The sequence below is a fragment of the Papaver somniferum genome, chromosome 1, assembly GCF_003573695.1.
Source record: "Papaver somniferum cultivar HN1 chromosome 1, ASM357369v1, whole genome shotgun sequence".
Lineage (NCBI taxonomy): Eukaryota > Viridiplantae > Streptophyta > Magnoliopsida > Ranunculales > Papaveraceae > Papaver > Papaver somniferum.
The window spans coordinates 16,138,892-16,210,980 of NC_039358.1; the positions used below are offsets into that span (position 1 = coordinate 16,138,892).

General features: G+C 36.4%; 4 protein-coding genes across 4 annotated transcripts; 3 read left to right on the forward strand and 1 right to left on the reverse strand.

Annotated features, from left to right (window-relative positions):
* Nucleotides 1-3,310: 3,310 nt before the first annotated feature.
* LOC113279970 (pentatricopeptide repeat-containing protein At2g35130-like) lies at nt 3,311-7,491 on the reverse strand. Its single transcript, XM_026528603.1, has 7 exons — nt 7,137-7,491; nt 6,072-6,322; nt 5,725-5,974; nt 5,050-5,195; nt 4,556-4,761; nt 4,356-4,480; nt 3,311-4,063 (listed from the first exon to the last, which is right to left on the reverse strand). Exons 1-7 carry the CDS (start codon nt 7,396-7,398, stop codon nt 3,480-3,482), a joined length of 1,824 nt encoding a protein of 607 aa, XP_026384388.1. The 5' UTR covers nt 7,399-7,491; the 3' UTR covers nt 3,311-3,479.
* Nucleotides 7,492-18,025: 10,534 nt separating this feature from the next.
* Nucleotides 18,026-18,729, forward strand: LOC113354016 (uncharacterized mitochondrial protein AtMg00810-like). Its single transcript, XM_026597497.1, has 2 exons — nt 18,026-18,386; nt 18,440-18,729. Exons 1-2 carry the CDS (start codon nt 18,026-18,028, stop codon nt 18,727-18,729), a joined length of 651 nt encoding a protein of 216 aa, XP_026453282.1.
* Nucleotides 18,730-33,640: 14,911 nt separating this feature from the next.
* LOC113354117 (tropomyosin beta chain-like) lies at nt 33,641-35,053 on the forward strand. The gene has a single exon (XM_026597578.1). It carries the CDS (start codon nt 33,641-33,643, stop codon nt 35,051-35,053), a length of 1,413 nt encoding a protein of 470 aa, XP_026453363.1.
* A 6-nt stretch (nt 35,054-35,059) lies between these two features.
* Nucleotides 35,060-37,858, forward strand: LOC113279975 (early endosome antigen 1-like). The gene is made up of 2 exons (XM_026528608.1): nt 35,060-36,332; nt 37,250-37,858. The coding sequence occupies exons 1-2, from the start codon at nt 35,060-35,062 to the stop codon at nt 37,717-37,719; spliced, it is 1,743 nt and encodes a 580-aa protein (XP_026384393.1). The 3' UTR covers nt 37,720-37,858.
* Nucleotides 37,859-72,089: the final 34,231 nt, after the last annotated feature.

Sequence of the window (72,089 nt, forward strand, 5' to 3'; positions counted from 1 at the left end):
ACAATGACATGGAACTAACTAGAAGTACCTGCCATCCTTACTAACACAAACACTAAAAAAACCTATGATATAACCACCCAACATGCATTGAGAGTACATAGTCCACAAAGAAACCTTACTCTTCAGATTGATCAAACAACGTATATCATACTCTTTGAGGACCAGGAAAAAAATACCATTCCATTCTCGAGAAAACAAGTAAATGTCAAGTTGAATTTGTCCTAGGGTATCAATACTAGTAACTACGAGATGGAAAATAATATAGGTGCTCTTGATGACTAACTCATTCTTCCTATTTTTCTCTGTACTACAACAGTACCAAACATGATCCATGCCACAACAGTCTTCAACTTGCACTAGGTAGCTATTTCTCGTAAATAACAAACTAGTAAGACACTTCCGCTCTTGTGAGAACAGGTAGAAATCCAGTCCTATTTGTCTATAATCCTCAACATTTTTAACAACAAAGCATTGGTAGGCAGAATAGACAACCCCCATAAAAGAATACAACCTTGAGAAACAAACCAAACCGACAACAGTCCAAACCAAAGAGGTCAATGTCCTTTTTCACCTCCCTGAGATGTTCTATAAAGCTAAGATCATGGGAAGCTATCAAAGAAAACTGCCCGTTCTCATCTTTTTATCAGTCTCAAAGAAATGGACATCATGATGGGCTAGGCTTAAGATAATGAAAAAATAAACCACCACAACCTCCATGTGAACAAGAATAAGCTTTCCACTACATGAGATACAAGAGAAATACTTTTCTGTAGAGGGAAGGACTTCAATTGCATCTGCAACTATTGAATAGACCGATCCATTGACCAGACCAGTCCAAGTATTGACTTGACCCACTGATTGACTTTGACTAGTCAAAGTAATAATTTAACCCACCGATTGACCAGGATGATTATTGACTAAACCCGAGCTTTGACTCTGGACAGACATCCCGTTGACCGAGGAAGAATCGCTGCTGACTTTATATAGGATTAGGTCATCAGAACCACTGTTACCGGTCGCCGGAAAATTGTTATGGCTCATAGGACTTCCAGTAATGTACAAAGACGGGTATTGAAGGACTTCCAAAAAGGAGTTGGTATCTTCATCCGTGATGCACATACCTTCAAAGAGGTCACACAAAAAATTCGTCTCAATAGCCAAAACGCTAGAGAGGTTTCGATAAATAAGATTTAAATTCAGATGATTAAACATCTCGCCGATCTTCTCAACCTCCATACAAGAAAGAAGAACAGCTTGAAAAATTAAACAAGAAAGGCAAAACCACTAAAGATAAAACATGTCTACATAAGAGAAATAGCTTTAAACGGAATAAAAAGATGCAGTAGAAAGAACTCAAACAGGGTCTTGAACAGAGACTAAGAAAAATATACCACAAAGGGGAAATCGAAAGAAGTAAAGAAACCAGAGGTCGAACCAGAGAAATAAACGAGACAATGGAGATTACAGAGCATTCAAAACATGAGAGAACCAAAAAAGGATAGAAATTAAGGGTGGAGAAAGTGGTTTTGGGGAAGAAAAATAGTGGTTTTGGAGAAAACAGACGACTTTTGGGAAGAAAATGAGTGGTTTTGGAGAAAACATGCGGTATTGTCTGGTTAGTTGGGCTTGAAAGGTTCGTACGACTTACTCTCTCTCATCATATGTAATAGAGCTATTGATTCACAACTAACTAAGATTATTGTTAGAAATCAAACTAGTGCACCACATATGTTTGCTAATATGCTTAATAGAAAGTTTGAATATATATGTATGATGTTATAACTATATAGCTTTGAATCTTTATTACTTAAGAGAAACTTGGACTATCATATTTTACTTGGTTTTCAAGTAATTATGTAAGTGCATACCTTACTTATTTTTGGTTTCAAATCAAATGCTCACATCCAAATGATTATGACAGGTGAAAATTCACTTACTTGAGCAAGTTTTATTTTCCAATGAAATAAAAATTGCGGGAGATTGATCGATGTGTGGGGTTTTGCTAATTTCTTTATTGGTGTGGAAAGAATGGACAATACAATATAACCAATTGAGCTTCCAAAACAAATGAAGTATGTTTGATGAACTATTTGTAGATTTTGTAGTGATCAAATAACTGCATTCTAGATTGAAAATAAATTGATTGTTCAATCTTAGAATACATTTTAGGGAAATAAGATGTTGAAAATTATTGTGTATGACAATAAACGTGTGACTCATATAAGTTTGGAACTTATGAGATAGAATTTGATGCGTAACCAAAACTGAAATAATTAGAAACCTAGTCAAAACAAATGTGAATATCAACTTTCACCAAGAAGTGAACATAATATTAATTATGAAGTTATTTGCGATGCTTGCACGACATTGCAAGGATATCAAATACTAGTAACAATGCTTTTCAAGCTAAGTTAATGCGAATTTTCGATACGGTGAGAGGTTGGTATATGTTGGGGTTTTACACCATGTTTGTTTTGATAGGTTATGGTTCAAAATTTGAACCAGGTCGTTTTAAAAAGAAAGTGGTGTTGAGATGTACTCACATCACTAGGATTTTCGGTATTAGTACGTTCTCAAAGTTTATTATGGGCAAGACAATCTTGTTAAAGATGTTCATACTTCTTAAATGAGAAAGAATCTAGTTTCCGCCTATCTTGTTAATAACAAGATTGAGATTACAAATTTGTTGAATTTGATCATTGCACAACTGCGAATGATATATTATGAATAAAATGTTTGATATAGGACGCTAACCCATGTATACAGATGTTATTGAATATCATGATTATCCAATATTTTCATCATCCTTGATATTGGAGAACATGATGGTAGAAGATACTCCTCCCCCATCAGATGGTTTCATCATTTTTTGTGCGATTCTAAAAATATATCAAAACAAACAATTTACTTTAAAGCTCTCGAACACAATCTTTGTATAAAACGATTTGGGTGAGCTTGTTGACGTAATTTTAGTTATTCATTTATTTATTTATTTCTGACAGATTTTAGTTATTCATTTATTTATTTATTTATGCTTCTGTCTTTAGGAGGTTATGACTTTATATCTTCCACTATTTTTGTTAAAATAAAATACTTCATTTTTGTCATGTGCAAATACACTTGTGTTCTGGCTTTAGCCGTTTGACAACTTGACACTGGCTGGATGGAAAAAGTACCAAACAAAAAATAAATATTCATCTCCGTCCCAAATTAGTTGAGCTAGTACAATTTAGAAATGATTTATCTCTCAAACTATTTCACGAATATTCGTAAATTTTATATCATTGAAAAGCATTTTAAAACACATATGTAACGAATGTAAACATGACTATCAAATGATATAAAATCAACTATTAATGGGACAAAATTTGAAAATGACTAGCATTCGGGACGAAGGGAGTACTATTTTACTTTTACAAATAAGGCACATATCTCCGATCACGATATTAAATAGGAGATATATCCACAAATATCCCAAATTATAACGGCAACATGGTCTTCATATCCTTGTGCATTGTTCTGATAACAGTAGTAACCTGTTGAATTTGGTCATCACTTGAACATGCTGACAGAAGAACTTTCGCAGTACCTCCGTCCGGATAACATCCAGCATCAATCATTTCTTCAAATATTTCTAGACATCTCAAGTACTGTTTCTTCTTAGAGTATGCTCCCATTCTTGAAGTCCATGTAACCACATCAGGTTTCAAATTCTTACTAGGAAGAGATCTAAACAACTCCTCCATTCTCTCCAAAAATCCTGCTCGACCATATACATTGATCAATATGTTATAGGTGCTTATGTCAGTTGTGTACGGTCCATTTTCCATTGCCTTGAAAACCTCTTCCATTTTCGATAAATTACCTGTTCGGCCGTAGCTATTAAGCATACTGTTTAAGACATATGTGTCGGGTTTGAGACCGGATTTATGCATTTGGTTCACAATTTCTTCGCATTTAGCTATGTTTCCGGACTTTGAGTATGCTGATAGGAGTAGCATATGAGACTTCATTGTTGGGGTCATTCCGTGTCTTTTTAGTTCTTCGAATATTGCTCGGGCATCTAGAATTCAAGAGAAACACCATACAGATAAGATAAAAGAAAGTGGAAATTTGAGTTGGCCTATAGATCCAATTTAGCAACACTTGCAAAACAAAAGTAGCCACTGCAATTGGGGATCCTTTTTTCTGACGAGAGTTAGGATGTTGATGAGTTTCGACCTCGACTTTTGGTTATTAGTTATTACCACCGAAAAATTTCACCTCCATTAGAGATGTGAGCTGGAGATCGAATGGAGAATCTCTAACAAATGAAAAGACGCAATCTAGAAGAAATAAAGCTTAAAAAAAATTACCCTCATGAAGACCAGCTCTGCCATATGCATCAACCATAATATTATATGAAGCTCTATCTGGATCACATCCCATATACTGCATGAGCGAGAATATTTCGGCAGCCCCCTGGGCAAAACCTGCACGACTGTTGGAGTAAGTGGATTAGCATTCCATGGACAGTATTGCAACACATGTTATATACACGCATTACAAGTAGTACCTGTAAGCTTCCATGAGTGCGTTGTAAACATAAACATCAGGCTCATAACCTTCTTTCTGTAGCTCCTCAAATATCTCTTCTGCTTTCTCACAGAGTCCTTCCCTTGCAAATGCATTGATTAACGCAGTGTACGTGCATATATTAGGCTCGCAGTTTTGACTGACCATTTCCATGAATACCTTTAAAGCCATAAAAGACCTACGAGCCTGCAAAAGGAAGAAAAAACAAAGATGGTAAAAATAAATAAAATGCAAGTAATATGAAGACAGTCAGCATTGGTTTTGATGGTAGTCAGCACTTGGCAACATACATTTACAGTGTGCTAAATGATTTTGCAAGAAACCGTTAGGTTTCTCAGGGAAAAAAAAAACGATTCTCCGGACACTTGTCTTACACAAGTAAAACACCCATCCAAATGATGCCGATAATTTGAACACGAAGTAAACTGAACAGATAGGAAAACAATTGAACAAGGGATCAAACATTCAACACACCTTTCCATATAAATTAATCATCATGGTATATGTATCTGCAGATGGCTGGCAACGATCTCTCTTCATCCTCTCAAAAATCTCCACTGCCTTTTTTGTGTTTCTTCCTTTTAATAATCCATCAATATAAGCATTGTACACAACCACACCTGAGTCAAAGTGCCGATTTCTCTACATGAATTAAATTTAAACACAGTTGTAAGTAAATAAAAAAGTACTAAAGCTAATAATGTGATGGTTAGCTCTATTAAGGCCGTGCCTCGTATCTGGTGAAGGAAATATAAATTGTTTACTAGTTTATTATTGTAGTCCACAACAAATTGTTTGGGTTAAGTGGCAAGAAAGGCGGTGCATGTTCACAAACCATAAGACTTCAAGAACTGCAGATATTCACAGCCCTACTTCTATCTATGAGTGTCCAAAATGCAGCTTACAACCATAAGCTAAGCTTGACCCCAACAAAACAACTTGTTACATTTGCATTGTGAGAAAACACCGAATACAAACCTGACGAACGCCTCAACCTGACTTGCAAAATATTTGCCTTATTTTTAAGTGACAAAGAAAATCAGTTGGTCACTTTGTGGTAGGTGATCAGGATGTTGCCATCAGCATATGATTTAGAAGACATGAAATTAGGTGTACGCATTAGCTGGAAAATGAGAAGGATATACATACTTGGGGGAAGCCCGTACTTTTGCATCTCAGAAAACACAGCTTCAGCTTTATCTAGCAACCCTGATGAGCAATAGGCTCTCAAAAGAAGTGCATAGGTATCTTCATTAGGCACTATTCTTCCATCCATAAGTTGGAGGTAAATCGATTCCGCCTTTTTGTAATGAGATTTTTGTCCGTAAGAATCTATCAGTAAATTATAACACATGATATCTGGCTGGAAAGAGCTTCTGTACAAAATCCATTCACACACCTGAAACAATGGTAAAGCAAAACCATTTCTTAGAACTGTATTTTGTTATTACACAATTGGGTAATTAACAAACGAGGTCGATGTGCACAGTCCGTACCATGATTATTGGATCCCATTGTTTGTTGAGACGAAGTTGAACAATTACATTTATAATGTCATCCCATGTAGTGTGAGTTGGACTAAGAGAATCAAGAGTGTTCCAGATTGTACTGATGCCATCTTCTAATTGTGCTTCGTTATAATTCTGCAGGTAGTTGAGTAGTTGCTGACCGGTGGGACTCATCACTGGGAATACACCATCTACAAACCCATTCCCGTACTTCCATCCCGTTCCTCTCAGTGTACCGCCTTCAATGTAAAAACAGCAACACACATTCTTAGATAAATGGGCATGCATATATCATCAATGTTCCTCACATCTAGCGCAACCTCAACCAAATAATTGATTACAGTAAAACATTTTTAATATGTTACTCGATAATATAATATTTTCATTAAAATAATAAAATTTTGTGGTCCCGACTTCGGCTCTTAGTGTTAAAATAATAAATTTTATAATACTATAATATAATGCATTCCAAAAGTTCTCCTTAAACATTAATAGGTCCCAAATATTATATAAAATAATAATTCTGTTAGAAAAATAAAAAATAATTTTCATTTTCAGTACATCGCGAAGAGAACGAACCATGGACCGCAAAGACATCCAATTTTTATAGTGTATGAGTTACTAGTTTTTCTTCCTTGTCTGGATTATTTTGTAAATGAGAAATGTTGTTTTTTACAATGATTATTTCTAAGGTTTTGGGCCTTTTGGCTTTATTAAAGCTATCTCTAAAACCCAAAGCCTTTCTACTGAAAAGCTCCCAATTAGGCCAGTAGCCGACGCCTAGCTCATACACCAAATAAACACTTGCTGACGTTGTCTATGTCATCTCCTAAATGATATGCTGTCAGAAGCTCTTAATGAATTAAACCAAATCCCAAGTCATTCCCCCTTTAAGCTAAAACATCCTATCTAGGAATGGAAAATGAATAGTAGTTGCACTCGAAGATAGAAAACTCAGCTCTTAGAGTGCATCAATTGTTGAATTTGCTACTACTAATTAAGAAACATGATAAAATAAATAAGATTAGTGTCAAGTGCGAATTAATCGCATACCTTTCTTCCGGGACAACTTCTTATGATCGAAGCTTCTTAATTTCCCCCGTTTGTCGATAAAAAGTGAATCCCTCTTGGCAATAGGCGTGTCATGATCAGTAACTGTAGTAATCCTAGTAGTTCTACTGTTATTCTTGCTGCGGCAGCATATCATCCACTTGGTTCTAAAGTTGGTCTTCCTCCTTGTGCTGCTGCTCCTGGAGTAGAATTTAAGGGAGTTGCAATCAGAAAATCTACAAGTGAAAATGCCTTCCAGTTCCATAGATTCACTCTAGTGCATGCATCAATTTTTTAGACTGAGAGGCAGAGCAAGAGAAAGAGTGTTGAACGATTTTGTTGGGTTATACGTTATCTGTTGATTTTCTTATCTTTGAGGTGAGGTTGTGGTGCAGCTGGATATTCTTATACAAAACAAAATACTTTTTGTCTCTGGGATACATATAACATATTTGCCTGATTTGGCAACAATGAATGGGAGGGTAAAAAATTTTGAAATTGGATTTTGTACTGTTTTAGTTTTATTTATTTTTTAAATTTTAAAAAAAAAATGGATTTTGTTGTAGGGCTTATGGCCCATAGATATGCGGCCCAACTAGGTAGTCAGGATTTTCCCATGGTTGTATATAAAGCATACTCTGCTATGTAATATGGTTGCTGCCCATCAATAGAATTTCTCTTGCCGTTTCTCATATTCTTGATCTTCTCTCTGTTTTTCTCTCAAATACGTTATCACGCACGAAGTTGTACCGCAGAGCTATATGGGACCGATTGATTTTTTTTTCTTTTTCTACATGGATGATTTCCATCAACTTGGAATCGGATAAACTAAGTTGCAATTTTTTTTTCTTTTTTTCTGTTTTTGATTTTGGCATATACGTTGGGTATTTTTTTTTTTTGGTTAAACATAATAAATTTTTTTGGGTATTTTAAATGTGCGGCGAAAATTAATTTAATCAGAAATTAGAGATTATTTTGATTTATTTTTGGTACGGTTCATGCCTTTGATTATTTTGGGATTTTGGGATCTGGATTTTTGGTCGTAGTTAATGGTCGTGGAAGAAAATCCTGGGAAAAGAGGAGAGTGAAAATCCGTATGTTCCGATCCGGGAAGGTCCATTTTAGCCTGGATTTGTTACTTCCGTTTGTTTTTTGTTCTTCCACTCGTACCCTAAGAAGCTGGAATCAAATCACACATAAGGAAATCTATTTTTTTTCTCCCTGTGTTCCCTGATTTTGGCATCCCTAATCCATTCAATTTCATAGTACTGATTTTGGCATCCCATAATAGTAATCCGTTTAATTTCATAGTAATCCGTTTAACTTCATAGTATAGTGATAATGATTTAATCGTGTGTTTATGATATGATTGATTGGTGCGGCGTTTGGAGGAGAAAGGGAATCAACCAGGAGAAAAGGAATCTGAATGTGTCCTGTGAGAAACGAAAGTCTGTGCGAGGAGAAAGAAAAATCGTCATGTGGGAAATATCCGGTCCAACCCACCCGAACCGACCCACCCCGGTCCACCAGAACCGATCCAATCCGGTTTACCAGAACCGATCCAATCCGGTGTTCTGTTCCTGCTTTCCTTTTGGGACATGCACGGCTAAATATTTTCTGGTTCTGTTGATATACAGGGGAACCAACAAGGTATGTAACTATAACACTAATATGGGCTTGTACATTGAATACTTGTTAGGCTTATTTATTTGTTTTTAGAACATGCCTAGTTTCGTTTATTTGTGTCTTAAGATAAGTCCATATCATATAAAGAGTCAATTTAATTATGATTGTTAATCATTAAGAATTTTGGTCTTAATGCTTTTTGTTCTCTTGAATATGATATTGGCTATAATTGAATGGTGTATTTTATTTAATTGGTTGTACCAACTCAATTCCAATGTATTTATTTGGGGTTTAGAAGTAGTTGAGCACCATTATTGTGTACATGATATTTTCTCCCCAAATTTGAATGTTCTGTGGGATGTAATCCATTTGCTCGACTATTAAAGAGTCTGGGGGGCTTAGGAGAGCCAGAGAAGAAGAAATTCGAGTTTTCCCAAACTCGGTTTCTGCTGTTGCTGCACCAAGAACACGAAGAACATAAGACCCACACCGAGCAGTCTTATTTTGCTACAGTTTCAGCGACTGTCGCCCGACAGTCTTATTTGTTACAGTGATAGTCTTATTTGTTACTGTCGCAGGACAGTCTTATTTGTCGAGGGTCGTAGTTTTCTGGTTTGTAACAAATATAATTGTTACAAACCCGGCTTTGAATTATTTCTCCCTTTTCATCATTTGTAAACACCCTTTGAGCAATAATAATGATTTTTGAGCGTGTTTCCAACATGATGAGCGGCTAATTCTCCCACAACCAAGGCAATGAGGAAGCTATTTACGCATGAATAATTGGTAACTATTTTATTTTCTCTAATATTTAATTATAATTCACTCAATCACTGCTTTTGCAGAGTTTTAAATTGTTTGCGTAATTTTCCTAATCAGTTGTGATTCAATTAGATAGGTTATGCTTTGTTTAGATAATCTATGCTTAAGGGATACAATTGATGTTTGAGAATTTGCTTGATTATTAGTGAGTTAAGATATAAAGGACTTAAAAGATAATTAGAGTTTTGGATTATTTACCATCATTAATTCATGTGTAATAGTGGAATCAGTGTCTTGGTTGTATTCTCGTACCTCTCGCCTACTTTGTTAATATTTTTGTATATAATTTTATTAAATATTTAAATTTAATCTTCACAAGTCTGAGAGTTTGAACCTCATTATTACAACATCAAAAAAAAACAATATCATTTTTAGAACCCAATATTAGTCAACCTTTTATGCGTACCAGTTGGTAACTGGATTTAAGCCTGACATTCATGTTCTTACGCATTTTTGGTTGCACTATATATGTGCCATTACGACTCCACCTCGTACTATGATGGGTCTTCAAAACTGTTAAGTATTTATGTTGGAAATGAGTTCCCAACAATTATCCGCATTTTAAAACTTTTGGCAGGAGATCTCTTACCACTAGATTTGCGGGTTATCACTTTAATGAGACAGTCTTCCCGTCGTTAGGGGGAGATAAGAAAAAGTATTTTCTAAGGGAACGACAGGAATTGTCGTGGTGTGTTTCCACTGTGTCTCACATTATTATTCTACTCCACAAATGTAAATGTGAAGTGATAAAGAATATTCGATTTTCAGAATGTACACTGATGTTGCTAAAGTGATGAGATCACACATACCAGCTGCAAACCTACCTGCAAAGTTACGAATTCTCAATACGGGATATACACCATAGACTAAGGTGTTGCAACTACACTCAGTGGAAGTATGGTTGAGGCCGTGGCTCCGTAAAGGAAGTTGGAGAGACCACTTGGTTCAATCAATCCTCACCTAGAAAGGAAGTAGGTGAGTAAGGCACAACTTATTTACATCAGAAATCATCTCTTAAGATTGTCTCTGAATATGTCCATGAATCAAACTGGAGGACGCCCCTAAGTTTTAAATGATTCTAGAGAACAAAGAAATCCTCACGTATTATGAGAATGCATATAAGTCAATGGAAGGATCATGTGTGCACAATGATGATATAATCCATAAATAGTTTCTCCAGAAGTAGAGCACAATGAGATTGAACCATGCTTTATTTTGATTAATTTCAAATAAATAGCATATTTGGCATATACAATCCAGGTAAAACTTGGTTCTTTGACAAATATACAGGTATTTGGTGTGGTAGTGCTAACCAACCAAGTGTAAAGCCTATTGGACATACATGATTAATTTTTCACAAAGCATAATGAGAAGAAAGAAATATTAAAGGATAAAGACTCTCCTTGTGGCGCGAGGTTTCTCACAAAGCCCTGGAATTGTTCTCTTGTAATGAACTTCATAGTGTTCTGCTACTCAGTTAGCTTGGTAATTTCAAAAGGACTTGAAATGAAACATATGTGGTTGTTACATATCTCTGAAAGAATCAAGAGATAGAAGATATTTATAAAAGTACTTGATAGACTTTTTTTACCCAAATCAAGTGACTCTAAACCACAGAGTGCGTTTACAGTTAGATAAAACGCTCACTTATCGATAGAAGCAATCAGACGGATGTGGTATACCCGTCTAAGTGACTATTTGATTTGGAGGGGATAGAAAAGTAAGTTATTTTCACTGCGTATTCACAAGAAAGTTCTTGATTGGGAATTGTATCTATGTATGTCGATGGTACAGACATGATGGGTACTCTTGATGTAATAAGAGACCTTAAAAGCTATTTAAAATCCGAATTTGAGATGAAAAGTCTGGGGAAAGATCGACCGAATACTGAACTTGTGGTATATTATTCCACCAGTTTGCATTTGTCTAAAATTGTCAGGAAATTTAACAAAGACATGCATCCTGATAGCACTCCCATGATTAGTCGAGGCCCAAATGTAAGTAAGTGACCATTTCGTCTACAGAAAGATAACGAACATGTGTTGGGAGATGAAATTCCCATATCTAAGTACAATAGACGCATTGTTGTACTTAGTATAATAACGTACTCGATTAAATTTTACATCATCAGTGAATTTGTTAGCTAGATATAGCTCAACGCCAACGCAACGTTATTGAAATAGTATAGTGAATGTAATCATGTACTTAAAAGTAACCATTGACATAAATTTGTATTATCCCTAAAAATACATAAAAATGGAATGCTAGAGGAACTACAATCCAAAGGTTGTTGATTATGAAGGAACAATAATATCTTCTCCAAGGAAAGCAATCAGGGGGAGATATGGTAGACTATTTTCTAAGTCATTACCGATATTCAGTTTCGAAAAGTACATGACTAAAGGAACAGTCTGGAAAAACTCTGAAAGTAATCAAGGGGAGATGCTGACATCAGGGGGAGGATCCAAGGATATGATGTCGACATAATTTACTTCGAAATCGAAGTTGTGTTGTACTCTTTTTCCCTTCGATCGAGAATAGTTTTTCCCAAAGGGTTTTCTTACTCGACAAGGTTTTTAGCGAGACAACGCTAAATACATCAAGTATGTTGAACGTTGAAGACATAAAGATCGCGTTGATATTACTGAAAATATCTGAATCAAAGAAATAAAATGCGATAGTCCGTTAATCAACGTAACTTCCAGAATCAACAACAGGGTCTTATAAACATTCAAGTCACCAAAGTAAAGTGTGATAAACTCCTTTTGACTGCATTAGACTAATGAAAATTGTCTGACGTCAGGGGGAGGATCTAATGGTGTGTTGAACTCTTTTCCTTCACCGAGGTTACTTTTTCCCACAGGGTTTTGTTGCTCGGCAAGATTTTTAATGAGACAACAACAAACACCGGGAAGTAATTTCCCAACTAAGGCTACTGTCTTTCCCACAAGGATTTTCTGCCTTAGGAGTTGTGAAGCAACTAGTCAACTTCAATGGAACAAAGTGATCATCTGCAACAGATCACCTTTACTTGCATCTGTCACGTTGTACTCTTTTCCCTTCTCCAAGGTTTTATCCCACTGGGTTTTCCTTGTCAAGGTTTTAATGAGGCAACATATTCGAGTCCAACTATGTTCTAAGTTTGCTTAATGTTGTACACTTTTTCTTTCGTTCGGGTTTTCTCCCTCTGGGTTTCCCTGGCGAAGTTTTAGCGAGGCAATTAACTTAGACTCATCGATCTTTGAAAATCGTATTGCATGTGATGAACTACATTAAAGTACGAGATAGCATGTGAAATACTACATGTGAAGAGTTTTACCAAGGTTTTACCCCACTGGGTTTTTCCTTGTCAAAGTCTTAATGAGGCGATTGATTTCGTCACAAGTCATCAAGGAGAGGACGACATTTGAAGAATTACATTCGAAACACTATATGTGAAGCACTGCGTATGAAGTTCCATTGGACCGCACAAGGGGGAGTGTTGTAGGGCCTATGGCCCATAGATGTGCGGCCCAACTAGGTATTTAGGATTTTCCCATGATTGTATATAAAGAATACTCTGATATGTAATATGGTTGTTGCCCATCAATAGAATCTCTCTTGCCGTTTCTCATATTCTTGATCTTCTCTCTGTTTTTCTCTCAAAGAGATTTGTCTTCTTCTGGAAATTATTTTCCTGGTCATGACTCATGAAAACTAATGGAGTGTAGTTCCTGTTTCATATTTTAAGAGTTTTGAAGGGAGATTCAGTATTAAGAAAACAAGGCATGCTCACCTTAAATGAACAGTTTGTATTTGCTAGTATAACCTGAGAGCTGGCCATCAATAAAAACAAGCAAAGCATGGCCATCTGATAATACTGTTGAGTACAGGATTCTTTACAGAAGTAACAAAGGCTTTGTATGCAGGTCAATAACGACCTACAGTTTTAAAATAGTGAAAGCTTGTCACTGTGTATCTCGTCAGAGAGATTCAAATGCTTTTCAAGTGCGAGCTGACTTTGATAAAAAAACGAGCAAAGCATGGACAATGATACCAACGATAGGGAAAACAAAAATGGTATTGACGTATAAGGAATGAGACATCAATCAATAATATTAGCAGTAGTTACTGTTTACGGAGCTAATTCCTAAGATAGTGTTGGCTACTAAATAAAGATTAGATACATATGGACGCTATTCATCAGACTGAAATGATGCAACTTGAGATCTAACTGTATCAGAGTTGAACAAATGAAAAATTGACAACTGATGTAACTGTGGAAGTAGGCATAAAGTGTGTGAATAACCACAATTTAAGTGCAAACTCATCCATTTGGAGGAAGCTGCCAATGTAATCATTGTTCTGAATCCTGGTTGTCACCTGCAAGGTAACTGGCTCATTATCCTTCCCATGGAGGTGGAAAATTAGCTTGTTGAATTAGGTTGGTTGTAGTCAATGACAGGAGAAAAACGTAGAGACTGTTAATTATCACAGAGAACTGCACCTGATTGACTAACTGTTCTAATGAAATTTATCGGTCGGTGAAGACAAACTTTAGTATAGTTGCCTATTCAATATTATGATTTTGCCTGCATATGCTTATTCGACTCCCATGTATAAACAAAATAAGTCACTACAGTGGACATCAACCCACTGAAACAAGATCGGGTCACTAACAAAATGCACAATTTACAAAGCAATATAGCTTAACCCAAAATAGAAAACCTACGCATATAGTTGGATTGATGATATAGAAACAGAATAAAAGTAATTTTTATATATATTATTATCAATCACAAAGTGTCAGTAACATTAGGTTCACATGAAGGTTACTTGTTAATGAAACCCATAAATCTACATAATGATGTGAATGTTACTACCAAAACTCAATGAAGATTACCAGTTTATAAGTAGGTATCCAAGGTTGGGAAACTCCTGTAACTGCTTGAAAGGTGAATTACGTCTTTCTGAACTGACTTCATCGCTGGCAAAGCTACCATGTTCATAGTGATGCATAAGACTGAATTCAAACTGAACTTTCTTCCAAGGTCTCTCCATCCATTGCCACTGCCTGGAGTGTATATGGTGGACTTCTAAATACTTGGACCGCGACACATATATTCCCACAACTTTGAACTCATTTGTTGCAGAAACGTTACCAAATCCGAATGACCAACAAATATACTCATCATATTCATCAAACATGCCTGACTTGATTTCTGGAAGCACAACATAATCTTTGGTGAAAAAGTTACAAATACAAACAGATCTTTCAGGGTTACAGGAACCAACAATGCGACCCCCAAAATTTGTTGTTGAATTAAATTTTCTAATTCTATCAATGGGTGTTGTTACATCATGATTCTTACTAAATTCAAAACACTGAAAATTTCCATCCTCATCGAAAGAAAGAAAACCCAACTTACGAGAATTATCCTCAGCTGTAGATGTAAGTGCATCTGGGAGAATGATGGTGTTAACAATCATGTTATCATTCTAGAGTAATGTGCATATCTTTGCACATTCATTTTCATTACTCTAGGATATACTGAAGATATTCAGTATATATTAGTTTCTTTGTTTTCTTCATTTTCTGTAATATACTTGTTTCCCTTTTTAGTATTGTATAGCATGTATATAAGAAGCAGTGCTTCATTGTAATTGATACACAATCAATACATAGAAATCTCAATTCCATGACTACTCTTGTCATGGCATCAGAGCCAAACAAGATCCAACCTTCCGCTGCAAACAACCAATAGTCAGATTTCTTATCAAAATTTGAAACCTTCCACATCACTCATGTGTACCCCTCGTATCCTTGATCTTTTTTTTCTACCCGTGATATCTTTTTCCATCCACCATGTCTCGAGAAGACTCTCAACCTATCACCACCAAGTTTGATGGACCAAACTATAATCTCCAAAAAAACTCATCAACATCACAAGCCGTGTCTCCTTATCAATGTAACTACTGCAAGGATTTTGGACATACCGTGAACAACTGCACATCACCAACATCCAGAAACATGTGTGAAAAGAGGAGGAACTTTAATACAAATACACCAACAAGATTCACTACAACACGTATCTCATCTTGAGATAGAAAAGAAACATGAACCGTCTCTAGCTGATATTCAGGCGATGATCAAACAAGCTATATCAATTGGTAATAATCCCACAATAACTTCTGCATTTGCAATTCCTACAGGTATTTTCTCAACTTAATGGTTTCTCGACTCAAGTTCTTCCAACCATATGAATTTTAATCCTCAGTTCTTTGAGAGTTTGCATCCAATAATAACTCCTAAAATTCATACTGCCGATGGGTCTGAACTAACTGCAAGTCATATTGGATTGGTTAAATCTTCCAACAAATTGTGTATCCCTGATGTACTTCTAGTTCCTAAGATTACCATGAATCTTATCTCTATCGGTCAACTATGTGATCAAGGGTTTAAAATTAACTTCTTTTCTTCTGGTTATGTTATACAGGATCCAAGGACGGAGAATCTAGTTGGGATAGGCCGTAAAGTGGGTCGACTATACCTCCTAGAGATGCTCATCATCCCTCCACAATCAAGAAACCAAGTTTTTGCTGTTTCAACCTCTACATCACCATCCACCACTTCCCCATTCATGTCTTGACATTCTAGGTTAGGTCATATTTCATTCTCTCGTCTTAGTTACATGATTATAAAGGTCTGTTAGGATCAACTCAACTAGATAAATAACCTTGTTGCATTACTTGTAAGCTAGATAAACAACCGATACTACCTTTTAATAGAAGTACAACTTTTTCCGCTGCACCATTTGATCTTGTTCATTCCGATGTTTGAGGAAAATCACCTATTGTTTCCAAAGGAGGGTCTTTATATTATGTGATCTTTATCGATGACTACACAAGGTATACTTGGATATATCTATTCAGTTCAAGGTCAGATTTCTTAAAAATATATACTGAGTTCTCTACCATGGTCAAAACCCAATTTACAAAAACTATTAAAACCTTCCATGCTGATCAATGGGGGGAATATATATCAAATCCATTTAAAGAATTTCTCAAGTCTGAGGGTACCCTTCTTCAATTGTCTTGCACAGAAACCCCTGAACAAAACGATGTTGCAGAACGCAAACATCGTCACACAATAGAAACTCTAGATATCAGTTACTTTCTGCATCATTTCCCTCTAATTTTTGGGGGGAGTCTGTCCTTACTGCCGTATACACAATAAATCATATCCCAACAGCTGTTATAGGTGGTATATCTCCATATGAACGTCTCTATGGTGAAATACCTAATTATTCAGAGCTTCGTGTTTTTGGTTCAACATGTTTTGTTCTTCTTCCAGAACGGGAATGCAACAAACTCATTAAAAAGAACTCAATCTGTGTATTTCAAGGATATGGGATTGAAAAAACAGGGTATCGTTTTTATGATCCAGCAAGTCAAAGACTTCGTGTCTCGCGTCATGTAATATTTTGGGAGAAAATACCATACTTTTCCCCTCCAAGAAGTAAGTCATCTGAAAATTTCTCGTATCAAGATCCTTTTGATATTAAGTCGCTTCCATTAGAACCCGTCTCTGACACCCCTATTCCTGAGACCAGTATACCACCAGAAAGTCATCAATCCTCCATTCCAGATACTCTAGATATACCTGAATCTTCGTCGAACCACTCTGCATCTCATATTGATACTGATTCTCCAGAACAGGATCCTGCACCTGAAGAGATTACTTTAGCTCCTCGAGAAAGGCGTCCACCAGCTAAGTATTCTGATTATCATTGTTATCTCTCAACTATTTTATCCTTAAATGAACCTAAGAGTTACAAGGAAGCATCAACAATTCCAGAATTGCAACACTCAATGAATGAAGAATTAATTTCTCTTGACGAAGCTGGAACATATGACATGGTAGATTTACCACCTGGAAAATCTGTAGTAAGATGCAGATGGGTGTATAAGATTAATACAAGAGCTGATGGATCAACCGAATGCTATAAATCTCGCCTTGTTTCTAAAGGTTATACTCAGGAATATGGTATTGATTATGAGGAAACATTTGCACCAGTAGCTCGTATGATAACAATTCGTACTCTTCTTGCTGTTGCTCCTGCTCGTGGATGGGATCTTCACCAAATGGATGTTACAAATGCCTTCCTCCATGGAGACCTTGAAGAAGAAGTATACATGCAGCCACCTCCAGGATTGCCTCATTACCCATATCAAGTCTGTAAGCTTCGTCGAGCGTTATATGGTCTCAAACAAGCACCTCGTGCTTGGTTTGAGAAGTTCAGCAGTGTTGTTACTCAATATGGATTCACTGAAAGTGCATATGACTCTTCCATGTTCCTTAAAAGGTCAGATAAGGGATTGTTCTTTTTCTTCTCTACGTTGATGACATGGTTATTACTGGGAGTTATTTGGAAGGAATCAATGCTCTGAAATCACAGTTAAGTATGTCTTTTCAAATGATAGATCTTGGCCATCTAAGATATTTTCTCGGTATTGAAGTTGATCGATCATCAAAAGGATATTTTGTATCTCAGGTGAAGTATGCTACTGACATTATTCATCGTGCAAGATTGACAGATAATAAAGCAGTCGATACTCCTCTTGAGGTAAATGTTAAGTATAATTCTACAGATGGAAAGATTTTATCTAATCCTACGTTATATCGACAACTAGTGGGTAGTCTTAATTATTTGACTATCACACGTCCAGATATTAGCCATGCAGTGCATGTTGTGAGTCAATTTATGTCAGCTCCACGTTCGACACATTATGCAGTTGTTCTTCGAATCCTGCGTTATCTCAAAGGTACATTACATCAAGGACTACATTTTTCTTCAACATCTGATTTAAAACTGAAGGATACTCCAATTCTGATTGGGCTGGTGATGTAACTGATCGTCGATCAACTGTTGGATATTGTATGTTCCTTGGTAATTCTCTAATTTCCTGGCGTAGTAAGAAACAATTTGTTGTTTCTCGTTCAAGTGCTAAGGCAGAATATCGAGCTTTATCTCATACTACATCGGAGATTGTCTGGCTACGGTGGCTTGTTGATGGCATGGGAGTTCATATTTCAGGGCCTACTCCATTATTTTGTGATAAAAAGGATGTTATTCATATAGCACACAATGATGTCTTTCATGAATGAACAAAACACTTTAAAATTGATTGTCACTTTGTTAGACATCATTACAAGAAATAGACTATTGGGCTGCATTATGCTACTTCAGAATTACAGATTGCAGATTGTTCACGAAAATACATCCCTCTAATCGACTTCAGTTTCTAAGTTCCAAACAATATGTCTTGTAGACCATTACTCTAGAATCATGCTATCATTCTAGAGTAATGTGCATATCTTTGCACATTCATTTACATTACTCTAGGATATACTGAAGATATTCAGTATATATTAGTTTCTTTGTTTTCTTCATATTCTGTAATATACTTGTTTCCCTTTTTAGTATTGTATAGCCTGTATATAAGAAGCAATGCTTCATTGTAATTGATACACAATCAATACATAGAAATCTCGATTCCATGAATACTCTTGTCAGATGGATCATTAGAAACAATATTTCTCCAAAATTTGCAGACTGATTTACAATCAAGAACCAAGTTACACGGCTTAAGATCTCTAATGCAATCTCATATAGTAGTTTATTGAAATAATCCATGAGATTATTGTAATCTTTATACGGGGGAACAAAAATTTGTTAAGGTTAAAAAATAGTGATGGAAAATGGGGTTTTTTCTACAGAGTTAGGGTTAAGAGAACTTTTAGAAGAGGTGGACGATTCAAAGAGAGGGATTGGAAATGTTTTGAGCGCGACTGATTCATACACTTTAAAATAGGAACATATACATACTGGACGGGGTACTGGACTGGATCAAGGTAAAAGTTATTACTCGATAATTTCTTAGCCATACCGGGGTAGACGTTTTGGGTAATAAAATAGTAGCAAATTAGTATAGGTCTTTAGCAGGACCGAAAAAAAAGTAACAGAGCTCTATTTTGACTAACTATAGTAGTTTTCAGTTTTTCTCGTGTTCCGTCATTTTCATGATTCGACAATCTATTTTAACTCAGGATATAAGTATTTTTTAATTTTTTTTGTATTCCATCACTAGATTGATTTGATTTTCTTTGTTACATTTTATTTTATTTTTCTAGTACAATCAAAATAATCCCTCTCATGATGTACGACTCTTTCTCTCTGTATTCCAAATGAGTCTTACCTTCTCAGCCACCTGATCTTCTTCTTCTCATGTTTTCTCAAGTCGTTATCCCTGTCGTCTAGTGCTCTAACGGTCTTTTCTAGCCGGATTTTCTTGCCTCTATGACGGAATTTCTCCTCTGAACTTTCCTTTCTCCTTTGCTCTCCATGATTTCGTTTACCAAACCCAACTACTAGTTATTTATCCTTCTCATTATGGATTACTCCCACCTAAATCACCTAAATCAATAATGCCATTGCAACTGCTTCAACTCATCATTTGGAAATCTCACAGGCACCTCACAAATCACAAAAACAATCTTAAAATCCCCGGAAATTACAGGTATCACAAATATTACAGAGCTTACAGAGACAAAGAACAACATAAACATCACCAATACCACCTCAATCACCCCAAACATCAATACTGTCAGCACCAATCACACTCTCAGAAATTTCCTGGATGTTTCTATACACATACTAAACAGAACTCCTCATTCTAGAACCAACTTTAACAAAACCATCAACATCACTAGAAACCCTGAGTTCTATCTCAAGACCCATCTATGCAATCAAATCTCTGATCACTATCACCCACCAATTTACCTGCTCTTCCAATTCACTGCCTCTCTCAATAATTTAAAAGGGGTAATCAAAATTAACATTCTAATGAATTCTGAGCAGTGCATTACCAGGAAATATGTATCACAACCCATATAAATCCTTTCAAACCAAACAAATGATATTTCAACCATCCACAACTACTACAATCATTCTTACAGAGTTCAACAACTAAACAATAACGAATTAAACAATATCCAAATCATTCAAAACAATTTAAAAAAAATCAAATAACATATCTCCTTCTTCTCTATCATCTTACCAACTACAAAATATTTCTTATAATCATAAGATTACAGGAATTAGAGAAGGAAGGTCACAAAATTCACTTACTTCTTCTGCTAACGAGTCTTGCTCCGGGTCCCCTGACTGACGCTCCGAGTCCGACTCCAAGTCATACGCATAGAAGGCATTGGAGACCGCATCACCGGTGGTGGAGTCTGTTGTTCACCATTAGGAAAGACTTTTCCTGGTCCATCTCCCATGCCATGACTAGCCTGTTCAGGTTCAACAGTCGTTGGCTTACCATTGGCAGAACTGCCTCCTGGCTGAGTTGGATCAGCAGCAGGATCGGTGGCCGGTGGTGGCATTCATAGCTCGTCCAATACTTCATATTGCGGTACAAAGGGAATCCATCGCTGGGAATCACATTGGCTCATCATATCGCCAAGGTTGTGCATCCATCTGACGAATTTTAAGCATAAATTCTGCGGGGAGGGTGATGGATTGAAATCCAATCCTACTCAAGCCGGAGACAAGAAAATTATCAGCAACAATGGCGACACCCTCATGCACTTGGAATGGCCCATACCTTGGATGATAAGCGTACAAGATCCAGTCATCATCTTTAGAACCATATCGCCGTACGAGGCTTAACAGTTGGGGAAAGTTCTTCCGAAGCATCAACATCACTCATATCAACATTCACAGGAGGATTACTAGTTTCACCATTCTCTTCATTGGCTAGATGTCTAACTCCACCACCCTCAACTCCTGCTCCATGCACCAGGAAAGGATTACTGGTATCCTGATTGATTGGAGAGGGCTTTGGTTGATTGAAAAATTGCATAAGACGCTCAACTGGAGAATCAACCAACAACTCATGCACGATTCCTGATGGTCCATCTTGCTGCAAACACTCCTCTATTTACACATTTACATTGTGCTGCAAATCATCCAAATACCAGGAAAAATTTTCCCTAAAATTTGGAGATTCACATCCCTGGGGAAACACAATCCCATAAGGCAGGCAATCTACACTGTATTCAGTTGGGTACCAATGAATTCGGGGCTCAATAGACATTACTAGAGAAATCATCGCTTATCTCATCATTACTTTTGGTTTCACTTTGTGACTCTTAAGATATTACTTCCCTGTGGGTTCTCATAGAGGACCTGAATATTACTTTGTATGATGAAGAAAGAGCTAACAACTCTGGATCTTCTCCTAAGTCTTCAAAAATTGCACAACTTATCCACGGTACTAATTATGTGACTTGGGTTTTCATGGTGATCCATTCACATGGACCAGTAATAAACATGAAACATGTAAGAAAATATCAAGATTATATTGAAAAAGCAAGGGTCTAACAACCACACCCAATATTTCGTTTAGACAATTTGTATGAACTAACTTCAATATATTTCCAAGAGAATCAACTAAATAGTCAGACTCAATCAAACAAAATACATTCAAGAGTTATATCTCTGTTTCCCAATGTAATCAGTAAATCAAACAGATAAAAATCCGCGAGCGTGATTATTATGAGAAACAACTTGAACGGTACCAAAGACCAATGTTCAAGTGTCAATCAATTTCAATCAACAACCAAAGGTTGGATTTACCAATTGATTGAACTACACACAACCTGTGATATTTCAATTATATAGAAAATATAATGCGGAAAAGAAATAACACAGACTCCAGAAATTTTGTTAACGAGGAAACGGAAATGCAGAAAAACCTCAGGACCTAGTCCAGATTTGAACACCACACTGTATTAATATGCTACAGACTCTAGACTACTATAAGTTAACTTCATACTGGAATGTAGTTGAGTCATAACCAATCTCACATTGTTTAAGGTACAGTCGCGTTCCTTACGCCTCTGAATCCTAACAGGACTCTACGAACTTGATTTCCTTAGCTGATCTCACCCACAACTAAGAGTTACTACGAACCAAAGTCAAAGACTTGATAAACAAATCTGTCTCACAAAGAAAAGTCTATTGGATAGATAAATTTGTCTCCGACAGAAATACCTACGAGTTTTTGTTCAGTCTTTTGATAAATCAAGGTGAACATGAACCAATTGATACACCAGACTTATATTCCCGAAATACATCCTAGTAATATCAATTACCTCAAAATAATCTTAACAGTATGGTAGCAGAACAAGATATTGTGGAATCACAAAGAATGAGACGAAGAAATTTGTGATTACTTTTTATCTTACCTATCGGAGATTGAATCTCGAGAAAATCTTAGAGAAGATAGTACTCAATAAGATAGAACAAAGTAAGATCAGAATACGCAACCACGGAGAAAATAGTTGGGTTTGGCTTCAGAATCCCAATGAAGTCTTTAAGTCATTAATCTATAATAGTTTTAGAAAAACCTAGGTTAAAGGAGAATCGACTCTAGTCGCAACTAGTATCACACATGAGGTGTGGGGATTAGGTTTCCCAGTTGCTAGAGTTCTCCTTTATATAGTTTTCAAATCAGGGTTTGCAATCAATGTTACCTTGGTAAGCATTCAATATTCACCGTTGGATGAAAACCTGATTAGATTCAAGCTAATATCTTTCAACCGTTAGATTGTCTTAGCTTGTTACATACGAATGAAATGTACCTATATTTAGATATGGGTAACCGTACCTAAACGTGTACACTTAGTTGGATCAATAATAGTTAACCGAAGTTAGCCATATGAACACTTTCATATCAACCTTGTTCATCTTAATCACAACTAGTTCAAATGAGTCAAATGAAACTAGTTATAGAGTTGTTCAATTGTTTATATTCTCATAGAAGTATACAAGACACAATTGAAGCAAAATCGATTTTGATTCATTCGAATCAATTCATGAACATTATAACCACGGTTTGCAAAGATTGCACTCCTTATTATATAAATGTATTTGTTAATGAATAAACCGATTTTAGAACTTAACCCACTCAGGTATGCAAACGGGTACGTATAACTAGAGTTTCAGGCCTGGTCTTGTTTGCCAGTACGCAAACGGGTACGCGTACTGTCGTTCATGACCGACCTCAGTTGAAATCAGTACACATACGGGTATGCATACTATGGTTCCCGGACTTCAACTGTTGAATCAGTACGCATACGGGTATGCATACTAACTTCCCGGACTTGGAATATACTTGCAAAAGTTAGCATACAAGTACGCATACTGTGCTATATCCAATCAATGGTTAGTTGTTCTAAACTTCCATTTTAATTATTGAAACATTCTTAGAAGACGGGAATACCTGTATCACACAAACTATTATCTTTAAAGCAATTTTCAAGTGATCAAATGATCAATACGAAACATTCCGAGTTTACATCAAATAATTGTCTCACACAGATCATGTAAGATGTTGCCAGGTGATTTTCACATGATCATCTTTTGACTTTCGACAAGAATAAAAGATGAACTTGGTTAAATCGAAAGCTTACCAACATATATTTCGAGAAATATGTAAGCGAGTTAAACTCAGCTCGAAATATCAAATGTGTATAAATTAAAGAGTATATAGCTATACAACTTTTGTCTCAATAGGATATAGAATAAAAATAGACTTTTGAGTGATAGATGAGTTCAAGTCTCCACATACCTTTTGTTAATGAAGTTCCACAAGATCCCCTTAGTAGTTCTTCATCTTCAATCGATGAACGCCGTGAAGTTTAAAGCTCAACTACACATTCTATCGTAATCCGAGACATAACTATAAGTAGACTAGAAATCAAGACTTATAGTTTTGACAACTAAACTTGACAAACAAGCTTGAGATAGCAACGCTTTCGAGTTCGACCGAGCAGTGCTCTAACATATATGACCACTCATCAATTATGATTGGATTTTACACTACCCAGACTCTTATCTTAAACATATTCCATTTGTAGGACTAAATCATTGTCATATATCTATTGAGTTTATCTTAATGATTTGCATGGATTTCAAGAACTGGAAATTTTTTGGGTGTGGTTGAGAGGAGATTCTTGAAAAAATTAGATTGCATTCTCATGATTAACACTTCAATGGGTCCGCTGCATATAGTCTAGACCAGAAGCTAGCTGAAACAATAAGAGCTTTATCTCATTGGAACATGCATACTCTCATAAATATTCAAGATAAACTAAAATATCTACAACAAAAACCCTTAATGCTACAACAAGCCAACTCATCGGCAGATAATAAGAAACTAGCTCAATGACATTTTTATTTTTTTTTATCAATAAAAATAAGAAACTAGCTCAATGGCTGGAGCGTAACTTAGGTATTTATGGGTCATGGGTTTACTAACCAAATTTGGCCAATGTAGTGGGTTGTTTATAATGCACTAGAGCATGCATGTTTGAGTCCTATTGTAAATGAGTTTTGTCAGTGTCACAGTAATACAATGGTAAAGTCATTGGGTGATAATACCAGTGACTTGAGTTTGAAACTCGCCAACATCAAATTCTTTACTAAACGAATGACATGTGAGGGAGGATGAATTGTAAAGGAATAAATATGGAGATACATTCTTTATCAAAGATGATAATAACACAAAACATCTTCATGTGCAGGCTAACATAAAAAGGTCATGTAATCCAATTGAGTCTCTTAAAAGGAAGGACGGAAGCTGGTGTAATGGTAAAAAAATTTTAGAAAATATTTTGAATTTTCACGTCAAGGAAATCATGAGTACTTCTCATCTCTAAGAAAATAATAATATTTTACACCTGATAGCAAATTGTATCAGTGATGATGATAATGATGCACTAACCAGAATCGCAATCGAAGCAGAAATATATACAACTTTGAAGAGCATTCAACCATGGAAGGCGTCGAGTCTGGATGGCTTTTCACCGATTTGTTTTTTTGAAACTCACCAGTCTAATATCAAATAACATGTCATTCAAACGATACAAAGATTTTTTGAGTCAAGAAGAATATTGAAGAAAATGAACAAAACAAACCTATGTATATGATTCCAAAAAATCACTTTTCTCAAGCTCCAGGGGATTATAGGCCAATAGCTCAATGTAAATCCACATATTAGCTAAAATCTAAAATTCTGACCTCAATTTTAAAGTCGCTTCTAAACATATGACATCCTCAATGCCATCAACATATGTTCCTGGGCGAAAAATTTCTGATAAAATTACTCTAGCTCATGATCTAATTCACTGCATGAAGAGGAAGAAAATAAAGAAAGTATGTATGACTATGAAGCTTGATATGTCAAAGGAATTCGATCGTGTCGAATGGTCTGTTTTAGACAATATCATGAAAATATTTGGTTTTAATGACAAATAGTGTAGTCTCATACAAGAAAGCATAAGTACTTCTGAAATTAAAGTTTTGTTGAATGGATCACCTTGCAAACCATCTAAACCGACAAGAAATATATGACATGGTGATCCAATCTCATCATACCTCTTTCTTCTCACTACGGAGATCTTCACAAAATCTCTAGCACAAGACGAACAATCCTTATAAATTTCAGGTATCAAGATTGGAAAGAATGCACCTCAAGTAACACATTTTTTATTTGATGATGACTGCTTGCTCTTTGCAAAAGGATATATCCACAATGTTAATAATATTCTTCAAGTCATTTGTAATTTAGTGAAACATCAGGTCAACAGATCAATCTCTAAAAATCCGTTGCATTCTCTACTAAATACTTACATCCAAGACATCATAGATTATTGCTGAAAAGATTAAAGATGAAAACGATGACTTTGGATGAAAATATCTCGGTATACATATAATAAAAAGGACTACTTCTTTCTCAAATCTAGTAGATGGTATGAAGACAAAGCTTACAATATGGAATGAAAATTTTATGAATCAGACAGGTAGGTCAATAATGGTCAAACAAATGGGTATATCTAAGTTACAAGATTTTACAATCAAGGAAATCGACATGGTAACATAATGGATAAAGGTCTATGGAAATAAATCTCTTGGAGGAATGGGTTTGAGAGATATATGTTGCTTCAATCAAGATCTTCTTTCAGAAAAAACATGGAGATTGTGTAAAAACTCTAATCATATATGGGCAAAATCATTAAAGATATTTCCCAGTTGCGTCGGTTTTATATGTTATAAAGAAGAAAAATTCGACTTAGTCTTGGAAAGCATATATGGAAGCATGAAATTTGTGAAGAAGCATAGTTTTTGGGTCGTGGACAATAGGAGGAAAATTTTTACTTGGAAAAATAATTGAGATGAAGTCTATCATATTGAATTTTCTTATTGAATAAAGAGCTTTCAGTTTCTAAAAGTTTCTAATGACATTCTTTAAATGTTTATTAACAACCGGATCTTCATGGAACACTCCTTTTTCAGAGCTAGAATCTTTGACCTGATAAGATTTTCCAGCAACATAAGCAACATTGTATTTCTTACACTCTTGACAATGATCATCAGGCATATCACCAAAAGCTATAATGGTTGTTTTCTTGTAGTCTCTACTAGGGAATACAAATGATAAATAATTGAAACCAAAAGAATTCAAGCATTCAATATCATAAATATCACAAGTACGTGAGTTATGATAAGGAGATGATGTATCTTATTTTTCTTTTTTCTCAAGATTTTTCTAAATTATCGTGAATTATCATCCTTATTATTTTACGCACTAGATTTACTCTTAGAGAAAGTAGTATTGTTCACGGATTTAAGAGAAATACCTATCTCCTTTTCAGATTGCTGCTCAATATCAACAAAAAAGTTACTTACCAACTAGATTTCTCCTTATAGTTTTGGAAGATCATTTGCTTCCATGATGACATATTTTTTAGACTCGTATCTTGATGGTAGAGACCCGAGAAGTTTTCACACAATATCATTCTCTGGAATAGTTGTTCCTAACAAATGCGAGAAATTAACTATCAAAGGAAGTTTTTGGTTAAATTCATCAAAGGTGTCATCATCAGACATGCGAAGGTTTTCCCAGTCAGATGTTAGGCTTTGAAGCCTTGTGTTGTTTTTTCGGTATCCCTTTCGAACACGATTTCCATGGTATCCCAAGATTCTTTCGAAGTTTTATATGTAGTTACATGATGTTGGAGATCTAGGATTATGACATGAATAACTGCATTAAGCCCATCAGAATTTTGCTTTGCTGTGCTACTCTCAGCAACGTCATATTCGTCATTTTCCTTAAACGTGGTTGTACCACCAATAATAATTGTTGGACGATTGCAACCCTTGACGATCTTCACCCATGTATTGAAATCATCGGCTTGTAATAAGAAACACATAGGAATTTTCCATCATAAGTACGTCATTAGTTCCAACATATCCTGGTGGTACGTAAATTTAACTTGGTTGACACAAGTTCAAATTAATGTCTATAGGTTTGACTGCTACAAACACATAATTATTAGGTATTCATAGTGTTTTCCTTCTTTGATACCAATTGAAAAGGAGGGGGTGCCTAGTACACCACCAATATTTTTCATTCGTGAACCTATATAGACAAATTCTTGTACAATCAATATGTATAGATCACAAGGATTACTGTACCTGATTGTATATAAGGTCAACCTAGTATTTACCCGAAATGTAAAAGTTGATTCCAAAAAGAACGAGCCATATAATCTATATTTCAAGATATGAATTCAACAAGAACAAGTTTGTAGGATCTAGACAATTTGAGCTAGAAAACTATCTAGGTTGATTAAAAAACTACTTGTAACATTTCAGTTATAAAGATAATGCGAAAGATAAATAACACAAGACACGAGAAAACTACAATCTTTGAGAAAAGCCCCGGGATCTAGTCCAGATTGAACGCACACTGATTTAAGATGTTCACTTATTGCTTCAGACTATATTTAACAGAGATAAAATATACTCACCAAATTTCCCTGCTTCAGTAATATTCAAGCACCGTAAAATTCCTAGAAGAATCTTAATTTTCTTTAGAAGTTGTTCTTGTAAATCTTCTAGCAGAACACCAGTTCTCTTTAAAAGATACTTCACAGTACTTCGTGAAGACTAATGCTATCTTGCCTCTAACATGATACTTATTTTTATTTGATTTCCTTTAGATATCTTCCAATCAAGATAAGTACAAAGTTGTTTGCTATATATGGATCTTCAAAAGAAAAGAAGATGTCTAGCAAACCTCAACAATTAGGATTTAATCTCTTCAAAACTTATAGAGATACCTAATTGATTCTACCTTATGAGAATTAATATGAACAAATACAATAAGAGTTTAGATATATATCTTGTGAAATTAAAATGTCTGAGACGAGAGTACCTTGTAATTTCTATCTACTTTGTTCTTGATCTGTAGTTCGAAAAGTACATAATCAATAAGAACAAGATCTGGATTCAAGAACCATCAAGTAAAAGTAATCATACAAGACTTCGACAATCTCTAAGTGAAGTAATCAAAGTCGTTTCTTGAAGAAACCTAGATTCTAGAGGACGACTCTAGCTTAATAACTAGGACGCCAGAGTGTTGAGCATTCTAGTTGAAAGAGTCCTCTTTATATGGATTATCACGTGGATTATGATAGCTTTGGATTCAAGTTAAGGTTGCTTAAAATTCAAGCTAAACACTTCTCTAATTTAGATGAAATTCCAAGTAAGAATCATGTAAGCATGTCAGAAGTTTACCATAAATTACAAAGAAAGATATGCGTACTCTTGGTATGGTTGGTTACAGAACCATGCACAATAGATAGTTCACCATGTCCAAGTAAATTTGTGCCCGTTCAAGTAATAATGGTGCTAAAAACAACTCAAGAATAAACAATAATCAACAATGGCAGTAAGATTTTGTGAATAAAGGTGTGATAGAAGTGTTTACGAGAAATTTGGCAAAAGTATAAGAATACATCAATAATTAGTGTATGAAAGTACAATAGCTACTTAGCAATTAGTGTACAGAACAGCTCGTGTACTTAACCCTTTATATAAAGGCTAAAAAACTATGTCTAAAAAGACATGCATGCATAACCCAAGCAGTTCTTGTACTTTTGTCTCTCATAGCAGATGTTCAGAAACATACCCAAAATCTATAAGTATACATACTAGGTATGCATACCCAAAATAGTTCGTTGGCAATTTTATTTGGCTAATATTTCAAAGATCAATTTAAACAAAAAAATAGTTTGTGAACAGTAAATTGATCTTGACTAAGATAGTTAAAGATCTGTGAACAACCATTGCTTGAACCATATTTGGGATTAAATCAAGACAAGTTTGAACTCGAAACTACTTATTCCTTCAGTATAAAATCTACTAAAATCATACCTCATAATCTCATAAGACAGAATGCTATAAACATTGAGTAAATTGATAAAGTTCTCGCAAATATCTTCTTTTGTCCTTTAATATTCAATCTTCGAGGGCATTATGTGATATGTGATACTCATGCTATTATGCTCTAATCCTATTCGGAGACTTAACTTTAGTGTACTAGGAATCAAGATAATATAGTATTGTGCAACTAGTATTGACAATGAGTTTGAGATATTTAAAATTGTGAGTTCAACCGAGCGATGCTCTAATACAAGAATACAATGAGTGTCATCAAGCACATGACGAACATATTGTTGGAATGGGTCGTATGATATTGCTTACTCAACCTTGTTATTCACAGAGACATAGTATATTCAGATATAAATGTGACATTGAAGGAAAAACTTGTGATATGATTATGGATAATAGTGGTGTGGATAATTATGTTGTTGTGCATGTGATCAAGAAGTTTGTGTTGCCAGTTACACCACATCCTCACACTTGTCCAATTGGTTGAGTTAATCCTTCTTCTACCCATAATATTACTCATCACCGTGTTGTGATTTTTCTTTTCATGGGTATAAGGCTTCGTTTGGTTTGACATGCTCAACATAACTGCCACATATCCTCTTCTTAGGATAGCTTGGAAATATGATATTTGTGTTGTACACAATTGTTTTAAGAATAATGGAGTTCAAAAATCCAAAATTTTTTAAAACTCATCGAGATGTTAGTGTCCGAAAATCTGACCGAGAGAAACCATCGAATTCAGGAAAAAAGAGTCACGAAAGCGTGTATGTCCTCGGGAAATCAAAAGTGAAGACTACACTGTCAGTTTCGCGAATTGACAGATGAATGAGGAGTTAGGATGAACTATTGTAGGCTTTGACGAGCCTATTTGGATGTTTTGAGCGACTTCTATTCACATTAAGATTTAGACATGATATGTTTTGGAGTTTTGCAACCATTTGACTGGGAATAGAGCATGGGCGCTTCTATAATTTGGATACATGTTTAAGAGATATTTCAACAACTTCAATAGAATCTTCAATTAATCTTTTGGAGAGAAAAATACAAGGTACAAAAGTTAGGGTTTTGGAGCTATTTCCATCATCTTTTTTCCCATTTTCTCATATGCATCTCATGAGTTTTGCTAATCCCATGAGTAGCTAAAATTCTTAGTGATTATGCATGAATTCCAAGTTCTAATACATGATTCGGTTTAGCATATACATCTCTTTTACTTGTTCAAATGATTATTGTTGTTTATTCTATAATTAATATTATGATTGATTGATGAATTATTTAGGTGGACAACTAAACTAGTTTATTAGTTAACCTAATGCTAATAGAGAATTAAGATATCCGTAATTGTTGAATAATTCTTTATACAAGTAGAAATTGCGAAACCTTGGAGAAGGACTCTGTGGAACAATCACAAGTAAAAACAACATTAGAAAGTAAACCTTGCACTAAGCGTTTAACTACTATGATAAACCTAAATTCACAAAATATAAAGCATCCGACCAAATTACACTTAGAATACGCTACTTCTAGGTGGTTTAGACGAATAGAATCTTGTATTCGAGCGATTCAGTACCCAGTGACTTAAGGAATTTTGAGGATAACACTGCATTTGCTGCTATTCTAAGGTTGGTAATAATCTATGATTAAAATATACTACTTTCATGACTGTTTAGTAACGAAAAAGGATTCCCTAATCATATTTATCTTTATTGCTTGCAATCTTAATCACTGTTAATTGCTTTAATATTTCTTTAACTTTAAAATCTACAACAAACCCTTCTTTGTGACAGTTTTGACAACTAAAACTCCTTGTTCTTTATGGAACCAATTTTATTGATTGCTATATTATTCATTAGTAAAGTAGAGGATAAGTGAATTAATTTGTGCACCTACGACACGCATCAATCAAGAAGTTTAAATTTCCAGTTACACCACATCCCCACACTTGTTCAATTGGTTGAGTTAATCCTTCTTCTACTCATAATATTGCTCATCAATATGTTGTGAAATTCTTTTTTTTTAATGGGTATAAGGATTCGTTTGGTTTGACTTGCTCAACATAACTGCCATACATCCTCTTCTTAGGATAGCTTGGAAATATGATATTTGTGTTGTGCGTAATTGTTTCCCGAACACTTACACTTTTTACTAAGGTGGTGAAAGAAAATTCCGTGTCCTCCAGAGTCTTCTACAATTATCGAGGAACATTGTGATCGAAAGACCAGTGCTTTAGTAGCTATTATTTCTCCGTCTTTGCATAACTCTCATACTTGAATCTCTCACGAGGATAGTAAGCCCATGGTAAAATAAAATAAAATTATAAGGACATAATCAAGCACGTTACTGGTTAAGTCTACTTGAACATGGTATTTTACAAGGACATATTACCGATTTGCTGACAACGAGATTGATTCGACCTAATAACAGTCTGTGTGCAGGTCCTGGATTATTAATAAGAATGAAAAATATGGGTTGAAAACTTACTCCCTCCGTCCCACATTAGTTGAGCCATTTGTAGTTTGCACAATTTTTAAGGCAAGGAAAGAAGGAGAGTATGTTTAAGTATTTTTTTACAAGTATGCCCTTATGGATAATAACTTGTAAAACTTCGAAATGATTTATTTATACCACGATTTTTTGTAAACTTTATACTGTTGAAAAATATTTTAAAACACCTATGTAACGAATATAAACATGACTATCAAATTATACATATTTCTTATAGTAACAATAATCAATTAAAATAGTAGTTTTAGAAATACCCTCTTGATTAATGAAATGACTCATCTATTTGTGGGACAAAATTTAAAACCAAATAGCTTAACGAATTAGGGAAGGAGGGAGTATATCAATTGTCAAGCATGGAACCTCATCACAATCCTTCAAATTTTTTTGATTTCTTGTTTAATCCTTTAAGAGAGAGTCCGCATAAGAAATGAAAAAAAACACTCTCACAGAACCGACCAGACACAAAAATTGGGTGAGGTGGACACGCCATCCCATGGACTAGCAAGGGTCTATTTTTGTGCTTGACCGGTTTTGTTCAAAGTATTTTCTGCCGTCCGTTTAGTGTTTTTGTTTCCTTTATTAACCGTGTGATTGGACTTACTACCAACTCGGTTCTACTTAGTTAATCTAGTTCTCCAATCTTAGCCTTCTTGTTGTGTACCAACTCCATAGGGCCATTAATTCGTGCGCAGTTGGCTCGTTCCGCATTTCATATTCCCTGGATGGCCAGTAGATCTATATTAACTGGTGCGCACTTGGCTCATTAATCGCTGCGTACAAAATGGGAATACCCATCAGTTTCTTTCTTTGGACACACAACCAAATCAGAGGTGAAAGCGGGAAAAGGCAAAAAAAATAAATATGGAAGAAAAACTTTCTTTTCTCTTATTTTTTTTCTGCTCAGTCTGTTCGTACTTCCTTTCCTTTGTCGTTTTGCAAATCACAGTCTCTCTGCTTTCCTCTTTACTCTGTCTGTCATCTTGGAAATCAAGAGTTATCAATAGACCCAAAAACGATTTGGGGAAGATTTTTTAAACAAAACGATCTCTTGATCCTTGGAATTCATTATTATGAGGTTTGATGTTTAATCCAGAGCAACCTTTTTTTTCTCCATTATCAGTTGATTTTCAAAGTTATTTTTCTACTTGGAAATCTATAATCATTTTGTCACAAAACCCTAGTTCAAAAATCTCTGTGGAAAGATAGATGGCTGAAGTTGAACATTGGAAGCGAATGTATACAGAGTCGGGGAGAGATTTTTTTCTTCTCAAGTATCAGAAAATTGAGTTGGAGAAACGAGTTAACGAACTTGAGAATCAGGAAGCGTTGCGCTTGATAGATGAACTTGATTTGAAACATTTACTGGAAGATGTTAAAATCAAGTACGATCGATTGTTGGTGGAGTTTCAAGAGAAGAAAATTGAGTGTGAGTTGGTAAAGAGTGAGTTGAAGGAGCTGAGTGAGAGTAAGATCGGTGTCGGAAATGGACTCAAGGAGTACCATATTATGTGTAATCGGTGTAAAGAGCGGAGGAATAAGAGTCTAAAGGAGGAGAAGAGAATTGCAAATGAAAGAGAGAAGAAAGAAAATGAAAGAATTACAAGTCTGGAAAAAGAAATTATGAAGATGGAAAGTGATCAGAGGGAGAAATGTGATGAGTTCAATAAGGAGATTATGGAATTGGAGTATGTGAAAAGAAGAGCAGAAGATGAGATAGAGATTTGGAAAAAGAAATTTAAGGATTCAAAGTGTAGTAAAAGAAGAGCAGAAGATGAAATACAGATTTGGAAGGAAGATGTTACTAATTTGGAGTGTAGGAAAAGACGAGCAGAAGATGAAGTTGAGATTTGGAAGCAGAAATTTAAGGATGCAGAGAGTGGGAAAAGAAGAGCAGAAGATGAGACAGAGGTTTGGAAGAAGAAGTTTATAGATTCCGAGTGTGCGAACCGAAGAGCAGAAGATGAAATACAGATTTGGAAACAGGAATTTGAGGGTTTGGAGTCTGAGAGAACAAGAGCATATGTTGAAATTAACCTTTTAAAGATCAAGTGTATGGAATTAGAGATTCAAGCAGGGGAGATGCTGAATCATGGAGCTGAACTGGAAGATTGTAAATCCAAGTGTCATGGTTTGCGGGTAGTGCTTAAAGAGAAGGAGGCTGTATGTATTGATCTTCATCATGAGCTTATGGTCTACAAGACCAAATGCAATGGAATGGAAGAGTGCATTATGAAATTAACGGAAAGCCGAAAGGATGGATTTGTAAGAGAGAAGACGGCACTGGAAAGAAGTGCTTACTTCGAAAGATGTGTTAAGAAGGTGATGAGTGACAAGAGCGAGTTGCGTGTTCAACTCGGTAAGGTTATCGAGAATTTGAAGTGTGGGAGAAAAATTGCAGAAGATGAAAATGAAGTTCTAAAGAAGAAATTATTGGAATTGGAAGAATATAAACTTAAGTACCGTGGTGTGTGTAAAGAGATTAAGGAGAAGGAAATGGAGTGTGCTGGTGTACTGGAGAACCTAATGTTAACTAAGGTTGCTCTTGACCATGAGCTTGAGGATTGCAGAACCAAATGCAGTGGAATGGAAGAGACAATTATGGATCTTAAAAAAGAATGAAAGATTATGTCAGAAAGAGAGAAGACGACAAATGAAAAAATTTCTTACTTGGAAGAGGTAATTAAGAAGATGAAAAGTGATGAAGCCAGTCTATGTGCTCAGCTCAAGAGTGAGAACTGGGTTTTAGAGTGTGGTAAAAAAAGAGCTGAAGATGAGATTGAAGTTCTAAAGATGAATTTTATGAAATTGCAGAAAGAATTAAAAGATTATACATCCAAGTGTCATGGCTTGTCAACAACGCTTAAGGTGAAGGAAATGGAGTGTGTTGGCACTGAGTCTCAGTTGAAGGAGCTGAATGAAAGTAAGATTGGTGTTGAAAATGAACTCAAGGAGTACGAGATAATGTGTGGTCGATTGAAAGAGCAGATAATTAAGAGTCTGGAGGACAAGAGAATTGCAAGTGAAAGAGAAAAGGAAGCAAAAGAAAGAACCATTAAGCTGGAAGAGGAAATCAAGAAGATGGGAAGTGATCTGAGGGAGAAATGTGTTGAGTTCAGTAAGGAGATTATAGATTTAAAGACTGTGAACCAAAGAGCAAAAGAAGAGATGGAGATTTGGAAGAAGAAATATACGGATTTGGAGTGTGAGAAAAGAAGAGCAGATGGTGAAATTGAGCTTGTAAAGAAAAAGTGTAGAGAATTAGAGATTCAAGCAAGCGAGATGCTGAATCATGGATCCGAGTTGGAAGATTATAAAACCAAATGTCATGGATTGTCAGCAGCGCTTAAGGTGAAGAAAATGGAGTGTGTTGGATTTGAGGGTAAATTGAAGAACCTAATGTCAGCAAAGGTTGCTCTTGATCATGAGCTTGAGGACCGCCAAACCACCTGCAGCCGAATGAAAGAGGATATTACGGGTTTAACAAATGTAGGAAAGATTATGTCCGAAAGAGAGAAGACGTCACATGATAGAATTGCTTACTTTGAAGAGTTAGTTAATAAGATGGAAAGTGATGAAAAGGATATGCTTGTTCAGCTTAAGAATGCGAACATGGTTTTGGAGCGTGGGAAAAGAAGAGCGGAGGACGAGGCTGGGAATTGGAAGAAGAGATTTACGGAGCTGGAGATGGGATTGGAAAGCTTACAAAAGGAATATGCTTATGATGATATATGCGAGAAATATATGGACGAATATATTAGCAGGAAAATGGATGGCAGGGTCAATGCTGCTAGTGTGGCTCACTTGACTAAAAGTGAAAAGGTTCTTAGTCCTGCTTCTCTACCCGCTACGGACTTTTCTTCATTCCATGAAATGTTGTTTGAAGATGTACATGTCTCAGGTATCAATATTTCTTTCTGTTAGTTTTCATTTGATCATTTTTTTATTTTGGACTAATTTGTTCATTGTGTCTGTTGTTTCTCTTTGTACTTAAGTAAATGTAAACCACGGATTATGTTTTATTGAGTGTCTTATCAGTTATTGTATTTGTAGATAGCTGATAGACATTTCGATTCTTGGTCTTTAGTAAACTAGTAATCATACAGGGAACACCCAGTTGAAAGGTTGTAGTAACTGCTAACACAAAGGTTAACTAGGATAGAGGAAGGATGATTTGGGCAATAATCGGATCTAGTTCAAATACTTGTTCATTTTTATTGTATTCAGTAGCATTTGCCTGATTATAATTACACTAGTTAACTAAATTCCGGCCATAACGAAACTAAACTTGCTGAAATATCCACAGCAGTCCATTTTTCCGCTGCATATGTATTCTGCGATCTTGTTAAGTTTATTTTACATCTTATGTTAACTTGTATAAATAGGGGTATCCATATCTTCATCATCTAGGACAAGCAGTGAATTCATACTAGGTAAGAGGACTAGTCTTTTATTTGATACTTGGGATTATTGTGAAAGATGTAGTTTATTTCTGAATAACGGGTCACTCATTGTCCAAGTAACTTGGGTATAGTGGCACTCTTCTTATACTTCCTTTATCGTTTACTATGTAACTGATAAGAAAAAGGACCGGAAGGAAAAAACAGGTAATCTAGGGGAAGGACCTTCATATGTGTTTTGTGTAAAAGCATGAATAGTTATAGCTGATAGCTGTAGCTGCAATCTACGATTAATTCATGTTTTGTGTCTCATTTGTTTAGTTCAAAAGTCAGAACAACTTCTAATTGCTTATGCGACCGCTGCATCAGTCGATAATGGAATGTCCTAATATATCAAACTTTATTTTTTCTTTTGCAGACACACCTAATACCAAGAGCCAATTTGACCATTCTGCAGATTTTAAGGTTGAGAAGAAGAATATTTGTTCAGATACCAAGGTGGAGTTGGTGAGTAAAGCTAAACAGCAACCAGGTTCTGAGACAGGAGGGAGCTGCAAAGAAAATCTGGTTTTTCTCAAACAAGATGGTGTAACAACATCATCCATATGTATAATTGAGATCGAGGATGACGTTATTGAGGTCAGTGACGGTGAGGATGAAAAGGAGATTCCTCTGACACATACTTGTAACAACAAAGGTGAAGACATAGATCATGCATCAACTGATGGAACTTTGAAAACATTGAACAAGTTTTTGGAAAGGCCATTGTCAGTTTGGGGAAGCCTTGACAAGAATATTCAATTCTCTTCAACTATGAAAAGATGCAAGGTTTCCACCAGCCGAAGTGTCAGCCAAGAAGATGATAAGTTCCCAAATATAAAGATATAAAAACTTTTACGCAGTGCAGGACTTTACCAATCCATGGTCTTTTACTCTTTTATTTATTTTTAGGAAACTCGAACAGAATATAGAAAGTCACATTGTCTGTGCCCTCAGGAGACCCCTTGCATGCACAAAACAAGTACCAAATCTAGACGATGTTCTTTGTTATGTATATAGTATGGATCTATGGAGTATTACATTAAATCTCTTTTATGTAGCCAGAAAGATGCTCGTTTAATCTCTCTCATCTTTGTATATCAGCATCAGAATGAGTAAACGCTGCGCCCAGAGCCTGAACCATTTGGTTGAACTAGAAGAGAAACTTGATGCCTAATGACTGATTGTGTTGATTCTTTAATCCCTGCAGCTTGAGTTAGATATCCGTCGTGGCATCCTTCAATCCGCTCACCTTGTGAAGGTATGGAGTTGTAGTAGGAAATGATGACCAGAAATGCTTTAAGAATTCTTGAATTGGATATCCAGTAGTGTTGTAGCTCTTCTTTAGTCTCGTCAGGAAGTATACATTCCTGTAAATAATTATTTCCAAGAAGATTATACTTGATGCTTGTCTGCTTGACAGCGGCTGAGACAATTGACTTGGTAACAGGATCACTCCATCCCGTTACTTTCAAATCTGCGATTTAATCCCTCAAAGAAACAATGATTGCGCACTATTATACCTTGTTTTGAAGTCTATCTCCGTATTAACAAACCTTAATTATCTATTAGTTCTGCCGATCTCAAAAGCCTAATTTCTTATTCTTCCTCTTTAATAAATCCTAACCTAATTATCTCTCTCTCTCAAGAAAAAAAAAAAAACTTTTGAAACTAAGATTATATAATAATTGATATTAATCACTAATCATTAACATTAACTACTAATTATTAGGATTAGATTCTAATTATTATCATTAACACTAATGAAGTAAGGGTATTATTGTCATGATAAAAATATGATGGATAAGGGTTACTGATTTTACCACATAGTGACCCTATTTTGTCATTACCTTGTATGCCTCAAAACAGGTTTCTTGAATTCAGATGTTGATTCAAATTTCAAGGTATATCCCACCCTCATTTCCTGTCTGCTAACGAGAATGGAGTACAACAATTTATGGTGGTCAAAATCAATCCCCCTAAAGTGAGCTTTGCTTTGTAGGCTCCAGGCTGCAAGCCATAATTCGCTGCCCACGCCGAAAATGCTCAATGATAGAGATGTTGTTCTTGGTAATGTAAATCGTAAATTTTACGACATGGAGGAGGAAAGTGAGAGCACTTGTTTTTACATTGTACCTTCTCTTGACGGATTTGGAATTATTTTTTGAGGGTTGTTAAAATTAAGTGTGTGTTTACGTATTATTTGCAACATGATTTTTTAGTACGAGTCAACCAAACTTAATGGAAAAAAAAGGACATCTGGTCGTTTTAGCCTTACTTGTTTTGTCGGGTTATTTGGATAGAGCGTAATAGTATTATTGTCTTTCGGGGCATAAATAAATCGGAATAAGAAAATCTTTTGGGGATAAAATCTAGTTTGATACTATGGAGTTTGGATTTGGATGCTTTTTATAATATACCTACTAGGTGTGTTCTTTTTGGTCGGAAGTCTTTCATTTATAGTTGATAAGGTCTTTTCTCTTCATTTTGATAGGTTTTAAGTTTTTCTTTCCAAATCCATTTTTTTTAAAGATATGAAAAAGAAAATCAACAGGTCGGACCTAGGCAGTTCAACTCCGTGTTATGTTACAAACTTGACATCCCTTTATTCAATGTGGACAGTCTTTGCCGTAGTTGCAAACGAGCTATGGACATATATGGACACATATATGTTAAACTCGACCCGAAATAGCAAATATGTATAATTGAAGTCTATATAGCAATACGAATTTTGTATCAAATAGGAGATAGAGTAGATAAAGTTTTGAGTGATAGATAAGTTCAAGTATCCACATACCTTTTGTTGATGAAGTTCCACAAGTTCCCTTGAGTAGTTCTTCGTCTTCATTCGATGAACACCGTGGATTCTAAAGCTCAACTACACTTAAAATACTAATCCGATACTTAGCTATAAGTAGATAGAAATCAAGACTTAGAATGAGAATATTAACTTGACAAAAAATCTTGAGATAGCAACGCTTGTGAGTCGACCGAGCAGTGCTCTAACAGACTTGGAGTGTTTCGTAATGATTATTTCAATAACTTGAAAATTGCTTTAATGCTAATAGTTCGTGAAAACAGCTATTGTCATCCCCTAAGAACGTTTCAATGATTGAAATAGAGTTTAGAACACTTACCATCATTGGATTATGAACATAGTATGTGTTCTTGCATATATGTGATTCATGACCGGAACTATAGTATGCATACCTGTATGCGTATCTGTTAGTTGAGAAAATCCGAAGGGTTTGGGTCCAGGAATTTCTGCTGTGTTTGGAAGTATGCGTACCCGTACACGTACTGGCGTAACCAAACTCGGTCCGGCTACTTAAGTATGCGTACCCGTTTGCATACTTAAGTAGGTTACTTTCTAAAATCGGTTTGTTCATGAACTAAAACATTTATATAATAAGGAATGCAATCTTTTGCAAACCGTGGATATGATATTCATGAATTGATTCGAGTGAATCAAAATCGTTTGTTCTTCAATTATGTCTTGTATATTTCCATGAGATCTAAGCAATTAAAAAACTCTGTAACTAGTTTCATTTGAATCATTTGAACTAGTTATGGTAAAGATGAATAAGATTGATATGAAATTGCTCATATGGCAAACCATTGGTTAACTATTGTTGAACTGACTAAGTGTACACATTTAGGTACGGTTACTCAAACCTAAATGAAAGTACATTCATTTTTGTATAACAAGCTAAGTTCGATCTAACAGTTGAAAGATATTAGCTTGAATCTAATCAGGATTTCATCTAACGGTGAATATTGAATGCTTTGTTACCAAGGTAACTTAGATTGCAAACCCTAATTTGAAAATTATATAAAAGAGAACTCTAGCAACTGGGAAACCTAATCCCCACACCTCATGTGTGATACTAGTTGCGACTAGAGTGGATTCTCCTTTAACCTTAGGTTTTTCACGAAACCCCGTAGGTTAACGAATTAAAGACTTCATTGGGATTTTGAATCCAGACCCAACTATTTTCTCTGTAGTTGCGTGTTTTCTTGTTGTTTTCTATCATGATTGAGTACTATATTCTTTAAGATTTGCTCGAGATTTATCTCCGGTAGGCAAGATAAAAAAGTAGTCACAAACATCTTCGTCTCATTGTTTGTGATTCCAAAATATCTTGTTTCGTTAATCGATTAAGATTATTGTGAGGTGATTGATAATATTATCTTCTTTAAGATTTGCTCGAGATTTATTACCGGTAGGCAAGATAAAAAAGTAGTCACAAACATCTTCGTCTCATTGTTTGTGATTCCAAAATATCTTGTTTCGTCAATCGATTAAGATTATTGTGAGGTGATTGATAATACTAGGTTGTTCTTCGGGAATATAAGTCTGGTTTATCAATTGGTTCCTGTTCACCTTGATTTTAAAAAGACGGAACAAAACTCGTAGGTTTATCTGTGGGAGACATATTTATCTATCCAATAGACTTTTCTGTGTGATACAGATTTGTTTATCAAGTCTTCGATTTTGGGTCGTGGAAACTCTTAGTTGTGGGGTGAGATCAGCTAAGGGAATCAAGTGCGCAGAATCCAGCGTGGTTTTTGAGGTGTAAGGAACGCAATTGTACCTTGATCAGTGTGAGATTGATTAGGGCTCAACTACATTACAGTCTAAAGTTAACTTGGAATAGGCTAGTGTCTGTAGCGGCTTAATAGAATATGGTTTTAAAATCTGGACTAGGTCCCAGGGTTTTTCTGCATTTGTGGTTTCCTCGTTAACAAAACTTCTGGTGTCTGTGTTATTTCTTTTCTGCATTATATTTTGTTATATAATTGAAATATCACAGGTTTTAACAAAACTTATGGTGTCTGTGTTATTTCTTTTCTGCATTATATTTTGTTATATAATTGAAATATCACAGGTTGTGCATTGAATCGATCAATTGGCAAATCCAACCTTTGGTTGTTGATTGAAATTGATTGATCCTTGAACATTGATCTTTGGCACCGTTCAAGTTATTTATCTTTGTTCAATCAGGCTCGCAAATTTCTATTTGTTTGATTGCGGATTGAATTGAGAAATTGAGATATAACTCTTTGATATACTTTTCTTTAAGATTGAGTCTGACTGTCTAGTTGATTCTCTTGATAGTATATTGGAGTTGGTCCCTGCTTTTTCAATTGGTATTAGAGCAGGCAAACACGTTTAAGACCTTATAAGTCTGTGTTTGTAGCAATCTGACTTTGTGGACAGATGTTTATCTCCATGTCACGCATAAACAATATGTATTTCAAAGCTTTTAACTATGTAAAATGTCTTGGGCTTTCCTCAAAAGATAACTCCTTAGTTGATTCTTCCAAATCCCGAGGTAGAAATGAGACACTTGACATTATGACAAAAGCTAAAAATAATTTCTCCAGAACTTAAAAAGATTCGGCTAAGTCGATTGATTTTAATAATTATGCTCACTCATGGATGAATTTGAAAAGTCTCTTGGTCGAGAACGGGAACTCTACTATATTACTGAATCCTTCTCTAACAATATTGAGAAACTCGTTCAAGAAACTACTCTACAGCATGAAAGGATTAGTACTCTTGATAATATTGTTAAAGAAACTTCAATTAGAGAAAAACGTTTGATCGAGGCTCATTCATCTGATCTGAACAGTCTTCGTGTTGAAAAAGAAAAACTGGTTGCATCCCTTCTCTTAGCCCAGGAACAGTGCAATTCCCTGAAAAAGGAAAATTCTATTTTAATAAGAAAATGACCTTCTATGCCAATCACTAATCCTCAAGTGAAATTGCATTACACAAAGAGAAGTTCTCCAAAGGAAGTTTCTGCTAAGAAATATTCATATTACTTGCAGTCTTCTAATAAGGCTATGAACTTAAAACAAGTGCCTACCAGTGTCTCTCTTCCACGAACTTTTTCCTTATGTGGGAAAAAGAATCATCATATTTTACATTGTTTTGCTAGAACGAAACAGATTTCTGATCTTCAAAATCTACTTCTTTTCACTGTCGACAGAGTAAACTCTCCGATGACCACTACAATGGATTTCATTTCTGCAGAAAAACAGGATTCTCATAAAATGGATTTCAATGGTCACTCATCTCGAAATATCCATATGAATCGTGTCCCTCAGTATGGCGCAATTTCTTACACCACAAAAATACACATTCCCAGTATTTAGAGCATTGCTCGGTTGAACCCACCAAGCGTTGGTATGTCAAGTTTGGTTGTCATATTTTAGTGAATCAAAACTCATGTTAAGATTCGCTTGATTATGTACTAGAGTCAACTTCGTATAGGTTAGCTTGAAAGTATTAGGATATGAGACATTACAAGTATTGCGAAATCTTGAAGATGTGAAGAAGCAAGGAGCTACAACGACAACAATCATCCTTCCACTTGCGGTTAGTGATATTTGACTTGAACTATTTCATTACCTAACGTATCTTTCAAGTCGTGCATATTGAAAACATAACTGCGAAGCATATTTGAACTCTAGATAGACAGAGTATTAAGGAATACAATACGAGGTTTATTGCTTAACCATTAAACTTTGTAGATAAGACATCGCCATAATCAATTGAATACTATTGTGATTATGTATGGGTATGAGGTGAGGATTTCATCCTAGGAAACAATGCTTACATGTGTTCTAAGGAAATAAGTTTATAAACTTGTTTGTGAATCGAAAAGGAAATTTCCAGGTGTTATTGGTTTTGTTATTCATTGCACATCTTATGAACAACCAATATGTGTGATTGAGTATAACCGCTCACAAGTTGTTTGTGTTCTTGGTAGAACTATTCACAAAGGCCTGACTTATGCATTGGTATAATTTTTATTAGTAAAACCGATCTTAAGTAATCACCTAAGATGGTATGATCAGGTTTGTGTGTCTGACAAATTATGGGAAAGGGGAACCGATCCTAGTAAGAGGTGCAGTACATCACAAGGGGAACTGAAAAGGCGAGGGTACCCAAATATACCTCAAGCTAAAACTTTTCCTACCTATAAGTCCTTTCTCCGAAAGTGATTGTCTATGGGCTGAGTCGAGGCAATACAACTAATCGGTTCACACTTCGTGTGATCGTCTATGGATACGAGATCGAGACAATACAACAACGAAGTATGTTTACTTGATACAAAGGTTCATACTTAACCAAACACAATAGGATTGCTTATCAAGTAAATAGGAATTAACGTTTGTGTATTTTACTTTAATTATAATAAAACAATTATAATGCGGAATATAAAAGTAAATGAAACAACAAGATTTTGTTAACGAGGAAACCGAAAATGCAGGAAAAACCCCGGGACCTAGTCCAGAATTAAATACTCTCAGGATTAAGCCGATACACAAAATTACACTAACTTCGTATAGTTGAGACCAAGTAAATAACCCTATAGTTCACCTAGTTCCTTATGTATTCCCTCGCCTCCAACTTATAAATAAGTCACGTACTTGGAACAATTCCTTTGGTTCGTATTGCAAACAGTAAAGGAACAACAAATCTGTTTGGTATCAACTCTATTCAACCAAGTGATATGAGTCGGACAAAGGCTCTTCCGTTTATCTCAACATAAACTCATTCGTCAGGTCCTTAGATCTATCTTATATTCAGTCACCCAAAGGTAATCGTTTAAGATTAAGCCAACAACTCCTTTAATCCGAAGAATCGTGTTGATGCCGATCTACTCAATTAATCAATCCAATCTACCACAAGGATAAACCGATTATAAATTGGATCCTCTTTTATCGAAACAAGTATTGTGCACACCGAAGATTATAAAACCCAAGTCAGATCTTCAATATCTTCTTTGTCTTCAAATCTTCTTAAATCTTCAATAAAAACCTGCACACAATCACTTGAATCTCTTGTGATCAATCACGCACATAACAGAGTCTGTTAACAATGGATTATCACAAGATCGTCTTTAGAACTAACAACAGTCTAAAATCCCTGTCGAAACTCTGAACTAGTTTGAGTGAATCTTATATCATAAGAGAAGATTCTCAGGAATAAACAAACTAGGTGCAATCAGATTTCAACCACAGTTAGTCAATCAAATCAATCGAAAACAAAAGATAAACCGCAATTATCTAGTTTCCCACCAACGGTACACGCTAGAGATTCTCAATCCCAAAGAAGACTTTAAACTAAACGGCCGTAAGAGATTTCACCTAATTAGGTTACTCTCCTCTACGAATAGGCGGCTACACCAGTAACAACAACGAAAGAGTAAATTTGTTGTTACGAAGGATTAGTTTTCTAGAAAGGAAAACTTCGAGTATTTATTAGAAATGAAGTTTGGACACCAAGGAATTTCCAAAACCGAAAATATTCTCAGATATTCATAAAAGCACAGATTCGGTTTTCATAATTCCTGGAAATGCTCTATCCAAAAATAACGATCGAAATCTCTCGGAAAATCTAATTAGTAAATGCACATTACTAGTTCTGTAATTTCCATACAAAATGAAATTAATAACCTTAATTAAAAGATTCTTAACTTACTTATATTTATATCTTGGGATTCTCTTCCCTTAGCCGTTAAGGAATATCTTTGAACAATTAAAGAAATAAACATTCACAGCACGTGTTCAAAGTTTGTCGACATCTTTACTTTGTAAGTTATCTTTCACACTTATAACCTTAAAACTGATTTTTCACACTTCCAAACAAGTGTAGAATTGGTTCATCTGACTTTCAAGAACTATGTGATTGATCAAACCAACATTCAATCACAATCATGGATTTACGGTTCTACCAAAACAAGTTTCGGTTTTACCTCCATGTGAGTACTGTGCATAGTCACACTAGCTTTCCAAAAATTCGGTTGACTAGGTACTAGGATCGGTTCCCCACATATTTATGGTATCTAACTTATATGTGTTGCACATGTCCATAGGATCGGTTCCCCTTTGCCTAAAAACGTGTTGCACATGTCCATAGGATCGGTTCCCCTTTCTGATATAAACCTTGCTGCACCCCATACAAGGATAGGTTCCCTTTGATGTATTGCACCCCTTACAAGGATCGATTCCCCTTTCCTTTTAATTGGTCAGACATACAAAATCCGATCATACCAAAGTGATTACTTAAGATCGGTTTTACTAATAAAAGTTATATCAATATATAAGTCAGGCCTTTGTGAATAGTTCTACCAAGAACATAACAAGTTGTAAGCGTTCATACTCTATAACACATATTGGTTGTACATAAGATATGCAATAAATAACAAAACCAATAACACCTGACAATTTCCTTTTCGGTCCACAAACAGGTTTATGAACTTACTTCCTTATAACACATGTAACCATTGTACTAGGATGAAATCCTCACCTCATACCCATACATAATCACAATAGCATTCAAATGATTATGGCGATGTCTTATCTACAAATTTTAATGGTTAAGAAATAAACTTCGTATTGTATTCCTTAATACCATGTCTATCTAGAGTTCAAATATGCTTCGCGGTTATGTTTTCAATATGCACGATTTGAAAGATACGTTAGGAAATGAAACATTTTAAGTCAAATATCACTAACCTCAAGTGGAAGGATGACTGTTGTCGTTGTAGCTCTTTGCTTATTCACATCTTCAAGAATTCGCAATACTTGTAATGTCTCATATCCTAATACTTTCAAGCCAACCTATACGAAGTTGACTCTAGTACATAATCAAGCGACTCTTAACATGAGTTTTGATTCACTAAAATATGACAACCAAACTTGACATACCAACGCTTGGTGGGTTCAACCGAGCAATGTTCTAACAATTCCCCCTTTGTCAATTTTAGTGACAAAACTCTTACATCATATGGATAAACAAATTACAAGAATTCATTACAATCCGCTTGATTCCCGATTCAACAGCACAGTAAAACTGCTTACATTCAATCCTTGAAAATGTCGTTGTTGACATTATAATAACAAAGCTAATACTCCCCCTAAGGAAGATAAATAGATATTCAATCCGCACGTCTTTATTATACCAATTTATATGACATGTTACTCCCCCCTTAGTCTGTGTTTAAACTCCATTTTTCTCATCAGGTTCTAATTATCCATAAACTTAGACCTTTCAATTTTAAGCAAGACAAGTACTAGGTTAATTAACTAGCATTCCTTGTTTAGGCATTTGATTAGACTTGAATAACCGAAACCTCACTTTGATAAGACAAACTAAGATCATAATTAACTTAGTTTCTTATCTGGAATCGAATTGGACTAAACAACTCATCTCGTACACAAATTATTTTGTTAAGCCATAAATAATTCATACAAACCAAAATAAATCAACTTGCATAATTATTAACCTCAACCGGAAGCAATTGAAACAACATAGACATTAAAAGCACCGCAATTGCACCGTAATTTTGCAAGCCTAAACAATTGATACCATACAAAAGCAAGATAACAATAGTTTTTCTTAACCGGAACCAATTGAATCACACACACATCAATTGTGCCGAAATTTTGTAAGTCTAAACAATTGATACCACACAATAAAGCAAGATAAAAATAGTTTTTCTTAACCGGAACCAATTGAAACACACATCCACGCACACATCATGGAATGAATATCAATTGAACCGAAATTTTGTTAAGCAAAAGAAACAAATATATACAATATAAACTCAGGATTTTCTTAAACAAGAAAACAATTAACTAACAAGATTGTTACCTCAAATTTCGCATCCACTTCTCCAATATGATAGCATCTTCGTCCAGGGAGAACTGATATCGAAATATCACCACGTCGTCATCCTTATGCCTAAACAAAAGAATAACAACATACCTCAACCTTTACCAGAGAAAGGTTGAAAACCGGTTTTAACAATTGCAAACAAAATTTGAAAACCATCGAAACACATATGCTTTTATGCTAAACAAAACCGATTCAACATATTGTGACTTTTTCACATATTGTTTCTATCAGAACCCCTCATGATCCTTTGATAAAGCCTACCTACTAGGGCTAGAACTTAATCCCGCTAAATTAAAAAGTCACCCAAACCATAAGGGTTCACAATCTATGAGATCGAATATTAAGGTAGTAAAACCGAAATCAAACATCCCATAAACATACATAGCAATAAGATAAAAGCAATTAAGCCCATGCTATGTGAACCGAAAACTATCACAAGAAAATTACTAATCAAATAATTTTATTCATAATAGTTTTATTCATAATAAACCAATACAATCAATGAAAGAAATCAAAAATTGATGTCTATTAAACTAGATTAAGTATTACAACAAATAACTTAATCTCTAGTGGTACTCTTGTTGTTCACTGAGATCTCTTCAGTGTTCAAACTCTTAAAGCATGTCCCAAGAGACTTGTATGCAACCACTTCTTGTTTCTCAAGTCTTTCAACTAGAATTTTCATATCAGCTATATCAGCTTTTGTTTCATCAAACTTGTCTTTGAGCCAATCTTGATTTCGAATTGTTGTAATGAGATTGGTTCTCAATTCCTCAAAACCTTGAATATAGTCAATCATACTATCAGAACGAATCCACTTGGTTTTGGTTGGATCTTGAAGGTTGTAAGCCAACAGACATGACTCATCTTGTGATCCGACTGAACTATCAGAGTCATAATCAAACATAATGCCTTTCTTCTTTCTCTCTATATTGATTCCTTGACAACCTTTAAACTTTTGGACTTCCTCCTTATTAGTCTTTGGGACACTGCGAGTTACTAGAGGCATGATCGATTATGAACGAATATAAAGGATTCCTCTGGGTTTCGAATACAGACAAGAAAAAGTTTCTCCTCTTAAAAGAGACAACTATCGGACCAAAAGACCTCTGAAAAATCCGAAAATATAAAACAATATAGTTTGTTCCCTTAATCCGAGAAACTTAAGTTGGAAGGTTAATTAAAAACATCCGGAAATTCCAAATAACTCAAATTTGGAGAAACATGTTTAAACATGAACATTTTTTTAGACTGCCATGGATTCGCAGCAACCTATATACTATCACAGAGTTTTTATGATAAACTACTACACAAGGTACATGTGCTCCTGTTTTATTGTGCCTTTCCCATCAAAGATTATGAGCACGAAAATATGAGAAAGCACAACATATGATACAACTAAGTTGCATCGGAGTAAGCTTTTTCCAGCTTACAGTGAATATCAGAAATATAGTTCATGTTTCTTTTAGGGAATTTCTGCCCAAAATATTTTCTCCCAAGACGATGATATTTTCTAACTCTAGAGATATGATCATGTGGAGAAAATGTACTAATGTGAGAATTCTCGGAGACATCTAGGTCTCTCTTAATTCTTTCAATGATATTTTCATAAGATTTTCTCATTCTAAGAACTTCCTTATTATTCACATTATTGTGATCATTTGAAACAGCTATCGGAAAATCCTGATTGTTTCTTTTGGCAGAGATTCGCTCTTTCCCTTCCTTCTGAAGTCGTTCCTCATCAAAATCAGAATTGTTTCGATATGGGTGTGGAGGAACCTTTTTTCAGAAGCGATTATCAACTCTTTCCTCTGACTCCTTTGAGTTGATCTTATTGGGATGTAGTATAATATGTCTTTCTACTGAGGAATAATCTTTCAGTTTTTTAGGACAAGAAACTTCTTCCAAAATTTTTACCACCGAATGTTGAAGAAGTATAAGTTTCCTGTCAAGTGACTGAAAATTGTATTCCTTAGAGTCATCACGGAATCGGTTCAAAGTTTCCTTTGGACGAGATTTCGTTTGATCATCAGTAGATCTAGAAACTGGTTTCTTATCCTCCTCTAACTTGATGCAGTTAGGAAAACTACCATCATCTTGATCTGTTTCAGATGTGATTAACCCGGTTTTGTCACAATCTGTAAAATTCGAGCAAGGACTTTTATTTTCCTCATCAGAAGAAATCATAAAAGTATTATTAGTCAGAATCATAGGACGTGTCTCTTTATCTGTAAGAGATTTACCAAGATATTCTAGTTTGACAGCGAGATCCATTTTCTCTTTGGCTAGACAGTTCAGTTGAATGTCTTTTTCTCTGATCTCCTGCTTAAGAAGATTTAACTCTATCTTTAAAATAAACACTTTAGAAGACAGAGATTGTATAGGCTTTAGGAGTTTTACCAACTCTTTATCAGCATCTTCTTTTTCAGAAAAATACATAGATGTTTTCGTAACTCCTGGATCATGAGTCAACGAAGTATTAACATCTTCAACTTTTGAGCATTCAAACTCTTGCATAACGTTAACTGAATCAGACATTAGATTCAATTCTTATAGGTTGGATCGAACCAAATATAGATTGTTAGACCTTTTCGTGTTTGCCTGCTCTGATACCAATTGAAAAGGCGAGGTACCTAAATATACCTCAAGCTAAAAAAATTCCTATCTATAAGTCCTTTATCCGAAAGTGATTGTCTATGGACTGAGTCGAGACAATACAACTAATCGGTTCACACTTCGTGCGATCGTCTATGGATACGAAATCGAGACAATACAACAACGAAGTATTTTTACTTGATACAAAGGTTCGGACTTAACCAAACACAATAGGATTGCTTATCAAGTAAATAAGAATTAACGTTTGTGTAATTTACTTTAATTATAATAAAACAATTATAATGCGGAATATAAAAGTAAATGATACAACAAGATTTTGTTAACAAGGAAACCGCAAATGCAGAAAAACCCCAGGACCTAGTCCAGAATTGAATACTCTCAGGATTAAGCCGCTACACAAAATTACACTAACTTCTTATAGTTGAAACCAAGTAACTAACCCTATAGTTCACCTAGTTCCTTCTGTATTCCCACGCCTCCAACTTATAAATAAATCACGTACTTGGAACAATTCCTTTGGTTCGTATTGCAAACAGTAAAGGAGTAACAAATTTGTTCGGTATCAACTCTATTCAACCAAGTGATATGAGTCCGACAAAGGCTCTTCCGTTTATCTCAACATAAACTTTTTCGTCAGGTCCTTAGATCTATCTTATATTCAATCACCCAAAGGTAATCATTTAAGATTAAGCCAACAACACCTTTAATCCGAAGAATCGTGTTGATGTCGATCTACTCAATTAATCAATCCAATCTACCGCAAGGATAAACCGATTATTAATTGGATCCTCTTTTACTGAAACAAGTATTGTGCACACCAAAGATTATAAAACCCAAATCAGATCTTCAATATCTTCTTTGTCTTCAAATCTTCTTAAATCTTCAATAAAAACCTGCACACATTCACTTGAATCTCTTGTGATCAATCACGCACATAACGGAGTCTGTTAACAATGGATTATCACAAGATCGTCTTTAGAACTAACAACATTCTAAAGATCCCTGTCGAAACTCTGAACTAGTTTGAGTGAATCTTATATCAGAAGATAAGATTCTCAAAAATAAGCAAACTAGGTGCAATCAGATTTCAACCACCGTTATTCAATCAAATCAATCGAAAATAAAAGATAAACCGTAATTATCTAGTATCCACCTACGGTACACGCTAGAGCTTCTCAATCCCAAATAAGACTTTAAACTGAGCGGTCGTAAGAGATTTCGCCTAATTAGGTTACTCTCCTCTCCGAATAGGCGTCTACACCAGTAACAACAACAAAAGAGTAAATTTTTTGTTACGAAGGATTAGTTTGCTAGAAAAGAAAACTTCGAGTATTTATAGATAATGAAGTTTGGACACCAAGAAATTTCCAAAACCGAAAATATTCTCAAGATGTTCATAAAAGAACAGATTCGGTTTTCATAATTCCTGGAAATGCTCTGTCCAAAAATAACGATCGAAATCTCTCGGAAAATCTAATTAGTAAATACACATTACTAATTCTGTAATTTCCCTACAAACTGAAATTAATAACCTTAATTAAAAGATTCTTAACTTACTTATGTTTAGGTCCTGGGATTCTCTTCCATTAGCCGTTAAGGAAATTTTTTGAACAATTAAAGAAATAAACATTCACAGCACGTGTTGAAAGTTTATCGACATCTTTACTTTGTAAGTTCTCTTTCACACTTACAACCTTGAAACTGATTTGACACACTTCCAAACAAGTTTAGAATTGGTTCACCTGATTTTCAAGAACTATGTGATTGATCAAACCAACATTCAATCACAATCATGGGTTTACGGTTCTACCAAAACAAGTTTTGGTTCTACCTCCATGTGAGTATTGTGCATAGTCACACTAGATTTCCAAAAATTCGGTTGACTAGGTACTAGGATCGGTTCCCCACATATATATGGTATCTAACTTATATGTGTTGCACATGTCCATAGGATTGGTTCCCCTATACCTAAAAACGTGTTGCACATATCCATAGGATCGGTTCCTCTTTCTGTTATAAACCTTGCTGCACCCCATATAAAGATTGGTTCCCTTTGATGTACTGCACCCCTTACAAGGATCGGTTCCCCTTTCCTTTTAATTGGTCAGACATACAAAATCCGATCATACCACAGGTGATTACTTAAGATAGGTTTTACTAATAAAAGTTATACCAATACATAAATCAGGCCTTTGTGAATAGTTCTACCAAGAACACAACAAGTTGTGAGCGGTTATACTCTATCACACATATTGGTTGTTCATAAGATATGCAATGAATAACAAAACCAATAACACCTGGAAATTTCTTTTTCGGTCCACAAACAAGTTTATGAACTTACTTCCTTATAACACATGTAAACATTGTTCCCTAGGATGAAATCCTCACCTCATACCCATACATAATCACAATAGCATTCAAATGATTATGGCGATGTCTTATCTACAAAGTTTAATGGCTAAGAAATAAACCTCATATTGTATTCCTTAATACTATGTCTATCTAGAGTTCAAATATGCTTCGCGGTTATGTTCTCAATATGCACGACTTGAAAGATACATTAGGGAATGAAACAGTTCAAGTCAAATATCACTAACCTCAAGTGTAAGGATGATTGTTGTCGGTGTAGCTGCTTGCTTCTTCACATCTTCAAGACTTCGCAATACTTGTAATATCTCATATCCTAATAGTTTCAAGCTAACCTATACAAAGTTGACTCAGGTACATAATCAAGCGACTCTTAACATGAGTTTTGATTCACTAAAATATGATAACCAAACTTGACATACCAACGCTTGGTGGGTTCAACCGAGCAATGCTCTAATAGGAACCGATCCCAGGATCGAAACATAAGTAAGTCAATAATATTTTAGTTAAGGTTATTAATTTCATTTTGTAGGGAAATTCCAGAATTAGTAATGTACATTTACTAATTAGATTTTCCGAGAGATTTCGATCATTATTTTTGGACAGAGCATTTCCAGGAATTATGAAAACCGAATCTGTGCTTAATGAATATCTTGAGAATATTTTCGATTTTGGAAATTCCTTGGTGTCCAAACTTCCTTGTCTATAAATACTTGAAGTTTTCCTTTCTAGCAAACTAATCCTTCGTAACAACAGAGTTCCTCTTTTTTTTGTTACTGAGGTAGCCGCATATTCGGAGAGGAGAGTAACCTAATTAGGCGAAATCTCTTACGATCGTTCAGTTTAAATTTTTCTTTGGGATTGAGAAGCTCTAGCGTGTACCGTTAGTGGGAAACTAGATAATTGCGGTTTGTCTTTTATTTTCGATTGATTTAATTGACTAACGGTGGTTGAAATCTGATTGCACATAGTTTGTTTATTCTTGAGAATCTTTTCTTCTGGTATAAGATTCACTCAAACTAGTTCAGAGTTTCGACAGGTATCTTTAGACTGTTGTGAGTTCTAAAGACGATCTTGTGATAATCCGTTGTTAACAAACTCCATTCTGTGCGTGATTGATCACAAGAGATTCAAGTGATTGTGTGCAGGTTTTTATTGAAGATTTAAGAAGATTTGAAGACAAAGAAGATATTGAAAATCTAACTTGGGTTTTATAATCTTTGGTGTGCACAATGTTTCGGTAAAAGAGGATCCAATTAATAATCGGTTTATCCTTGTGGTAGATTGGATTGATTAATTGAGTAGATCGGTATCAACACAATTCTTTGTATTAAGAGTGTTGTTGGATTAATATTAAACGATTACTTCGGTAATTGAATATAAGATAGATCTAAGGACCTGACGAAGGAGTTTATGTTAAGATAAACAGAAGAGCCTTTGTCCTACTCATATCACTTGGTTGAAGAGAGTTGATACCAAACAGATTTGTTATTCCTTTACTGTTTGGAATACGAATCGAAGGAATTGTTCTAAGTACGTGACTTATTTATAAGTTGGAGGCGTGGGAATACAGACGGAACTAGGTGAACTATAGGTTTAGTTGCTTGGTCTCAACTATACAAAGTTAGGTGTAATTTTGTGTAGCGGCTTAATCCTGAGAGTATTCAATTCTGGACAAGGTCCCGGGGTTTTATTATAACTAAAGTAAATCGCACAAACGTTAATTCCTATTTACTTGATAAGCAATCCTATTGTGTTTGGTTAAGTCCGAACCTTTGTATCAAGTAAACATACTTCATTGTTGTATTGTATCGATCTCGTATCCATAGGCGATCACACGAAGTATGAACCGATTAGTTGTATTGTCTCGACTCAGTCCATAGACAATCACTTTCGGAGAAAGGACTTATAGGTAGGAAAAGTTTTAGCTTGAGGTATATTTGGGTACCCTCGCCTTTTCAGATTTCATCCTTGGAAACAATGTTTTACATTCGTTTAAAGGAAGTAAATTCATGAACTTGTTTTGTGAATCGGAAGGGAAATCGCTAGGCTTATTGGTATTGTTATTCATTGCATATCTTTTGAACTACCAATATGTGTGATTAGTATAACATCTCATGACTTGCTTATGTTCTTGGTAAAACTATTCACAAGGCCTGACTTTTGTATTGGTATGGCTTTTATTAGTGAAACCGATCTTAAGTAATCACCTGAGATGGTATGATCGATTTAATGTTATTGGTATGACCAACTCTAGGCAAAGGGGAACCGATCCTAGTAAGAGTTGCAACCGATCACAAGAGGGGAATCGATCCTTGTAAGAGGTGCAGTAAGTTTCTAGGTATTGGGAACCGATCCTATGAACATGTGCAACACGTTTTTAGACATTGGGAACCGATCCTATGGACATGTGCAACAAATACAAGTTAGATAACATATATATATGGGAACCGATACTAGTACCTAGTCAACCAAGTTTTGGTAAATAGCATGACTAATTCTAGTACCCACATGGAGGTAGAACCGAAACTTGTTTTGGTAGAACCGTGAAACCCATGTTTGGTGATTTGATAGGATAATCAATCACATAGTTCTTAGAAGTCAGACGAACCAATTCTAAACTTGTTTGGAAGTGTGGCAAATCGATTCCAAGATTGTAAGTATGAAAAAGGACTTACAAAGTAAAGATGTCAACATACGTTGAACATATGCAGTAACGCTTATCTTTTATAGTTCAAAGATATTCCGTAATAGCTAAAGGAGAATCCCGGATGGAAAATAAATTGAGAATCTTTTAATTAAGGTTTTTAATTTTATATTTGGAAAATAAAGATTAGTAATGTGCATTTACTAATTGGAGATTTTCTTAGAGATTTCAGTCATTATTTGGACAAAGCATTTCCAGGAATTATGGAAACTGAATTTGGAATTTATTGCATATCTTGAAAATATTTTCGGTTTTGGAAATTCCTTGGTGTCCAAACTTCCTTGGTCTATAAATATCAAAGTTTGCATCTCGAGCAAACTAATCCTCATATCCAGCAAAACTACCTAGTTGCATTGTTACTGGTGGAGCCGCTTATTCAGAGAGGAAAGTAACCTAATTAGGCGAAATCTCTTACGACCGCTCGGTTTAAATATTTCTTTGGGATTGAGAAGCTCTATTAGTACCGTTAGTGAGAAACTAGATAATTGCGGTTTATTATTAGTTTTCGATTGATTTTATTGACCAAGGTTGTTGAACTTTGATTGCACCTAGTTTGTTTATGCTTGAGAATCTTCTATTCTGATATAAGATTCACTCAAACTAGATCGAAGTTTCGACGGGGATCTTTATACTGTTTGTAGATCTAAAGACGTTTTGTGATAATCCATTGTTAACAGACTTCGTTTTGTGTGATTGATCACAAGATATTCAAGTTGATTGTGTGCAGATGTTTATTGAAGATCTAAGAAGATTTGAAGACGAAGAAGATTTATGATTTGGGTTCATAATCTTTGGTGTGCACAATACTTGTTTCGGGTAAAGAGGATCAAACTATAATCGGTTTATCCTTGTGATAAATTGGATTGATTAGTTGATTTGATCGGCATCAACATAATTCTTTGTGATTAAAATTATTTATTGAAAGAAGTTCATTGGGATAAACGGAAGAGCCTTTTGTCGAACTCATATCACTTGGTTGAAAAGAGTTGTTACCGAACATATTTGTTGTTACTTTAATGTTTGGAATACGAACCAAAGGAATTTTTCCAAGTACGTGACTTATTACAAGTTGGAGGCGTGGGAATACAGACGAAAATAGGTGAACTATAGGTTTAGTTTCTTGGTCTCAACTATACGAAGTTGTTTTTTTTTTTATAGCGGTTAAATCCTGAGAGTATTCAATTCTGGACAAGGTCCAGAGGTTTTTCTGCATTTACGGTTTCCTTGTTAACAAAAGGTGTGCCATTTACTTTTAATTTCCGCATAATAATTGTTGTTTTATATTTTAATTTAAAGTGAATCACACAAACATTAATTCCTATTTACTTGATAACAATCCTATTGTGTTTGGTTAGGTCCTAACCTATTATTAAGTAAACATACTTTGTTGTTGTATTGTCTCGATCTTGTATCCATAGTCAATCACACAAGTTATCTTGTTGTCTTATTGTGTCAATCTCGTATCCATATACGATCACACGAAGTGTGAACCGATTAGTTGTATTGTCTCGACTCGGTCTATAGAAAATCACTTTCGGAGAAAGGAATTATAGGTGGAAAAGTTTTATATTGAGGTATATTTGGGTACCCTCATCTTTTCAGTTGGTATCAAAGCAGGCAAACACGAAAAGATCTAACAATCTGTGTTTGGTGCGATCCAACCTATAAGAAATTGAATCCATAACTGATTCAGTTAACGTTATGCAAGAGTATGAATACTCAAATGTTGAAGATGTTACCACTTCGCTAAATCATGCTCCAGGAGTTGCGAAAACATCTGTTTCTTCCTTTGATGGAAAAGAAGATGCTGATAAAGAGTTGGTAAAACTCCTAAAGCCTATAAAATCTCTGTCTACTAAAGTGATAATATTAAAGAGAGAGACAAATCTTCTTAAACAAGAGATAAGAGATAAATAAATTCAACTGAATATTCTAGCCAAAGAGAATATGGATCTCGCTGTCAAATTAGAAGTTCTTGGTAAATCTCTTACTCAAGATAAAGAGACACGTCCTATGACTCTGACTAATGATGTTGTTGTGATTTTTTCTGATGTTGAGGAAGCTAAAAGTCCTTGCTCAACTTTTACAGATTGTGATAAAAACGTTTTAGTCACATCTGAAACAAATCAAGATGATGGTAGTTTTCCTAACAACATCAAGTCATAAGAGGATAAGAAACCATCTTCTATATCAACTGATGATCAAACGAAATCTTGTCCAAAGGAAACTTTGAACGGATTCCGTGAACGTGATCTTAAGGAATACAACTTTCAGTCACTGGACATGAAACTTATACTTCTTCAAAATACGGTGGTAAAAAAATTGAAAGAAGTTTTTTGTCTTAAAAAATTGAAAGACCATTCCTTAGTAAAAATACAGATCATACCACTACCCGATAAGATCAACTCAAAAGAATCAGAGCAAATAGTTGATAATCGCTTCTGGAAAAAGGTTCCTCCTCACCCATATCGAAACAATTCTTGTTTTGATGTAGAACGACTCCAGAAGAAAGGGAAAGAAAGAATCTATGCCAAAAGAAACAATCAGGAATCCCGATAATTGTTTCGGACAATCTTACTGATGTGCATCATAAGGAAACCCTTAGAATGAGAAAATCTTATGAAAATCTCATTGATAGAATTAAGAGAGATTTAACCATCCCTGAAGATTCTCACATCAGTACATTTTCTCCGCATGATCATATCTCTAGAGTTATAAAAGACCATTATTCTGGGAGAAAATATTTTGGGCAGAAATTCCCAAGGAGAAACATGATCTATGTTTATGATGCTTGCTATAAGCTATAAAAAGCTTACCCCGATACAACTAATTTGTATCAATAATGTGCACTCTCATCCTCTTCCGTGCTCATAATTATTGGATGATAAAATCACATAAAATCAAGGGCACAAGTAGCTTCTATTCTCAGTAATAAGATATATTTAGAGAATATCTTCCTTTCAATAAAAAGAGAAGTTTGAAAATATGTCGTTAAGTTTCGGAAACCCCGTTTTTCTAAAAAAAACTAGATATACATATATTCTTATCAAAATAAGAAAAATCTTCTCTTAGGTATATTTACTTCACTTATGTAAAGACCCTCGAGCTCGTCAACGCGATTATACCGGTCAAGAGATGATCAAGAGACGATTTACCCGCTAAGGACTCGATTAGTTAATATAAATTTTAATTAATAGAAACTAATCTAACAACGGTTTAGATATGAAACTAGTATCGTTAGATAGATCTCGAAAAGTTATGCGAGATGGACTGCTCGAGTGTGTCATTCGGACACCGGACGAAAAAGATATCATCATATTAATACAAACGGTAGGATTATCATTTATCTTACTAAACCGACCTGGTCTCCCCATATCATTTGGATGAGTGACTTTATCATTCGTCCTTGGCCTTATCAAAACCGATCGAGAAGATGAACTCTATTTTCTCTTTACTTCTTCATACTTCTACCCTCTTCGTCTTCTTTCTCTTTCTTCTTCTTACCCTGCTCTTCACCTCTGAGGAAATCTTCCGAGTCTCTGAAGCCGTGAGGTCGATAGAATTAGGCATGACATCAGGACTTGTTTGTGGTGATAATATTATAGTTGTCTGAACCCGAGAAGAAGAAGATGATGTTGTAAATTATGAGAAGAAGATTAGGGTTCTGAGTAAGGAATTGATTGAAGAATTAAGTGACTTTGAGCACGAATTAGATTAACTAATAATGGGTTTTGTTTGTTTAAAACAAGTGAGAATAGTTAGCTGTTCATTTCGGAATTTAGGGAAGATCTGTGAAGATTAGGGTATTTGAAAATTGAATTAAGGTTCGAATTGGTGGTGATAGAGTGTTGTTGAAGGATAAAGGACGAAGGGGTTATTGTTTAATTGATGAGGTGAAGTGGTTTTGTTGTAGAATCAGGAATTAGGGTTCTTAGAAGATTTGGGAATTAGGGTTCCTGTTTTTGTTTGAAGATGAACTGGATTAGTAGAGAAGATTTTTTGGGTGGAATCAAAGCAAAGAAGAATTGATTCAATTGTTTGGTGAAACCAAATTGAGGTAATTGTTTGATCTCAGTAAATCTAGTTTAGTTATTCATTCCAGTTTTGAGTTTATGAGGTAGCTAATGAAATTAAGAATTGAAATGATGATGCTGAGTTTGGTGTGGGTGCAGATTCTGGTAACTGTTGAGATGAGAATGTGCAGAATTGAAATGTTATAGTCTTGAATAAGTTACATGATTTAGCATGAGCTTGGATTGGATTGAATAATGTGTATGTATGAACTGATATTGATGAAATTGGTAATTGTAAATGGAAATTCAAGAACTGTTGTTGGGGTTTGAACAAATTAATTTCAAGTTGAATGAAGTTGTATGGCTTGAGCTTTGGGTTCAATATGTTAACGAATCGGATGGAGTATAGAGGTTAAAGGTGTCTGGTGTTGTTATAATGAGTGATTGCAGAGAATGGTTGGGTAATGTGGGTGATATGGCAAGGAAGAAGTGATGCTTGATTTCTGGTAATGCAGGTAATGAACTGAAGCTACAGGTGTCGATGAAACAAAATGCAGTGTATAGATGAAAGAATTATATGAGGCTTGTGAACTATAAATTGGTGGTATTACTAATGTTTGTGTAAGTTACATGCTGTGGAAGTAGTAATGGGAGTTTACTGATATGAAGAAGGATTGCAGGTGGGTATAGTTTGAAGTATCTCTGATGAGTTTGAGAAAATGAATTGGTTGCGTCTGTTGATAATTGAATGCGCAGTTGAAGGTGAAGTTCAATGTGTTTGACTGGAGATAATCTGAGTGTTGCTTGTTACTGCTTTTGGCAGGTAAAGCTTAAATTACAGTCGTGTATTGAATTCTGGAATTCTGTTTTTATAAATAGTTATGCTTTGATCTTATGAATAGAGATTGGTTGTATTCTTGTAACTACAATGGGATTAGGCTATTAGTCATCCTAGTCAGTCTAGCTGACTCGTCCGACTCATTATCTGGCTGAGTTGAATCGTGTTGACTCACTGTATTGACCTGAGTTGACTCGTGTGACCAAATCGTTGGCCACTTGACCGTTGACCCCGGACTTTGACTTGACATTGACTGTTAGTTGACCCATTAACCGTCAGTTACCGTTAATACACCCATTTGGACCAGGCCTTAGATTAATGGGCCAGAGTAGTGGACTGGGCTTAGGGCCAGTTTTCTTAATTAGACTTTTTGGACCTCTTGTGGGTCCGAATTAGCATTTGGGTTCTTTTACAAAGTTATAGATATTTTTAAGACTTAGTTACGGACTATAGAATCAACCTAATTGAAATAGTAAACTCTTAGTTATGTTAAAGATAGAGGATGAGATACCATAATGGGCTTAAAACCATTAGATAGAATTGTATGATTCTTGTGTGAGCCATCTCGGCTAGATTCTTAGAGTTCTTGTATGATTAACAATTAGTCTATATTAACAATGATCGATTCAAGGACGAACCAGCGGATCGTAGATCTCGAGGTAGGTGTGGCTTGTCATCAAATGAGGTGGGAATACATTTGACTCTTTTGTCCATTATTGTTTTTTTTTACAAAAGTCTTTGTTTGATAAACTCGTGCATTGTCTGTCCGTGCATTCCATGCTTTGTTTAAATTGCATTATGATAATTCTGTTGATTCTGTGAATCTTTCCACGATTTGGAAATGACTTGTAATGTTTTGTTTATCATTATGAATTGTAATGGGAAATGAGAATTTCCACTTGAATTCTGTTTTTATGCTTAGAATGGGTCATCATGGTCTTGGTGATATCAATAGCTATTGAGTGTGGGTAGCACGAATATTATACATTGTTTGAAGAAGGAGTTTGTCCATATACATGTTTGTCTGTTTCAGTGACTTGGTCACTTTTTAATGTTTGGCAAAACATTATTGTTTTCCAAATCTTGCCATGATTACTTGAAAGTTAAGGGTCTGTTTGGTAGCTTGGATACAAAATACATTGTTCAGGTTAGGAAATTCTTTGGTTTATCCATGACTATCATGGCAATGGTTATTTTAAATGGTGTTTGTTTTCCATTGTGGGTTAGTGTAGTATATTGTTTGTCAAAAGACTTGTATACAAGCTGAATTAATTAATTGAAAAGAAAATAAAAAACTAAACCATATTATTATCTAGTTTTGAGCATACAAAATATTTAAATAAAAATATTAATTATAAAAGTAATCGTCTAACCCAGTAAAGGATTAAGGTATTCCAGGTTTTACATGGAATTCCAAAACTCCACCTTTTTAGCCTCCTAAAATTTAGGTAGGATATACTATCCTTATCTTGATATGGAATAAACACTCACACAAACACAATATACAGTTATTTAAGAGATAAACCAACCTAGGTTAGGATATCAAGGCTACCAAACACGATCTAAATGTTATTCCTGCGGGACACCCCTTTTAGGGATGATGTGCTCACTCATTCCCATTTTCAGTTTCAGAGACAGATCAGAGTTGCGCAGCGAAAGCTTCAAGGGTTGTTTTCGTTAGCTGGTTAACTTCTATTATGTTTATTATATTACATATTGTATCTGTAAACCAAATGACTATTGTATATGTATCATTTGAGAGGACTTCTTGTATATATATGTTTCAGAGCGGGTTAGTTTTGGGTTAAGTTTTGTATCGCATTTCTTAATTGAATGCTTAAGTACATGTTTTAGATTCTAAGTGCCTCTTTATTTAGTTAATCTCTTGGACTAGTCAGCTGCTAGCTTAGGAGGCGCTACACCTTAGTAAAAACTTTTTGAAAGTATGTCTCCTATAACTCGCAGTGTTACAAGGAGTAATAAAAGGGAAGAACGAAAAGTGAGAAACTGTCAAGGTTTTGTCTCAAAACGAAGAATTAGGAAGATTGTCTCAAGAATCGGTTCTGATCCTAACTCTGATCAATCTCAAGAAGAGTCATGTTTTTTTGCTCTCAATGATTCAGATCTTACCAAATGGTTTCCGACATATAGTTTGCGTGAAGTTATGCATGAGTTTGAAGAACTCGTAGGAAATCTCTTTACTTTGGTTCAAGATCGGGGTAAACTAAATGTTAAAATAAAATAGATGAAAAGTGAACTTGGAGACTTGAAGCTTCAAATTACAGGTCTCGAAAAACAGAAAGTGGTTGCAGACAAGTCTCTTGAGACATGCTTTAAAAGTTTGAGCACTGAAGAAACCTCGGTGAACAACAAGAGCACCACTAGAGATTAAGTTATATGTTGAATACTTAATCCAAGAAACTAGACATCAGTTTTTGATTTCTTTCAATAATTGTATAAGGTCTATTATGAATAAAACTATCGATTTATGTGTGGATGGTGGATTTTAGTTCATGGCTAAAATTGTAAAACCAGTATTTAACGTGTTGTCACCCTGCAAAGGAAAAGGTCGTGATGAGTGCAGAAAACCTCCTCGCTTTATTTGAAGCAATTTAATATATTCATGAAATTCACCCAGAATGGTGCGTGCAACGGCAATCCCAAATATTCTGTGAATTTTGTTAGCATTATCAATTAATACATGATTTGCCTAATATTTTCCGTGCTATGTTCTCAGCCGAACTCTCATCATTGAAATGACATGACGATTAAGTGTTCACTCTAAGCAGAGTAGCATGAATCTCCCGAAGTGCCAATATTGAAATACGCATGAAATACCCACACAGGCTACATCACTCTCTGACAAAGAGGGTTTCGAATCGACGCGCTTTTAATTAAAGACAGCTCGATCGAACATGTTTAATTTTCTTAAGGAAAATCTAGACTGTCCATATCAGTCTCAAAAACGATCACGGCCACACAATTTGGCCGCACAAATTAACAAGCTTAGACGAACCATGGCAGTAACGGGAAACCATCATGATGGCCACCAGTGGGCCCACTAGTGTTACGACCAATCAGACTTTTCCCGTTCACATCCCAGTGCCGTCAAACGCCAACCCTAAGTAGGGTGGTCGCTCTGGTTGAAAGAAGCTCTATTGAGCCAGACTGTCCAAAATAGTCTTAAACACATCGCAACCGTCCAACTTTGCCAGCCTTGTTGGACGACTTAGATTGCTCCACGAATGATTAGGGAAGTGCTAGAATGCACACAGGCGGCCCCACTTTCCCCTCACTCGGTCGGTTTGCTCAAGGCAGGACCATAGAGCAATGAAACGCTTGCTCCAACCATGGCAGGCGTGATGCTTCTAAACCCTAATTTTGGGTCGCGGAAGTTCACTAGCGTCTTAAATCGATCACGACCATCCAACTTAGCCAACCTATTTGGATGGCTTAGGTCGCATTTTGGACCATCAGGAAGGTACACATAAGTTCACCGTCAGCCCAACATTGTCCCCACATGATCGATTCCCCCAAGGAAATCCAACAACATGCCAAATCGCTTGGTCAAAGTCGCGTGGACGTGGCTGTTTCAAAACCCTAATAAGATGCGACAGCACCTTCCCTGCTAGAAAGAACAAGACGGCCAGTAATGAAGAGCCTCATGATGTTCGTGGAAGCATACACCTCACAAACATGCAATACAACCTTCAGTCTTCTGTAAGCAGTTTCGATGAAGCCACAAGAGGAAAACCACCGAGATACAACTACCACAATGATGAAACAACGTCCAAGATATTCCATATCTGGCTCGACAGCAACAACATCGATGAGAGACGCTCTCAGAATTTCGTCTCCTGTAGAAGAAGTAGTTGGGTTACCAAAGGAGATTGCATCTGGGACTTAAGAGGTACATACAGACTCTCCATGTCAAGAGCTTCATCATATTTGCAAAACCTATTAGTTAAGTCATTCGCATGAAGGAACCTCCTTACTCCTCAAAGATACGATCCAAAGATGATAATGGAAAAGGAGTGTGACTGGGGATTGCGTAGCACTGCCCATCTCAAAGATGTTGAATTTAGAAAGATGTAAGCACGCTATCATTATGATTCCAAGATGTCTAAGGAAGATGATATACTCAAGAGAGTAGACGTATTGTCAAAGACCAGCGATATACCTGGACGTCTATGAAACGTAACACGGACGTAAAGACGGCCTCATGAACCCAGCGTGACAACATCTATCAAGTCGAAGGCTCAGTGGATACTCGTGGGCAGGGGTCTGTCTCTCTCTTTTACGTTCCATGAGGCAACATCAAGGAAGCTATCGGCTTCATCATTAGCTTCTCCCTCTAATAACGAGACAAGCTCTACCACTATATGAAGACTGCCAAGTTCGTGCCCGTATCTATCACGCCTCTCTCTTCCAGTCTTTTCTGATCACAGCCGCTGCCAAGAACTGTTGTTGCTTGTTTTTCGTTACCAGCCCGAGCTTCACCATAGAAATAACCGCTACGGACAGAGGTAATCCGAACTTATGCATATTTTATTTTCCCATGGAGAAGTAATAGAGTCACGGAGGAGATATATTTATTATGGTAAACCCACCTAACATACAAGATAGAACCATATAAATCACGCTTGGGGACTGAGGCTCAGCATGAAATTCCTTCGCCGTCAGTCAAGGACTTCTTCAACACAAGAGAGATGGTAAATGAAGAAGCATGTAATTCGCAAGAGGAAATCAAACTGAAGAAGAAGCCGCTTCAACACTCTCTCCAGAAGAAGACGCTTCAACGCTCTCTCCAACAGAAGCCGCTTCAACGCTCCCTCCAGAAGAAGCCGCTTCGACGCTCTCCAAAAGAATCCGCTTCAACGCTATCAACGCTTTCCACGATCCGCTTCAACGATCGCCCCAGAAGACGCTTCAACATCTGAGCGAGCCACACAGACCAACCGCATGAGGTCTGTCGCATTACCTACTTAGAACTCGGTGACGCCTACCCAAGGCCTGCAAGAAGCTGCGCATCAACAACCAGCCGACAAAGTCAGATTCAGTGTTTCTAGATTTCCAATTTCCTCTGAGAGGGGTACATGGGCTGCCAAAAGTTTGGATACAATACAGATCTATCAAGAGCATCTCACGACCATTGATCAACAAATGTGGAATCCAAAAGATTGTCGCCTTCATCGATTCGTCAACCACCTTACCGGAAAATACAGTGGAATTACATCTTTCAATAGAAAATAAGCTCGGGATAATTACACCTGGGGACTGCCGGCACAGGATGCCTTCACGTCCCTCAACTGGTTTATTTCTAATATTAGCATCATCACTATTGAAGCTTTACGAGCCGCATAAATTTCTAATATGGAGACGTACATGTACATCAAAGACTCCAAAAGTACAAGTCGAAGATATTTTCATATATCCATCCACGCCATCAAATCTGAAGTGTAACTGGGGACTTCTCATCGCATCCCATTCCATACAACCATCCAAGATTCAAAAGACGTTTCAAAAGATGTCGCTTGGAACGAAGTCCTTGAAGATATCCCAAAAAGAAGCATGTTTCAATATTGATACGGTGGCGCAGTGCCCGGTGACAAAAACAACATGAATAAGGGCCAAGGGCGCCTTCACTAGAGTCCTCTCCAGAAGCTTCTTCGATATCCTCTCCGGAAGCTGCTTCAACATCCTCTCCGAAAACCGCTTCAACATCCGAGCTGCTTCAACACGCTTTTTGGAAGCTTCATCAACGTTCTCTTTGGGAGATGCTTCAACATCTTTTTCAGAAATTGCTTCAGCGGCCTTTTAAGGATATTCCTCATGATAGGGCTCGTCCACATCAGAGTCGAGGATTATGACATCGTCATGAATAGTTTTAGATCCCAACCAACCGTATGCCTAATCTACCTGGGGACAACTGAAATGATGCTAGGGGAACGCTCACCTGGATTCCTCCTGAACGTGACATGTTCCAAAGACAGGCCAACCTATCTCTCCTGATAACATCTAACTTTGTCTCATAAGTTTTATCTTTATTTGTGACCATCTAGTGCTTACTCTGCAATAGTGTAACTATTACGTGCTAAGCATGTGACTTAATGATGATGGTGGATTTTAGTTCAGGTATAAAATTGTAAAACCAGTATTTAACGCGCTATCACCCTGTAAAGGGAAAGGCCGTGATGAGTGCAAAAAACGTCCTCGCTTTATTTGAAGCAATTCAATATATTCATGAAATTCACCCAGAATGGTGCGTGCAATGGCAATCCCAAATATTCTGTGAATTTCGTTAGCATTATCAATTAATGCAAGATTTGCCAAGTATTTTCTGTGCTATATTCTCAGCCGAACTCTCATCATTGACATGACATGACGATTAAGTGTTCACTCTCAGCAGAGTAGCATGAATCTCCCGAAGTTCCAATATTGAGATACGCATGAAATACCCACACATGCTACATCACTTCTGACAAAGAGGGTTTCGAATCGACGCGCTTTTAATTAAAGACTGCTCGATCGAACATGTTTAATCTTCTTAAGGAAAATCTAGACTGTCCATATCATTCTCATAAACCATCACGACCACACAATTTGGCCGCAAAAATTAACAAGCTTAGCCGAACTATGGCAGGAACGGGAAACCATCATGACGGCCACCAGCGGGCCCACTAGTATTCCGACAAATCGGACTTTACCCGTTCACCCCCCAGCGCCGAAAAACGCCAAACCTAAGTAGGGTGGTCGCGCTGGTTGAAAGAAGCTCGATTGAGCCAGACTGTCCAAAACAGTCTTAAACACATCACAACCGTCCAAATTTTCCAGCCTTGTTGGACGACATAGATTGCTCTACGAATGATTAGGAAAGTGCTATCACGCACACAGGCGGCCCCCTTTCCCCTCACTCGGTCGGTTTACTCACAGCGGGACCATAGAGCAATGAAACGCTTTCTCCAACCATGGCAGCGTGATTCTTCTAAACCCTAATTTTGGGTCACGGAAGTTCACTAGCGTCTTAAATCAATCACGACCATCCAACTTAGCTAGCCTGTTTGGATGGCTTAGATCGCAATTTGGACAATCAGTAAGGTGCACATAAGTTCACCGTTAGCCCAACATTGTCCCCACATTGTCGATTCCCCCAAGGGAAGCCAACAACATGCCAAATCGCTTGGTCAAAGTCTCGTGGACGTGGCTGTTTCAAAACCCTAATTAGAGTTTGCGGCAACATGCATCTATTATAAATTGATCGTGACCATCCATCTTCACCAGCCTAAACGGACGGTGTAAATATATACTCAAGAGGTTCCAAGGATGTCAACGTGATCACCGTTGGCCCACCTTTGCGTGTGACCGGCCGGCCTATGCAGACTAGGGACCGGTGCCTTGAAACGCACGCCCCAAAGGTGGTAAGTCACACGACCTTTAAAATCTAACTAATGCTTTGCGGAAATATATTTCTGTCGCAAATCGATCTTGACCACTCATCTTTTCCGGTCAAATTGAGTGGCCTAGATCGAATATTTGAGGGACCGAGAGGTGTAGGCATGCACGCCAGCGGGCCATCTCCATGCATGCCTGGTCGATCCATTCAAAACTAGCACCGATGCTTGGATTTGATCAGCTGAAGAGGGGATGTTTGCACCTCCAAAAAACCTTAAATTCCTTCAACGACAGCAAACATGTGCCGTAAATCATCTGGTCCGTCCAACTTTTCCATCTTGGTCGGACGGCTTGGATTAAAGACTATGTGATCAATGAAGTTCCTTAATGATCACCGTCCGCCACTCTGTCACAGGGAGTGATCGACCAGATGATGGCCCGCCCATGCGGCCTCCAAAAGGTCACTCGAAGATGGTTGGACATGCTGCTATTTTGAGACGCCTAATCTGCGACTTACTCAATCAAGCTTTAAAACAGCGATGCTTCATGCAAATCGATTGTTTTGAGCTGCTTGCTTAAAAACTGCATCGAGCATACACGGTATTTCATGAATAAAAATTCCATAAATAACTTAGTTATTTAACCTAATAACACCGTATGCTATTTCTTGCGGCAGGTCCCACGACTTGACCCATTCATTTGAGACATCAAACATGTCACAAACTGGGGGATACTTACTGGGGTATTGGTCTGGCGGTTTACAGTGTGCGGCGTGCAACGCGCCCATTATGAGAACGTGCCAGGAAAGATGGACGGTTATCGGTGATGAGGGAAGTGGGCAAAGGCGTGATCGTGTGACAATCATCTACACGACCCCACTACTCCATCACTCAACTTCCTCCACTTCCTACGAGATGAGGATTGCGCTCAAATGACTTTTATAAATAGGTTCTTAGACCTATTTTTCAAATAACACGGAAAAACCAAGTTGTTGTGAATACCGTATCCAGAAAACACCCAGAACTGATAGCTTAAATTATGCAAGCCAGTTCAACATTCTGATACAAGTCATAAACAACCAACACCTTCACAATCTCAACACCTTCTTCGCTTCCCTCCCTAAGATCAACCCCATCTCATTCACTTTGTGACCGAAGCAAGTCTGGAACAACCATTTCTTGGTTTAGGCTAGAATTGTACAGATTGATCTCTCGAATATAAAGTACTCCCGTGCAGTGCATTTGTTTAGGGTTTAGATTCGTTTCTCATCCACACACACCCAAATTTACCAAAACCAACGGAAACAGTTTTCACCCATAAACAACTGGCGACCACAGTGGGAGATTAATCTCTCGGTTGTGAAGTCAATTTCTTCAATACCCAATTCCATTTTTCTGATATCAAAATGGTTGGTCTTAGGACTATACCAACAACTTCAAATCCCGGTCGAAGTTCCTCCAATGAAGATGCCCCTTTTCCCAACGGTGTATCTGGTGGTGTAAACGACGGAAGAATCCCAACATTGATCGAGTTATCACGAGTGAAAGATATTCATACGAGGAACATGGATCTGATCAAGGAAACAACAAACAGTATAGTCGATCTACTCGTCAAGATGGCATCGGATATGAGCGGTTCTCCTGACGCAGGTATTTCTACACTGGGGACTGATCCTCGCAAAGATCCTCCTCAAGAAAATAGTTTCACTATGAACCAGAGGCCGGTGGACCAGGAAGCAGCTTCTCTAGTGGAAAGTTTGTGCGAACTTTTAAACCTCTCGAAGAATCAGTGGGCGGAGACGTTTGCTGCAATCAACCAGATAGCCCTAGACGTGCATTTAACCCCTTTGCATCCGGAAGCTTCGAAAACACCAGAGATGTCTGTGAATAATGTCACATTTACAGAAGACGGCATGATGATGGAAGAAGGTCACAACCGGGCCCTACACGTTACTGCATGCATTAAGGATTCAGAATTCAAAAGGGCCCTCATCGACACGGGAGGATCTTCGAATGTGATTACTCTCAAGACTCTCAAGACGGCCAAGGTTCGCTCAAGCAAGATCGTGCGACAACCTACCACGATGATAGACTTTGAAGGAAACCAAACCAACACATACGGGTATGTCAATCTGAATTTATCTGCCGGGCCTGTCCAGTCAAAGGTGAAGTTCGAAATCATATAAAAGGAGCCGGACTACCATATGATACTGGGGAGACCATGAATTCACAACAATAGGATCGTCCCTTCGACGTATCACCAATGCCTGAAGACTATGCTGAATAAAAAAGTTGTCTGTATCCCTGCATCATTGTCTCCTTACGCACCGATATGTGGGCGGAATTTTTTGAACCAAAGGAAGCTCTATGGGATGAATCAGACAAAGTTTATTGCAGCCCACTCCCCACGTGGGCGTCAATCCAGGAGGATGACCGACTTGCATCATTAAAGGCTAAGTCTCACGATACATCTCCGCTGACAAGGCGTATCAGTTCTTCTTCATCATGTGAAGGAGCGACCCATGCTCACAGTAAGAGAGAGCAAACTTTTGATGCGAGCCGTAATCAGAAAGGGAAAACCGTGTACCGGCGCCGCTATTAGCAATTAGAAGGGGAGACTGTCACCCAGTCTCTCCGCCCAAAGGAATTTTACAACAACAGACACGCCGATTGTTTAGCCACGCTAGCATCCAAGTTCCAGTTCAAAGGTTTAGAAGAAACCTTGACGGTGAAAAGGAGGACAGTAGAATCAACATGGCTTTCGCAATGCAAGGACACTGAAACCTGTGATTGGCGAACTCCGATCGTTCAGGAGCTTAACAACTCGCTTTCTCAAGAAAAGGTCTATCTCTATTTCACCAATGCTACCAATTTATGGTCAGGAGCATCCGATATCACTTTATCAGCAAAACGTGTAGATTCTGAACATGGCGTAATTCCGAAGATTTGTACGTCTATAATAACAAAGGAGTCTTGACGCATCTTCAAATCATCATAAAGGGGTTTGCTTATTATGTCAACCCAGACAAGAGAAATCCCAAGACATCTTCAGATCTACTGGAGCCAACACCTTAAAGGAGAAGCCTCAATAAGATAACGATGCCCGCATCATCATGTCGATAAAGAACCGCAGCTTGGGCGAATCACTCTGTCAGACTTAAGAGGAATGCTTCAGCGAAACAACAAACATCCAAATGATTATGTCAAGAGGTCCAGAATTCAGGCACTGGAGGGTCACGATCCAAATGTGACTGAACAATAAGTGGTGTAATTATGCATCAATAGGATGGTAATTGTCTATCGTGATTTTTCGAAGAATCTTCACTTTTAGACATCCTCTGAACTCCGTGAAGTTGCTAAACGCTCAGATGCGACAGCACCTTCCCTGCTAGAAAGAACAAGCCGGCCAGTAATGAAGAGCCTCATGATGTTCGTGGAAGCATACACCTCACAAACATGCAATACAACCTTCAGTCTTCTGTAAGCAGTTTCGCTGAAGCCACAAGAGGAAAACCACCGAGATACAACTACCACAATGATGAAACAACGTCCAAGATATTCCATATCTGGCTCGACAGCAACAACATCGATGAGAGACGCTCTCAGAATTTCGTCTCCCGTAGAAGAAGTAGTTGGGTTACCAAAGGAGATTGCATCTGGGACTTAAGAGGTACATACAGACTCTCCATGTCAAGAGCTTCATCATATTTGCAGAACCTATTAGTTAAGTCATTCGCATGAAGGAACCTCCTTACTCCTCAAAGATACGATCCAAAGATGATAATGGAAAAGGAGTGTGACTGGGGATTGCGTAGCACTGCCCATCTCAAAGATGTTGAATTTAGAAACATGCAAGCACGCTATCATTATGATTCCAAGATGTCTAAGGAAGAGGATATACTCAAGAGAGTAGACGTATTGTCAAAGACCAGCGATATACCTGGACGTCTATGAAACGTAACGCGGACGTAAAGACGGCCTCATGAACCCAGCGTGACAACATCTATCAAGTCGAAGGCTCAGTGGATACTCGTGGGCAGGGGACTGTCTCTCTCTTTTACGTTCCATGAGGCAACATCAAGGAAGCTATCGGCTTCATCATTAGCTTCTCCCTTTAATAACGAGACAAGCTCTACCACTATATGAAGACTGCCAAGTTCGTGCCCGTATCTATCACGCCTCTCTCTTCCAATCTTTTCTGATCACAGCCGCTGCCAAGAACTGTTGTTGCTTGTTTTTCGTTACCAGCCCGAGCTTCACCATAGAAATAACCGCTACGGACAGAGGTAATCCGAACTTATGCATATTTTATTTTCCTATGGAGAAGTAATAGAGTCAGGGAGGAGATATCTTTATTATGGTAAACCCACCTAACACACAAGATAGAACCATATAAATCACGCTTGGGGACTGAGGCTCAGCATGAAATTCCTTCACCGTCAGTCAAGGACTTCTTCAACACAAGAGAGATGGTAAATGAAGAAGCATGTAATTCGCAAGAGGAAATCAAACTGAAGAAGAAGCCGCTTCAACACTCTCTCCAGAAGAAGACGCTTCAACACTCTCTCCAGAAGAAGACGCTTAAACGCTC

Bases quoted from the DNA above. Each gene is read 5' to 3' on its own strand.
- LOC113279975 (XM_026528608.1), top strand. From the start codon at position 35,060: ATGTCAGAAAGAGAGAAGACGACAAATGAAAAAATTTCTTACTTGGAA. The intron at 36,333-37,249 runs GTATCAATATTT...TTTCTTTTGCAG, and splicing joins TGAAGATGTACATGTCTCAG to ACACACCTAATACCAAGAGC.
- LOC113279970 (XM_026528603.1), bottom strand. From the start codon at position 7,398: ATGGAACTGGAAGGCATTTTCACTTGTAGATTTTCTGATTGCAACTCC. The intron at 4,762-5,049 runs GTGTGTTGAATG...TTCCTTTTGCAG, and splicing joins TGATTAATTTATATGGAAAG to GCTCGTAGGTCTTTTATGGC. The intron at 4,064-4,355 runs GTAATTTTTTTT...CTTGAATTCTAG, and splicing joins CAGAGCTGGTCTTCATGAGG to ATGCCCGAGCAATATTCGAA.
- LOC113354016 (XM_026597497.1), top strand. From the start codon at position 18,026: ATGTCTTTTCAAATGATAGATCTTGGCCATCTAAGATATTTTCTCGGT. The intron at 18,387-18,439 runs GTACATTACATC...TTAAAACTGAAG, and splicing joins AATCCTGCGTTATCTCAAAG to GATACTCCAATTCTGATTGG.
- LOC113354117 (XM_026597578.1), top strand. From the start codon at position 33,641: ATGGCTGAAGTTGAACATTGGAAGCGAATGTATACAGAGTCGGGGAGA.